Here is a 72,089-nt window from a genome sequence, read left to right as displayed (position 1 = left end):
AGTTGCACGGGTTGAAATCGTCACTACGACGGTTTGAAAAACGTTTTTAATTGAAAACCGATTTCGAATTTTAAAAATTCGAGGATAGAATTCGTCATTACGACGGCGTAAAAGGGCGCTTTGAGAATGCAACGGTCGGCGGGAGACTGAGGTTTGAAACGACCATTATGACGACGTAAAAGCGTATTTTGAAATGGCTTGTGAAAACCAAGGTTTGAAAATCGTCATTACGACGGCATGAAAAGGTGTATTTGAAATGATTATAAAAACCGGGTTTTGAAAATCGTCATTATGACAGCGTAAATCGGTGTTTTGAAAAGGTTGTAAAAACCGAGTTTGAAAATTGTCATTACGACAGCCTAAAAAGGTGCTTTTGAAATGGTTGTAAAAACCGGGTTTTAAAAATCGTCATTACGATGGCATAAAAAGGTGTGCAACGGTCGGCGAAAGACCGAGATTTGAAACGGCCATTATAACGGCGCAAAAAGGTGTTTTTGAAACAGTTGTAGAAAACCGGTTTTGAAAGTCGTCATTACGACGGCCTAGAAAGGCATGTTGTTTGAAATGCAACGGTCGGTGAAAGACCGAGGTTTGAAACGACCATTATAACGGTGCAAAAAGGTGTTTTGCAACGGGTGTAAAAACTGGTTTTGAAAGTCGTCACTAGGACGGCATATAAAGGGTTTGCAACGGTCGGCGAAAGACCGAGGTTTGAAATGGCCATTATGACGGCGCGAAATGTGTTTTTGAAAGTTTGAAATGACCAGAAAGACTTATGATCACATAAGCACTCGCAGTTTCATTATATTATGCATAATGCTGACACGGGTTTTTGCTTAAAAGGGTGGGTTACACACCAAGCAATCAAACCCCAATTTTCGAGAGGGATACCAATCCAAACAAAATGTGTAAGGAGGGTGCCCTAGGCTCGTGCTCGAAGGTGATGAAAGCTCTTTGACGAAACAGAATTGTGTAACGTCAATGGTATGCTTGACTCAATCAGGATTCGAAACGCGGGGATGAGAAAACTCACGCCGACGAGACGAGCTAATTGGTCGAAAAGGGTTAGGTTGTGGGCCCGGACAAGGAACCCGACATATGACCGTAATATCAATTAATGCACTTTAATCACGACCTCGTTCGAGTTTCACCTCTAAGGATCACAAAGACACAAGTGTCCCAGTTTTCCCCAGTGGAGTCACCAATCTGTGGACATGGGCCATAGGCCGGTCTGTGGATTTGGGCCACCTACCGGTCTGTAAACACGGGCCACCTGCACGCGAAGCCAATATGTGGACATGCAACGGTCTTTTGAAAGCCACGCTCGGCGGCGTAAAAATGCTTACGACCAGATCGTTTTAGATCGGTCGGTTTCGTCTCGGCAAAGGCCACGAAATGATGTAGAGATGTTCGGAGTCGCCACCAAGCATTTATGGGATGCCTGGAACCCGTTTGAAATCCACTTTATACCTCGGTCAAATGAAGCACAAAGCAGTGTTTGACATCGGTACTAAAGATAAGGACTCGTCCCCCTTTTAGCATTCTATGCCTAAAATGACTCTCGTACGCCCTGGATAAGGCCATCCACTATCCAAAGGTTCTGATTAAGGGGTGAGGGTACGTATTAGGAAGCCCTTTAATCGGACACCCAATCCCGCCCGCGTTAGCGGCCTCTACTGATCGATCGTGGTTGTTTAAGTGCAAAAGTTGATAAAACGGTTTAAATGCATGAGTGCGCATCCAAAAGTTTAACCTAACATGTGAAAGTTTCCTAAGTCGGGTTGTTTATCCATGTACCAAGAAATTGGTGTCAAAGTTGGATTTAGATTGATGTGCATGTGAAAACGGAAATTAAACATCCATTTACCAAGTTCGGGTTATGATGCTTAACACGATCCATTTATTGAAAAAGGGTGTCAAATGACAAAGTGTAGAAACATAAGCTTGTCAATATGATCCGTCATGTATTTGGATTAATCATAATCGGGATCGTCTTAGACAAGTACTAAAATGGGACAGAACAGTGCCAGGCAACCCTGTTAAGGCGCGAGTCTATTGGCGAGGTAAAGGGCTCTGCCCAGGTTTTAGAACATGAAAACAGACGGCCTCTTGGGGCGCGAGTCATGCGCCAAACCAAGAGGCGTCTCCTGGTTGCAAAAAAGGGTTGTTTAAAACCATTTTAAAAGGTTGTTAAAAAGGTTATTTAAAACCGTATTTGTGATGAATGATTTGCAAATATGATTTGCATGACTCGGAATAATTACTATTGTGTTGATAATATTCGTTGTCGGATTTGCAAGTTTGAAAATCATAGTTTATAAATAAAAATTTAAAATGTTTGGTTTGAACTAAATATTTTAAGTTCATTTCTTTGTAATTAGTCAAGTTTGTCATCGCACTCGGATTAAACCGACATGGTATAAAGAACCAAGGATGATTATGAATTATGACTAATATGGTTGCAAATGTAAATAAATGAGAAAAATGGGAAATAAAAGAAAAGAAAAGGGTGTTAAAATACCCATTAAAATGTAATTAACCAATAATATCATCGAGTCATGGAATAAACCATCATGGTATAAGGAACCAAGGATGATTTTTGGAATGGTCAAAATATTTGTCATAAAAATGAGTTAAAATGGTAAAAACCGTAAAAAGGAAAGAAGTAAAAATTAAAGAAAGTGTTGAAGGAAAGACGAACTCAAACACATTTGAGTCTGACCTTGACACCCCCAAGAGGCGCGAGCCTCCCTGCATAGCAATGAGCTCCTGTCTCAGGCCAAAACTCGGTTTTGGCTCGTCTAACCTATATTTGAATCGTGTTATGCATTGTTCATGCATATAAACTCATAAAAACAGTAAAGAAATGAAATAAATGAGATATTTATACCCTCAAACTTACGTGTATTGATGTTTGCGACGTAGACAACTTTAGAGACGGTTTTCTCGTAGCGACTACTCACGTTCAAAGAAGTTTAAAAGAGTGCCTTAAAAAAGGATTTTGTTTTGAAAATATGTTAATTAAAACATGTTGATTGATGAATTGAGTTGGTCAAATGGGTCGGTCGAATGCACGGCGACGGTACCAAGCAATATGTGTACAGCTTGTGTTTACGATCGGTAGGTTGTAAACACGTGTCGATTTTGTGACTTAGGAAGTCACGTCTAGAAGTTTAAGGTAGAAGGAGGGGGCGGACTCTCGCGTGTAGATTATGGTGTGTTAAGGGTGGTATTTATAGAGAAATATGGGGAGGTAGGTCGGTGGAGTTTACATAGAGACTAAGCAGACACCCCATTGAGGCGCGAGCTACCTTGTGACTGAAGGGGGTGTATTGTCCCTTTCTGAAATTTGGATTTTGCATTTGTTCTAACCAATGTTTTGTTGGTTGTGATTTTTGGTCTTTGAGGTTTTCTTAGCCGTGTAAGCTTCCTCTTGGGTGATATTTGGGGTAGGTATTTTGTGTCTTTGACTCAGGTTTGACCCGTGTGAGTCGGGATTTGAATTTCGAGTCGGTTTTTGGCTCGGTGTCCGTTTTGACTCTATTAGGGTCATTTTAATGGAAATGACATGATAAAGACAATCATGGCATTTTTTCGACATTCAAGATTTGGTTTGACTCGGGTTGACTCAGGTTGACTCGAATTGCGGGTTTCTGAGTCGGTTTTGGGTCCGAAGACGATTTTAACTCTAAATAATGTTATTTTAATGCAAATGAAGTTTGAAAACTTTTGAAATCATTTTTTATATCCTAGTAGTGAATTAAACCGACTCATGTATAGCCAATTCAGCACGCATATCAAAAACACGTTACAGTCCGATCATCATCGGGTGGTTTTTGGAAGGTGCAGATACTGGGTATCTACAATAAGCTTTGGGAATGGGAAGCAGATATTGTATCTAAAGGGGTAAAGGTAGAAATAGACCCATCTCGTATGGAATGCTTCCGCCTTTTGGTCGGGCTCAGGGATGGCAATTTCCACGCCGTCACCGAGCCCCATCATTTCTTTGATTAAGAGGATATCAGCAGTGGTTAGGGAAGAGTCACAGTCATGGGGATGAACGAAAATATTGCGGGACAAAAAGGTAGGGTCTAGGTTTAAGTCAGCAGGAGTGGAGGATGAGGCGGCATGGCGAGTTTTGCCCATGGTTAAAGAAGAGAAGAAAGGAAATTTCAAGAAAGAAGGGAGTACCTGATGAAGTGAAGCTCCGATGAAAATGACGGAAGGACGGCGAGTAAGCAGAAGGAAGAGGAAGGATTTAGGAGATAGTGAGGGTTTTAAATTTTGGAGTTAATAGAATGAGTAGGTGGAGTGGTTGAGATTAGAAAGGAAGCGGGAGAGATAGGGTCCGGGAAACGAGGGGGAGAAGTAGGGGCAATGATGAGTGTTTGGGAAGCTGTGTAGAAGACGACGTGGGTTCTGAAATTAATAATTCCTTACTCGACATCTCAAGGCGTGTCTCGCAAGGAATTAGGGGCAAACTGTTTGGGCAAAATTCTGAATATTAGTCCGACAAAGGATTAGGTCCATTAGAGCTTGTGTGATGAATTGGGCCAAGGAAACTAACGGCCACAAGAAGCCCGCACGCTGAAGGTGGTCAGGGATATTTTAGGGAGATCAGGGAGAATAGAATCCTCAATGGCGAGTTATGGAAAGAAGTCTAATAGAACTCAAACACGGGCCTCCTTGCCGCACAAGTAACCCTCATCTTGCTAGGGTTTGGGTCCTATAAATAGCCAAGGAGATGGAGAAGAAAGATCATTCAAGAACCATCATACGAATACTACACATTGTGCTAGCTATATTATCGCGCCATCCCCCTTGTACTTATTCTCATACTTATAGCTAGTGCAATCATTGGAAGGGTACCGTCCCTTCCTGCGGTCGTTTCCCACATTGGGTTTTCAACGTCACCAAATCTCTTGTGTCGATCCTTATTTCCGTCTTTTGATTCCGTATTCAGTATTCACATAAACAATATAACAAATATACAATGAATAAGACCACTTTGACCTTACTTAACCTAATTTGGTGGAAAAAATACCAAAACACCACTTATATTTATATTTTAACCGGTTATTAGAGGAAAAGGTAAAGAAAAACGTAGAAAAGATAACGTAGATAGCAATTCTCTTCGCATTATTATTCGACCTTTGAGTATGCTTTGTAAACAAGCTTCAAGGATACAGTACAGTGTTGGAGTAGGTATCCTCCACAATAGTGCACTTACTTAATAAATCTCATTAGTGGAATATTTTCGGGATGAATCTATATATATATACACTCGTTAGTTGATCAACGTATATCGGTAACGCTCAGCTGACTAGAGTTAGACGTTACTGTCGTTTGACGGCGATGTTCAACTGATCCTTTTCGGTCACACCTATAGGATGATGCCCAAATAAAAAAACTAATTATTTGTATGGGATACAAGTTAATTAGTCCCTTGCAAAAAATTGACTTTTATTTAGTCAAGTGAATTTATTATTTGTAGAAGAGTTGCGAACTCGGGCCAAGGAATTTATTATTCAATTACATGATAATTGATTAATAAATATACTGAATTTGGTAGTTAATAGTTAATTTACTAAATTATTACGGTATGTGTGTATATTGTGAGGCAGGAGGTAATTTGCTAATTAAGTTTACAAGGAGTTATAAATTTATCTAAGAGGATTTTATAAGGCTCATTTTATATTGATAAGATGGTGAAATGTCACTTAAAAGGTAAGTGTACATTAGTCACAAGTTTGTTTTATTTAAGTGTTAAATAATCAAATTAATATTAAATTATGTAGTATAAGTAAATATAGGTCTTATAATCATTTGTGGGACAAATGTCGAAAGTCGAAATAAGACCCAAATAGGATCCAAATACACCGAAAATTCCATGTGTGATACACATGTAATTTCTTTGCCTAAAATATACCTAACTAGATGATGTCATTTGATTACATCATACACCTCTCTTATGCTTATATATACTCCACTATTCACACAATAAGAAAGGGAATAAATCCTTCGGGGGCTATTGATATCAGTTGCCTTTTCGTGACTCGCTCGCTTCTTCTTCTGGTGATATTATCGCTCCTATGGTCCGAGATGCTAGGGAGGTGGCTTTAGTCTATAAAAGAAAGGTAAAGTTTGGCCTTAACCCTCGTAGTAGATTGTCCTTCAAACGATCCAATCGACCCTCGGTTTTTGATTTAGAGTTAAATGAGGAACTAATATAAACCTCTCCTGAGATGATATTAGCTCCATCTTTTATTCCTCCTTTTTGTTATATTCATCCTAAAGCTCCTGATTTTTTTAATGTGCCTATGAGGTCCTCTGTCAAGCGCATTTTCAGTTCACTTGGTTTTGATTGTATGGAGCGTCTTCCACCGAAGCGATTTCGTCCAGATGAGCTTTTTCTTCTACATTTAGTTTCTCATCCTCTAACTTGATTTTTTTATCATGTACCAGAGATGAAGTTTTAGCTGCTGATGGTCTGGTGGCGGACCTTAATTCCCCACCCGTTTATCAATGACAACCTTTTGCTCGAATGGTAGGGGATTAGGAGAGACGGATGATCCTACAATTCCTTTTGTCTTTTGGTGTATCCATCAATATCATCAATCAATTTTTTTTTTTGCAAGAAACAATGACTTTGGTTTCATCTGCTGCATCTAAGACAACCTGTTTTGACAGGGATTTTACTTAATTAAAATCTCCTGCTAGGGAAGTTTTTAGGGGGTGATCTAACTCGATAGAATTGCCTGACTAGTATTGCTAAATAAGTAAACGAATAGAAAATAATAACACAAAGATTTATACGTGGAAAAACCCTGGAAATAAGGGAAAAAACCACGGGCACCAAGCCAGAAGGGATTATTACTATGATTTTAGGTAACCTGATAGGGAATTTGTATATTAGGCGTGATATATGGTATGGCAGGCTATGAATAATGCTAAATATTCTGTTGATTACAAGTAAGAGAGTAGTAGTATGAGTTTACGAGTGAGTGAGTAAGTATATCTCCTTCTCTAGTCTTCTTTGCTATTTATAATAGCCTTCAAATGGTCTACTCAAGTTGTATTAGGGTTTCCTGGTAAATAGGACTCCTGCCCTATTTACGCGGAAGTAGTTTTTTGACCCATTCTACATCCCAGCCGTTGCTTTTGATCTTTTCCTCTATATTCTTCCTTTGAATAGATCTTCCTTGTTTATAGGGACTTTGTTTTCACATCTTGACCGTGGTTTCCTTTGTGGCATGACTTGCTTTTGTGATGATACCCTTATGCCTGACGTGGTGTCTTCTCAGGCCAGGCTTGTTAGTAGCCTTATCCTGTGTTTCCTTCCTACTCGATGCCTGACTAGGAGTTCCAAATGTCTTGCTTTAGATATTTTTAGTCCAGGATTGGCCCTGAGTAGTGCCTGACTTATGTCTTATGAGTCAGGGTAATTCTGGGCCCAACAATTGCCCCTTATCTTCTTATTCCCTAATGGGTTCGGCCAGGAATAAGGAGATAAAAATTCGGGCCAGGAAGAAGAAACGTATAGGAGTATTTTACTGGAATGGAGTTTGTGTTTGGTTCAACTTCCATAACGGATAGTTTGCCATTAATGGGGTAGATTCACAAAACCGTAGGAGAGTTATGATTAGGTTTGTCCACTTGTTTTTGCCCATTTATTTTTGCGGCTATAAATATCTCCTTACAATTACCTTTTCTTTCACATTCCTAATCTTCAAACTCTTCTTTCTTTCTCTAAAATTCTCTTTGCAAAACAAAATCAGTCTTCAATTAAACCTTTAAAATATGGCTAGGGGGAGAAGAAAGACGGCTGCGTCTGAAGCTGCTGCTGAGATTGAGAAAGCTCATGCTGTTATTGATGTCCCAGACATCATCCCTGAGGATGAAGTTGTGGAGATAACTGCTCCCCCGGAAATTGTCTATGTCATACAAGGGGGTTGAATATACCCCTTTGTAGGCTTTGTCTGCCTCTTTTCATGACGCTAATCAGTTGAAGCCGACCTTTGAACAGTATCCGAAGGGCAGGGGCCTTCTTCCTACTGAGGCTGATGTATGCATCCCTGAGAGCGGCCCAGTCAAGGCTAATTGGAGTAGTCCCGGCTGGTTTTGCATCTTTGAATGGGCGTTTAAGGGTGGATGTCAGCTTCCACTTTCTCCATTCATGGCTGAGGTTATCAGAGCTGTCAGGGTTCCTCCATTTCAACTCATGCCAATGGTTTGGAAGATCGTCCATTTAGTTGAGCAATTGTGTGCTAAACATAAGTTGGTCATCACTTTGGAGGATTTTAAGAATGTTTATCATCTGAAGAGTCATTCCCCTGGTCGATTTAATCTTCGAGTCAAGTCGAAGATGGCTCATCTGATTACCAACTTTAATTCAGGAGATGATAAAGGATGGGCACAGACCTACATGTTCATCGGGGCTGACTCCATTGCCCCTAATCTGGATTATCTCAATTACCCTGCTGTTGAGGAAGATAATTTTCTTTTTCTGCATTGTATTCTGGTTAGAGATGATTTATTCTATTTTGACAAAATGCTTACTTGATTTTGTTTTCATAGTGACTGACGGGGCAAATGATCCTGATGCTGAGGGATCGGCTGGCCGAATTATAGCTTTCATGGCATTTCCTGAAAAGGAAAGGACATGGCCTACCTGTCTGGGGTAGGCACCTATGCCTCGCTTCAAGAAAGCTAAACTGAGCACCTACAAACCTGTGAAGGGTGCTAAAGCTTCAGGGTCTTCTTCATCAGGCAGTAAGTTTTGTTGCCTTTGCTTTGTAGGTTTTTTGTTTGAACATATGTTTATATTGCTGATGTAGAACCTCGTCGTGCACTACTAGAGCTTCTGCTAGGATAGATAGTTTTGGTTTATCCCTGGTGAAGGCAAGTATTTCTCAAATTACAGGGGAGAAATCCAAGAGTAGTGAGGCTACAGGGAGTGATAGTGCTGTGCAGGTTCAGGCGCCTATTCAGGAGGTACAACTAGTGTCTCCTGAAAAGGTTGTGGATGAGGTTGGTCAGGCTGAAAAGAGGAAGAGGGTTGATGAGACTTCAGATGGGGTCAATGTGGTTGGGGGGTTAGAGCCCGGCTTGATGATGTTCAGTTTGCCAAGGAACAGATCCAGGCTCAATCTTTTATGGTTGACGACCCTTATTATAAATACCAAGCTGAAGACTCTTCTGCTCGTGCTTTGGCTGCTATGTATCGTACCAGGGATCATGCTGCCAATCTGATCACTATGCTGCATGAGGTAATATTTTGTCGGGTTTTGTTTTGGTTGTTTTTTGTTTTCCTTTGCTTGAATGGTTATATATTCGCAGAATGTAAATGATATGTTGAGGGGTGCGTGCCAGCTGGATTCTGTAACTAACCTCAAAGATACCTTGGATTGGAAAGTGTAGTTCCTGAAGAAAGATGTTGTCAGCCTTAAAACTGATTGGAAGAGACAAAAAGTGAGAATCATTCCTTGAAGGAGGATAATGTGGCAGGGAAGGCACGGTTGGTGGTGGAGTCATCAAGCCGAGTTCCGCTCAAAATGCCCTAAAATTTCTCCAGGCCAAATTTGACACTGTTCAGGAAGAGTTGAAGGCTGAGAAGTAGGCTATGCAGGAGCAACTAAAGGTAAATGAGGAGTTGGCTGTTGAGAGGGACTTGGTGCAGGGTAGGTACAAGGATGCTTCTCTCTATCTCTTTGGTAGGGGTCATGTGGATGCTATGAGTGAGCCTGTTGAAGTCAGGCCTTTTTGGGATCCTGACCAGGAGATAGCTAACCTTAATACCACTTACCCTGAGCTTTGCAAGCTGCATGCTGATGAGGAGGTAGATTATCCTCCGTCCAAGGAAAAAAGTGGTGAAGCTGGTGAAGGGGAGGATGATGAGGAAGAGGAGGATGAGGAGCCTGTTGATGAAGGGATCAGCTCTGCTACTGCTTCCAAGGCAGGCTAATTGTTTTTGGTTTATTTTTGAAGTAGTTGTTTTGGCCCATCCAGGGGGGATGTTCCCTGGACAAACAATTTTTCTATTTTTTAGAATATTTTGCCCCACCCATTAGGGATGTTCCCTGGGCAATATTTGTGTTCTGGTATAATTTGAATCAATCTTTTCTTCTGATTTCTTTGAATAGCCTGATTTTAGCGATTGGTACCTGTAAAAAATACATTTTGAAGTATTTTTTTAGGAGGATGCATGTCGGGAGGGCTTATGGCCCTCAATTCTTATCAGGAAATGATGGCTTTTTTGCCTGTCAGGAGGGCTTTTTAGTAAGAGGGGTGGTTGCCAGTCAAGAGGGCTTATGGCCCTCACCTTTCAGGAGGGCTTTTTAGACAAGTGGTCTGGTCTATTCCACCATTGTACTTGTCTTTTATTTTTTATATTGAGCTCAGTTTTTTGTGTGTGTTTTTTGGGTCAGGCAGGTAGGTGCCAAATTATTGTAGAGCATTTCTGGGATGCTGTTCAGGTTGGGTGAAGTGGCCCTCAACCCTGAATATTTGTTTAAGCTTGTGTGTAATGTATAATTAATGGAAGAAAAGCGTAAAACAAGTTTTCAGGATTCAAGATACTAGGATTTTAAATAGGCAGGCATAATAGAGTTTGCATAAACGAAAATAGGCAAATATTCAGGCATAATAGCAAGTAGCATAAAAGCATGATTTGTGGAGGTTACATGATTTTCTTTGGGGGTTTGCTATAAAACTTGGTCAGGCACATATAGAGTTAGTAATTTTACCTGGTTTTGGTTTAGACATAAAATAGCTTTAGGTGGAAAATGTTCCAAGATCTGGGGATCATTTGTTCGTCCAGGGTTTGTAATCTGTAGGCTCCCTGTCCTACTATTGAGTCGATCAGGCATGGTCCTTCCCATGTAGAAGCTAGCTTGCCAGCATTTTTGTCCCTGGTGTTAGGGAATACTTTCCTTAGGACCAAGTCTCCTTCCCTAAACACCCTGATGTTAACATTTTTGTTGTAGCATTTGGCTACTGTTTCCTGGTAGGAGGCTATCCTGATCGTAGCTGCATCTCTTAATTCTTCAGTCAGGGTCAGGCTGTCTTGTAATGGTGACATGTTTTCCTCTATGGTGTTCAGGCTGCTTCTGGTGGTTGGTACGTGGATTTCTGATGGGATTACTGCTTCACAGCCATAGACCAGGGAATAGGGAGTTTGGCCTGTGGCTGTTTTAGGAGTAGTTATGTCAGCCTAGAGGACCAAGGGGAGTTCTTCAGCCCATCTGCCTTTTCTTCTTTTTAGCTTTTTCTTCAGGCAACTGATTACCACTTTGTTGCTGGATTCTGCTTGACCATTGGCTTTTGGGTAGCCTGGCGTGGATGTTACCAGGTTGATATTCCATTGTGCACAGAAAGCTGCTGTTCTTTTTCCCACAAACTGGGTACCATTATCCTAAACTATTTCCGAAGGTATCCGATATCTACATATGATGCTGCGTTTGACAAATGATATGACATCCTTCTCTTTGACTTGCCTGTATGAATCTACTTCTATCCATTTTGAAAATAATCGGTCATTGCTAACATAAATAATTTCTGTCCAGGGGCTTGAGGTAGTTTCCCCACAATGTCCATTCCCCATTTCATAAATGGCCAGGGAGCTGTGATGGAATGCAGCAGCTCTGATGGTTGTTGGATGAATGGAGAATGGATTTGGCAGGCTTCACATTTGGAGCTGTAGGCTATGCAGTTAGCTCTGAGGGTTGGCCAGAAGTAGCCTGTCCTTAGAACTTTGCTAGCCAGGCTTCTGCCACCTTTGTGATTTCCACATTATCCATCATGGATATCTTTTATAACTTGTTTAGCTTCATGAGGTTCCAGGCAACGCAGGTATGGCCCAGCCTGTGACTTTTTGAACAACATGTTATTGATAATGGTATAGGTGGAGGCTTTGATATTTAGAGCTCTTGCCTCATTCTTATCTTTAGGAAGTGTCCCCTATAAGAACCAATCATAGTATGGTTTGGTCCAAGAATTTGTGTCCTCATAGATGGGACAAGTTTGGTCAGGTTTGTCAATGGTTGGTTCTAACAGGTGAACAATGGGTATTTTTTCAAACACAGCAGGGCTGAAATTTGATCCCAGGCTGGCCAGGGCTTCAGCCTGAGTGTTCAGTTCTCTTGGTATTTGATCAATGTCAAATGAACTAAATTTATTGCAAAGGTTTTTGACATAGTCTAAATAGAGAATCGTTTTTGAATCCTTTGCAGCATATGTTCCTTTGACTTGATTGGAAATGAAAAGGGAGTTAGTTTTTACCTTGAGATTTGTCACACCAAGTTCTATACATACCTTAAGTCTAGCTATCAGGGCTTCATATTCAGCTTCATTGTTCGTTGGTTTGAACTCACAACTAATAGAATGAGCAATTAGGTCTCTTTGTGGTGATTTCAATACTAATCCTAGGCTAGTTCCTCTCATATTTGTTGCTCCATCTACGTGTAAGGTCCATTCCTGGCCTGATTTACGGGTGTCTAGATGGTTGACCTCTTTTTTGAGGTCTGGTTCTAGGTTGGGACTGAATTCAGCCACGAAGTCTGCTAATTATTGGGTGACTTTCAAAGTAAGGTCTAAGTTTGGTGCAGGATATAATTAAATCAAGTACATATTTTTCAAGTAAACCATACCTTTTTTCTGCATCCAAGGGACTTTTACTTACATAGTAGACAGGGTGCTATTGGCCCTCAATTTCATTAGTTAGAACTCCACTCACTGCTGTGTCAGTGACAGATAGGTAAACCGTCAGGGGTTCTCCTTTGTTTGGTTTAGCCAACACTGGAGGAGTGGTCAGGTATGCTTTTAAGTCCTAAAAGGCTGCTTCGTGTTCAGGTAGCCATTTAAATGACTTGTTCTTCCTGAGGAGGTCATAGAAGGATCTGCATCTTTTTGATGATCTGGACATGAATCTGTTCAGGGCTGCAACTCTTCCTGTTAGTCTTTGGATGTCTTTGACTGAATTGGGGGACTCCAAATCCAGGATGGCTTTTATCTGTTCTGGGCTAGCTTCTATCCCTCTTTTGGCTACCATGTATCCTATAAATTTGCATGAAGAAACTCCAAAGTGGCATTTGGAAGGGTTGAGCTTCATATTGAATTCTTTCAGGATTTTGAAAGCTACTTCTAGATCCTTGACATGATCTTTAGCCTTTTTTTATTTGACCACCATGTCATCAATATAGACCTCCATTGTATCACCTATTTGATCTTTGAACATCATGTTGACTAGGCGTTGATACGTTGCCCCTGCATTCTTCAGGCCAAAGGGCATTGCTGTGTAGCAATATATGCCTCTTTTCATGATGAATGCAGTTTTTTCCTAGTCAGATTGGTGCATCTTGATCTGGTTGAATCCACTTGAGGCGTCCATAAATGTTAGGAGTTCATGTCCTGTTGTGGCATCTACCATTGCATCTATGTGAGGAAGTGGGAATGGGTCCTTTAGGCAGCCTTTGTTGAGGTCTGTGTAGTCTACACAAACTCTGCACTTGCCATTCTTCTTTTGTAGTACCACCACATTTGCTAGCCACTCAGGGTACATGACTTCTCTGATCATTCCCATATCTAACAATTTGTCTACTTCTTCTTTAATAATGGAATTGCGTTCGGGGGCAAACTTCCTCCTTTTCTGTTGCGCAGGCTTAAAAGATTTGTCAATATTGAGTTTATGGGTGATGATGTTGACATGTATACCAGTCATATCAAAATAAGACCAGGCAAAACATGAAGACTTATTCTTAAGAAAACTTACTAATTCTGGTATGATATTATGAGGGATATCAGATCCTACCAGTACATGCCTGTCAGGATACTCAGGGTCTAAAACTACTTGATCTGTTTCCATTTTGGTTTCTGCCACATAAGTACTCCTGACAGGGTACTGTAATTGCTAGGCGAGAGACTTACATGTCTTGGAAGGTTTTAATGATTCAGTATAACATTCCTGGGCAGATTTTTGTTCGCCTTTGATGGTTTCTATTCCCCACTCTATTGGTATTTTGACACATTGGTGGTATGTGGAAGGTATAGCTTTGACATTGTGGATCTATTGTCTTCCCAGGATAGAGTTGTAGGATGACAGGCAGTTCAGGACTCCAAATCTCTCATATGAGGAGACTCCTTCCATATATGTTGGCAGGTATATATCTCCAAGTGTGTTCTTTGTTTCTCCATTGAATCCTACCAGGACATTTGATTTCTTTATGATCTGGATTTCATCGATCTTCATTGCTTTCAGGACATCAAACATGATCAGGTTAACTGAGCTGCCTCTATCTACTAGAATTCTCAGGACACGTGCAGTTCCTATTTGCATGGTAATAACCAGGCCATCGTGATGTAGGTCAGGGATTCTCTCCATGTCAGTATCATCAAAAGTAATCTAAGGTAAATTTTTAGTTTTAAAAGGAGATTTCATTTTTGACTCCCTGGCAATTTTCTTTGCAGCCGAATTGGTCAGGCCACAGATCTCAGATTCTTCATTGATGAATTTGACCTCATAGATGGGTGGTGCTGGGGGCAGGTCACGTTGTTACCTTTCCTAATCTTTTCTTGCTCCATTGTCTTCCCTGCGTTTTGATGGCATCAGATCTTTTAAGTAGCCTTTCTTTAGTGGGTAGGCCACTTGCCTGCGCAGACCAAGGCATTCCTCTGTTGTGTGCCCTACGTCCATGTGGAATTCACACCACCATGTTGTGTCTTTCTTTGAATTGGGGTTGTCCGTCTTTTTTGGCCATTTGAGAATGTCTCCTCCCATGTTGTCAAGTCTTTTGATTAATCCTGCAGTGTCAACAGAGAAGTTATACTCTTGAATAGGGGGATAAGTATAGGAGTTACCTTGTTTTTCTTGTGTATAGTTGACTTCTGATCTGTCAGGCCTTGTATAAGGAGATGGCCTGGAACTGTTGCCTCTGTGGTTGGAACTTTTCCTGTTGGATCTGTTATATCCTAGGTTGTTTTCAGTTGTGTCTGTTTTGAAACCTTTATCTCCTTCCAGCCGAATGTAGTCATCTCATCATAGAAATCACTGTCCAGAGGTAGCCCTTGCCTGAAAGCTTCTACAGCTGTTCCAACATCACATCTAGAGATTGACACCTTTTCTTTGTTGAATCTGGTCATGAAGGCTCTGATTGATTCACCAGGCTTTTGCTTGATCTTGTACAGATCACTAAATCTCTTTTCAAGTTCCTTGTTGCTGGCAAATTGATGGTTGAAGGAGTTGATCAGGTCAGCAAAGGATTTGATGCTTCCATTTGGCAGATTTATGTACCATTGTAGGGCAGGCCCATTCAGGGTTGTTCCAAATCCCTTGTACATGCAGAGTTGTCGTAGTTCACTGGGTATAGAGGCTGCCAATATCCTTTGTTTGTAGTAGGCTACATGATTTTATGGATCTGTAGTCCCATCATAAATTCTCATTGAAGGGACCACAAACTTCTTTGGCAAATCAATCCTGGCTATCTCATCCACAAAGGGTGAGTCAGCATAGCTTTCTAGATTTGCTTCTTCAATGGGGGTGGGTACTCCAGGGATCTTCTCAAATTTTTCATGAAGTTTCTGGATTTCCTGGAGCATAGCCATCATGATTGCTGTGTTGGTCTGATCTGCTACAGCCTCTTTATTTGGGATTTCTTCTGAGTCTGTATCACCTTCTCCTGCTCTGGATTTTGATGGAGTAGGAGTTCCAAAGTTGGAGAAATCAATGTTCCTGATGATTGAGGAAAATGGCGTGCCAGGTTGAATCTTTAATTTTGATCCTGAAGCTTTGTCTCCTAGCCTTTGTTTCATATTGGATTCTGATTCTTTCAATTTCACAACTTCAGCTTCAGCTTGAGCCATCTTTTATTTTAGTTGTTCCATTTCCAACAATTGTTGTTTAGCAGCAGTCAGTTGTTGTTCAATGCTATCTCCGGCCATTTTTTGAGATTGTTTTTGTGTTGTTTAATTTTGTGTTTTGATTATTTTTGAGCTAGATGCCCCACGGTGGGCACCAATTGTTTTGACAGGGATTTTACTAAATGAAAATGTCCTGCCAGGGAAGTTTTGAGGGGGTGATCTAACTCGATAGAATTGCCTGACTAGTATTGCTAAATAAGTAAACGAATAAAAAACAATAACACAAAGATTTATACGTGGAAAAACCCTAGGAATAAGGGAAAAAACCACGGGCACCAAGCCAGGAGGGATTATTATTATGATTTTAGGTAACCTGACAGGGTATTTATATATCAGGCGTGATATATGGTATGGCAGGCTATGAATAATGCTAAATATTCTGTTGATTACAAGTAAGAGAGTAGTAGTATGAGTGTACGAGTGAGTGAGTAAGTATATCTCCTTCTCTAGTCTTCTTTTCTATTTGTAATAGCCTTCAAACGGTCTACCCAAGTTGTATTAGGGTTTCCTGGTAAATAGGACTCATGCCCTATTTACCCAGAAGTAGTTATTTGACCCATTCTACATTCCAGCCGTTGCTTTTGATCTTTTCCTCTATATTCTTCCTTTGAATAGATCTTCCTTGTTTATAGGGACTTCGTTTTCACATCCTGATCGTGCTTTCCTTTGTGGCCTGACTTGCTTTGGTGATGGTACCATTATGCCTGACGTGGTGTCTTCTCAGGCCAGGCTTGTTAGTTGCCTTATCCTGTGTTTCCCTCGTGCTTGATGCCTGACCAGGCGTTCCAAATGTCTTGCTTTGGATATTTTTAGTTCAGGCTTGGCCCTGAGTAGTGCCTGACTTATGTCTGATGAGTCAGGGTAATTCTGGGCCCAACACAACCCATCTTAGACTCTCTCATTTTTGTGGTATCGACTCTAATGGCCAAAGTGGGGGGTCTTCTTTTGCGTTGTGATGATTCTGTTGTAATCAGTACTCTTAGTGTTCATCCTCACTTTATTTTGTGTAAATTAAGTCTCGCTGTAAATCCAGTATGTATAAATCATGATATGTATGTAATGTTTATTTATGGTGAACCTTCTTTCGAGTTTAGACTATCTTTATGGAATAATATTACTGGTTTAATATCTGTTCTGTCTCCTTTTATGATTATTGGTGATTTTAATCAAATTGAAATGCATTCTGATAAATTAGGTGGATTAAATTCAGTTCGCGGCCAGCATGATTTCACCTCCTGGAGACTAGACAATGCTTTGCTTGATGTTCCTTTTTTTGGGCCTCCGTTTACTTGGTTGCAAAATAGATCAAATGGTCAGGTTATTATGGAAAGACTAGACCGTGCTTATGCCAAATCTGAATGGTTACAACTTTTCCCAGTTGCCTCAGTTTTTCATCCACCCATTCTTATTTCGGATCATGCTCCAATTATTCTCAAGTTTTTTCCTTCTATAAAGAATCGTAGACGTCCATACCGTCTTGATAACTGGTGCTTGCATTCTCCGGAGATTGCTCAAATGGTTGATAATAATGCATGTCAAATTTTTGTTCCTGGGTCTCCAATGTTTGTGTTATCCCGCCGTCTTGCCGCGATTCAGTATTCTACAATGCAGTGGTTTATTCATCATCGTCTCTCTCATGGTATTAACTGGTCTTCTATTCAGAATGAAATTCACAACTCAAGCAATCTGGTTGTGGATGTTCAGTCGACAACAAATTTTCAACATGATCGTTCTTTACAATTACAACTCATTCAAAAACAGCATGCACATTGGTTACAACGGTCAAAATTAAAGAATGAGATTCTTGATGGAATTCCATCTCGTTTCTTATATTCCCGTGTTAAACAGCGATCTTCAAATCAGCGCATCCTTGCTTTACTTTCTCGCTCGGGCGAATGGTTATTTACTCCTGACAAGATTGATTTGGAGATTACCTCTTTTTTCAAGGAACTCCTTTATTCGACCCCTCATCATGATCCTACCTTTCCTAAAGGTTTTATTGATCCTTTTCTTTCATCACTCGCGCTCCCAATGCTGAGTACAGAAGACTGCTTATTGTTATCAGCCCCTTTCTCTGAGAGGGATATTGTTAATGCGCTAAATGGCATGGATGGGCCAAAGTCTCCTGGGCCAGATGGTATTACATCGAAATTCTTCCAAATTTTTTGGCCCCAGATTGGTCAACTTGTTACTTTGGCTCTTCTTCGGTTTCTTAATACATGCATTATGCTGAAAGAATGGAATCACACGCATATTATTCTTATTCCTAAAGTGGAAAACCCTGAGCTCGTTTCTCAGTTCCGTCCTATAAGTCTATGTAATGTTATTCACCGCCTTGCATCCAAGTGTCTTGCCAATCGACTGAAGCTAGTTATTTCTTCTATTGTTTCAGAATCTCAGCAGGCTTTTGTCCCTTATCGGCTTATGTCTGATGGCTGTCTTATTACACATGAAATTATGCACTATCTTAACAAGACTAAGAAAGGCTCGGTTTCTTATGCTGCTCTGAAGCTTGACATGCACAAAGCTTTTGATCGAGTTTCGTGGCAATTCCTTATTGTCGTAATGAAAAAAATTTGGGTTTCCTATTTTTTGGCATAACATTATCTGGGAATGTATTTCAACTGTCACTTATAATGTTCTAATTAATGGTGAGTCATCTATTCCTTTTCGACCTTCTTGTGGCCTACGTCAAGGTGATCCACTCTCACCTTATTTATTTATCATGTGTATGGAGATTTTATCATGTCAATTGCGTGAAGCTGAGAGACTTGGAACCATACACGGCCTCAAGATTTATCGCTATGCTCCTCCAGTCACCCATCTTTTTTATGCTGATGATGCCTTTATTTGCTGTAAAGCTAATCCAAGTTCTTTTGAGGGGCTATGAGATTTGTTTCGCTGTTTTGAGCTAGCCTCAGGGCAAATGATAAATCTTGATAAATCCTTTGTTAAATTCAGTCCAAACACACCGACTGATTTCCGATCACATTTGGCATCGGTACTCAAGATGAAGATATCTAATTGTTTTGGGAATTATTCGGGTGTCCCATTTGATCTTCCTTCAAAGAAGGCTTCTGTTTTTAACCCGCTTCTAGACAAGATGACAAAACGTATTATTGCTTGGTCGACTCTTCATCTTAGTCAACCTTCTAAACTGCTCATCATCAATTCTATTCTTTTGGGTTCAATCCGATATTTGATGACCTACATTCCTTTTCTAATTGGGATTTCCAAGAAGATTGACTCATTGATTACTTCTTTTTGGTGGCGTAAAGATATGAAATGCAAATCTATTCATTGGCTCTTTAGGGACTCTTTGCAGCTCCCTCGTGAGAGTGGTGGTCTTGGTTTTAAGTCTGTCTCACTATTAAGTTAGGCCTCCCTTATGAAGAATTTTTGGCGTATTCATCATCATCCCTCTGGGTTATTAGCGAAATTCATGGTCCCGAAATATCGGATGGATTTACCTATTCCTGGTTCGAAATCAAATGTCTCTCAACCATCTTTCTTATGGTCTGGCATTTGTCGCACTGCTTCTGGTTTTTCCCCTGCTCTATCCTGGAAGCTTGGTAATGGGGCCTCGGTTGATCTTCTCACATATCGATGGGTTAAAGGGAATGTTCAATCTGTACGACCCTCTTTTAATGCCTCATCTTCTGTGCTTTCTGATCTGCTTAGCAATTCAGGTACTTGGAATCAACAATTAGTTTATCGTGTTTTTGAGTCCTCGTGTGCTAAGGTAATTCTTGCTATGGAACCTCCTCATATTGATATTGATGATTTCCTCTATTTGAAGTTCACAGAGGATGGAGTTTACACGGTTAGATCAGGTTACTCTTTCCTACTGTCACAACATTCCTTCTCCTGTTCGCCTTCTTTCTATTCTGCCTTTCCGTGGAAAGTTCTTTGGAGTATTCGTTCTTCTACTAAGTTACCTCTTCTAGTATGGCGCATAGTACATAATATTCTTCCCTTGTTAGATAATCATTCCCTCCATGGAATTCAGGTTAGTACTTCTTATGTTTTCTGTTACTCTTATCCGGAGTCTTTAAATCATTTATTTCGCTCTTGCACTGTTGCTCGACATGTATGGCTTTCTTCAGCTCTTGGACTTAATTCAGTGGCTAATCCGAAAGTGCCATTGCAACGATAGCTTGCTGATCATATGAGATATTTTCATCAACTACATGATAACTGACGTGAGCGTGTCGTTGTACACCCAATCAAAACACATTTATAATACTCAACAAACAACTAGTTAGTGGTAAGTCGAGGTCGATCCATGGGACGGTGTGCTTTGGGTTCTAAGTCTTTCTATCTCAATTTATGCTAGTGTCACAATTTGTTGGGTTTGTAGTTGTGTTTTAAACTAATGAAAGCAATAAAGTAAAACAAACAATAAAGCAAATAAAGGTGTAAACAAGTATTAAAGGGGACTAGGATATCATGGGGTCATAGGGGATTCATGGGATTTGATCATGCAAACATGTTTACCAAGTGCATGCAATCAATGTTGTAAAGGAACCAAGTTGGTTTATATCTTACGGTTCTTAGGAAGAGTTGGGTCCCGGAGCCGAATCGATTAGATTGTACAACACCTACAAGTCGATATACTTTCCTCCTAATCACTTCTATGCATGGTCTAACATGACTCGAGTTGGTTTATGTCTTACAAGTCAAGTTGAATAGATAAGAGATGGGTAAAAATGCAAGGATTCATAGGCTTAGCATTTCATCAAACATAACATGTGCATAGGTTAACAATACAACAAACAAGCAATTTAATTATGTGAACATATTAGATTAAACATGAATCATTCCCTATGTTTGTTTCCCCTAATTACCCACTAATCCTAGTTAAGTAACTACTCACTCATTATCATGTTCAACATGCTAATAAAGTTGTCAATCATATTAACAAAGCAAAACATGATGAATAAATAAAAGTGATTAACAATAATTAAACAAGGGTAAAGAGAATTATACCTATGAAGATGATTCCAAATAATAAAGCAAAGAATAAAAGATGAGAACTTGATTGATTGATGAAGGGTTGTCAATCCTCCAATAATAACCCAATAATCTTCAATTACCCAAAAGTAAAGAACTTGAAGAATAATTAAGGAGAGATTAATGTGAAATTTTTGGAAAGATTAAATAGTAATCTAATCTAATCTACTCCTAATCTATTCTAAGAGGATTTTCAAATATGGAAGCCCCCCTTTGATTATCATCAAAATGGGGTATTTATAGTAGTGCCTCATTAGGTTAACTAAGGCTAAATTAGTAATTAACAATTCTAAGTCTAAGTAGGGAAATGCAAGTATTTTGGAGAGATGAGCATCCTTGATGAAGACGCCGAGGGACGCTCGTACATAAGGGTAATCCGCTCGGATTCTGGACGGGTAGGACGAGCGGCTGAAGGTCGGGACGCTGGGATTGTTGGGGCATAGGACGAGCGGCTTGAACCTTTGGACGCTCGGATTGCTGTTCAGAATGATTCCTCTCGCATACTTCTTATTCATGCAATATTGGTCTTTAGTTCTTGCCTCTTATTCCACACTCGTTCATCCAAGATCGTCAATGTCCTTCTAAATAAGCTCAAGAGACGGGAATTTCCGCCTAATTGTCTCCTTTCCTACAAAACAAGCACAGGGCGATAAGAAAGCAAAATAGAAAGCATTTGACGGATAAAATGGCTATGGAATGTTATATTAGTATGCAAAATAGGCTCAATTAGGGGACTAAATGTGCGTAAATATAAGTCACATCAAATATCCCCAAACCGAACCTTTACTCGTCCCGAGTAAAGAGGTGACAAAAACTAGGACCCTTATTCAAACTAACCTATTAATATAGCTGATGTGAGACAATTAGCGGGTCTCACTCCGGCCCTTCAACTCACAAAAAGACAACCATGAGGTAGGATGCCTTCTTGCAAGGCAAGGTGGGGCTTGCCAAAATGGCGATACATCCAATCATTAAGCACACAAAACAAGTAATGGATGCATCTACAAAAGAATAGCCACTTTCCTCATCTAAGTGGCGGAAATTATATACAAGGGAAGCAATTCAAGGGTACAAATTCCATCATAGATACGGTTTCTTGAAACTACTAAGCCTAGAAGGATACCAATAAATCACCTCCAAGTTGGGCCAAGCTAGGGTACCTTTGTCCTCAATCGTTAAATGCTTTTGTCAAGAATAGACTCCCTATGGTGTTAGAAACACTGGAGGATCACGGAATTCCCCTCCTTGCCTAGACAAGAAGAAGGGTCGTTGATACCGTCGTTTAGTACCAAAAATAATATTTATAACCTAAATACTACTGACAGAAGCTAGTGGCAGTCAGGGTCGAACCACAGAGAGGCGATGCAATTAATAGTTGTCTAATCTCAATCTAAAGTAACAAATGTGTGGGAGTTTGTTTTGAATAGTTCTATAACTGTAGTTTCGACGGCGGCAACTCTAGGTAGACTGTCTTAAGCATGTTAGACGGGAAAATAAAAAGTCCTCTCGCTCCAATTTAACAGGTAACAACCTTTCGGCCTAAGCTACGGGTCCCTAATCTCACTAATACTAACTTTCGTTGTTGATTAATGAAACTCAAAATCTAAATTAACTTATCTCTCGATCTTATTAATTTAGTCGTCTTAATTAAGCAGTCTATTTTCCTCCCCATCTTTCGATCTTGTCGGGTCGGTCAATTCCGAAGCATTCAACTAGTCGCGTGCACTCGATTCGTCAAATATAGCAATTAAATTAATTAAGTCGAAGCAAATCTAACACGCTCTGGTCGATCGACCATGTATGTCAGTCGATCGACCAGAGCCCGACAACAGGTTGCCTATGTCGAAGTCGTCTAACCTACAGATCCCCTACATCTTAGCACAAAGGATTTAGCTACTCATGATGGTGATAGTAACAGCAATAGAATTAACTAATAAAGCAAACGAATTCATATTTAAATTAACTAAATTAATAACTATCATGAAACGATAATTTGGCTTTGGAAAATCTAACCTAGCAATTCTAAACTACGGAGGAATTAAAGCAACAACCTGAACAAAGGAACAGAAGAATACCGTAAAGAAGAATTGAACAAGAAAGACCAAAACCAAGTGCGAAAAGTAAACTTTATTGACGAAAGTTATTCTAAACTAATAAAAGTTCAATCTTTGTGTGATGAACCCTAATTATTTCCCTAAAATTCGATGATGCTCTCTACAACCTAAAGTTACGTTATATAGATAATATAACGTAACTTTTTTTCCTGAAACCTAATTACATTGGGCTTTCTAATTCTCGTTCTTTTAATTCACAGCAAAATCACGGTTTGGTCGATCGACCACAAGGACTAGTCGATCGACTGAACCTCGCATAACAGTAGCTTCTGATCTATTTCAGGAATCGCGCTATGGTCGATCGACCATGTAGGTAAGTCAATCGACTGCTTTAGCTGGTACTTTGCTCCAAAAGCCTCGTAAAGTTGTCTTTCAGGCCTCGATACGCGCACCAAGTTTGCTTCCCGAGTCTTTAGTCCATGTCAAATGCAATGCTAAGTACTCGGGGACGGATTTGGCTCGATTTCCGCAAGATTCTTCACATTTCTGCAATATTACACAAAACACAAAAGTAGACGGAAATAGGGGAAATAGTAGCTTAAACTACACAAATGAGCTCTGAAATGCGTGTAAAATAGGGTGTAAAACATCATATTTTGGACACACATCAAACTTCCCCTAACCAAACCCTTGCTTGTCCCCAAGCAAGAACTAGACTCGATCTTAAGACCTAATGGAACGAGTTCAATGTCAGAGCGAAATGCAAACTGCAAAGCCTAAACCAGTTTCATGCTAAAAATCAACAATCAATTAGCAATATGAATCATGCAAACGAGTTATGTAGTCGTTAAAAGCTGTCGAACCGTTAACCGTAGAGACTTATCATATTGGACTCTCACGGGTCGCTCAAATCACACAAATAAGCATAGGTGAATATATGTAAAAGATAGAAAGAAATAATTTTGTAATGACTCTCACCTAACTACGACCTATAAAACATGCCTGCAGTCTAATATGAAAATAATCTCTACAACCATACATATGCATTCCAACCAAACAAATGACCATGACACATGCCGAGGTAAATATGGATATGTGAGGTAATGGGTAAGAAGGGGCTAAGATAAATCTGGATATGAGGAGTTAAAGCCAAGCTAGTAACTACACATCCAAATTACGGGAACATCCCAACTTCAAACTCAAGATTTCAATCGAAACGGTGCTAAATATCAAGCACTAATCTTACAATTTCCACAATTAGTCAACTCCCCATAAGATACAAATACAACATGGGAGCAAAAATCGCCATTTAATAAAGACTTTGAATTATGCGATTTTGATTTTTTTTTTCTTTCTCTGCTGCGGTTCACGGTCGATCGACCCATGCGTCCAGTCGACCGACCAAAGGTCGAACTTGCTTTTCATAATTTTTTTCTTTTTCTTTTTTTCATTTTTTTCTTTCTTTCCTCCTTCCCAACATTCCACCAAACTTCTCATAAAGAGCAGTATAACCAAAATGTAATAAACACATTCCCACAACTAATACTACTAGCTCAGATAAGGTGGGTTAAATATAGTATGTAGCTTATGGGACAGAAGGCAATTTGGCTATGTGAGGTTTATGAGTAAAATGAGAAAAGGGGACCTCTACTACATGTGTCAACAAACCACAAACCGAATGCATACAGGTATTAAGCAGATTAAGTTCATATTTATGCATATTGATATAACATGTCTTATAAGGAGTAACTACTCACATTCCTAGATAAACCGGTCATGAATGACACCAGTTATTAGCTCTAAACCTCAGAAATATAAGTAGTTTGCCATAAATCTAAGTCAAGTCTCAAGGTTCAGCGAATAAATTAACAAAAACTCGTAGACTATGCAAATGATTCTACTAATAACATGTCAATTAAGCACGGTTTAGGCATAAAACAGCTGAAAATGTAATGTCATCATTGAAATACTACCGTTCCGACTCAACCTATATGCTAAAATAAACATGCATTTTTTTTTTAATTATTGAAATTTTTCAATTTTTTTTTAATTTTTGTATATATATAGGAAATGAAATAACAAATGCAAACTGAAGTGCAATAAACGTGAAACAGATATGCAATAAAACATGTGAATGCAATGCAAAACCCTTCCCCAAACCAAATCACACAATGTCCCCATTGTGCAAAATCATGTAAAAGAAATAAAAGGGAAAATAGGAATTTGCGATAAATTAACTAAATAAGACATAAAAGTGACTCGGAAACTCTCAAGACTTTAAGCGCAGTGAGGAAACCTCCCAAACCAGCGTGAGCTAGGAGGTTTCAAAGAGTGGCAGATGCTACCATAGGTACCTGAAAAGAAACAAAAGTACCGCGCGTAATTCCGAGAAAGAAATTTACGAAACGCAAAATTATGTGCAAAAGAAAACAGAAGAAAACAGAAATGAATCGGAAAATAGAGAAAAGAATCCCTCAACTCCGCAATTGACCAAACACAGCAGGGGAATGATCGTGAATAGATACAGCAGCGGGGCACGGTCGATCGACCATAGCAGCCAGTCGATCGACCAGGGGTGACAAGAACAGAAGCCCTTGGAATCGCGACTCAGTCGATCGACCATAGCAGCCAGCCGATCGACTGAGAAACTTGCTGTAAGTTTCTGATTTCTTCGAATTGGCTCAATAAATTGAGCTAATATGGTCTATGAACCTGCAAATACACATAATAACGCGCCTAAAATTGCGCAAAACCCAAATGTAAAGTTTAAAGTCTTTAAATCCTAAGCAAACTTATTAAAGCGAAGTCTCGCACACACCAAAGCAATAAAAAGTCTAGCAAAAGCAATAAAATGTCTTTTAGAAAAGTCTTAATCAACTAATAGTTGATCAAGAATGGCCACGGAATGGCCCACTTGCTCGGCTTCTGGCTACAAGAAGTAGCCTCTACGGTGCTCATCTTTTCAGCTGCACTCATATTAATTCCAATATTTGCAGAACTCAACGGATCAACGTCTCTAACATCTTCCCAATCATTGACCTCGCCTGGCTCATCAAAATCCAAATCGGACTCCGTCACCTTGACTGGCTCCTCATCAGGCTCCTCATCAGTTGTATAGCTCAGACATTCTAGGTCGCCTCTTTGAACGATTGGCTCCTTCACAGCTGGAGCAATGAACGACTCTAACTTCCCCAAACCAGCTCCTACAATATCTAAAACAGAAGAATCTCCATACAATTTGCTCCCAATCAGGGGCGGAGGTGTTATAGCATAAATAGGCATAGGGGTAGGCATATCAGAAAGCACAAAATAAGATTTCTTCTCAGAAATCGTATTACAAGTGACTGGCCACATAAGATCTTTTTTCTTAGCGGTCTGGGCAAAAATAATGGACTGTTTCCGTACTTTAAAGGTCAATGTCCCTGAGCCAACATCTATAACTACACCAGCAGTGTGCATAAATGGTCTACCCAAAATGATAGGAATGTGAGCATCCTCGGGTATATCTAGTACAACGAAGTCAACTGGGAAAAAGAACTTTCCTATTTGCACAGGAATATCCTCTAAGACTCTTATAGGCTGGACCGCAGAACGATCAGCCATCTGTACTGTCATGTTACTAACTGCAAACCTAGTCAATTTCAATTTCTTAGCAAGACTCAAAGGCATAACACTAATACTGGCTCCTAGGTCACATAACACCTTCTCAATAGAAAAGGTGCCAATATTACATGGGACTGAAAACTACCTGGGTCAGCTAACTTATGTGGAGTAGTGTGAGTCAAATAAGAACATGACTCCTCAGTTAGTGCGATAGTTTGCACAGTATCAAGTGACTTCTTTTTAGACAAAAGCTGCTTCATAAACTTCGTGTAAGCAGGCACTTGATTAACTAATTCTAGGAAAGGAACTTGCACATTTAAACTACGAATAACATTTTCAAATTTGTTAAACGATACCTGTTCCTTTGTCGGCACCAATCTCTCTGGATAAGGGGCTGTAAGAAGCAACTTAGCCCTCTCCTCTATGTCTCTCATACCGGCATCAGTGGATTTCGGTTGAAAATCCACTACTTTGTCCTTGTTGTAGCTCAAACCTTCCTCAGACCGTCTCAGGAAGGAACCATTAACTGTCATGGGGTAATACTTTGGAACCGGAACTGACCCATCAGCATTTGGATCTTGCCTCAATAACTTCGGAGTCGTCGTACCCCGAAATAAGTGGTCCCTCAAGTTATCTGGCATTGGAGGATGAAAAGGTTCACAATCAGCAGTATCTTCAGTCGATCGACCATGTAGGTCAGTCGATCGACTGGCTTCCTCATGACCAGAAGCTGTACCGTTATGCGGGCTGGTCGATCGACCATGTGTGTCAGTCGATCGACTGACATACCTGCTGATCGTCTTTTTCTTGCTCGGTTCCGCCTCATATTTTTCAGTAACATCTTCGACCATAGTGGGCCCATCAAGGGTAGATCCACTCCTCAAAGTGATCGCATTTAGAGTATCTTTTTGATCCAGCTGCAACGGTAAATGCCCCGGAGCTCTAGTTGCACTTTTGCTTGCCAATTGGGCAATTTGACTCTCCAACATTTTTGTAGAAGTCTCTCTAGCTAGAGACTCCTTTTGCAGCAAACCCAACAGATTTCGAACCATGTTTTTCAAGTCAGAAATATCAGAACCTTGAAATTGCTGCTGCTGAGGTACATAGGGAGGTTTTTGATACTGCTGCTGCTTATGAGAGGGCACATAACTCTGCTGCTGCTACTGCTGGTGTGGACCCGGATTAAGGACATTTTGGTTAGTCTACCTCAAGTTGGGGTGGACATTAGAGGCATCGGGATAAGTACCAGTCTGCCTATAATGTTGAAAGGCAGCACATGTTTCATTCGAACTAGTACAAAACTCCGAAACATGTCCCTCTCCTCCACATCTTTTGCATGTAAATGGACCGTCTGAAACTGCATTAACTTTATATATACCTCTGATACCCGTCGTTGTGAGTACCAAAAATAATATTTATAATACCTATTAAAACTAACAAAAGCTAGTGGTAACAGGGTCGAACCACAGGGAGGCGAATGTAATTAATAATTGTCTAAATTTAGTCCTAAGGTAACAGTGTGTGGGGGTTTGATTGATTTGATCTATAGCTAAGGCAATAAAAGTAAAAGTAATCTAAAGAAATGTATTAAATCAAATATAAAGAAGGATACTAGGATGGTCGGTTCACTATAGTTTTGGCGGCAGAATACTAAGTAGGTCTAAATCAAACACATGAGGCGAGAAAACAAGAGGTCCTCTCGGTCCACTCTTAACAAGTAGCATCTTTCGATCTCGCTACGGGTCCCTAATATCACTAATACGACTCTCGTCTGAAAAAGCGACTAAAAATCTAAACGATACCTATCTTTCGATCTCAGCATAGTTTAGTCATTTTAATTGGTAGTCTAATAACCTTCCCTATCTTTCGATCTAATGGGTCAGTCAATTACTAAGCATTCAACTAGTCGCATGCATTCGATTTGTCGAATTTAGCAGTAGAGACAATTAAAACGAAACAAAACCTCACGAGGCCAGTCGATCGACCAGGTTGGACGGTCGATCGACCATGGCGCGATACAGGGTTACCTAATTCTAATGCCGCCTACACTATAATTCCCCTACATCCTATCACGATGAAATTAGCTACTCATACTAGGAATGATAACAACAATAAAATTGACTAATAAATCTACTGAATTCATGCTCGAAACGATTAAACAAATAAATAACATAAAACGATAATATTGGCTTTGGATACTGACTAGCAGTTTCTATACTATGAACAAAATATATAAGCAATAAAACTGAATAAGAACAGAGGGAATACCGAATGAAATTGCAGAGAAAGGATCCAGAACCGAATGAAAAAAGTAAATTGTATTGAAGATCAGATAAACGTAAAACCCTAAATTACTGATGATAGAACTAATAAAATCTCCCTGTTTTCTCCTAATATCAAGTTACGTTATATAGGAATATAACGCAACTCTTTATTCCAAAACCTAACGTACAATGGGCTTCCTTTTCCTCGATCTTTTAATTCACGTCTGAATTACGGCTTGGTCGATCGACCATGCAAGGCAGTCGATCGACTGGACTGCAGTGTAGAGTAGCTCCTGTAAGTCGTGGGCTGGTCGATCGACTAAGGGTAGCGGTCGATCGACTGAAATAGCTGATACTTGACTTCTAAGTTCTCGTGGATTTGTCTTTCGAGCCTCGAAATACGCACCAAGCTCGTTCCTTGAGTAAATACTTCACGTCAAATGCAGTGCAAGATACTCGGGGACGGATTTAGCTCAATATCTACTCATTTCCGCATAAATCTGCAATATTACATAAAAATGCGAAAGTAGACGAAACGGGGCAAATAGTAGCCTTAAACTACATAAATGAGCTCTGAAATGCGTGTAAAATAGGGTGTAAAACATCATATAAATGACACGCATCAAACTTCCCCAAACCAAACCCTTGCTTGTCCCCAAGCAAGAACAAGACTCGATCCTAAACCCTAATGGAACGAGTTCAATCTCAGAGCGAAATGCACAAGTAAAACCTAAACCAATTTAATGCACAAACAACAATCAATTAGAGATGTGAATCATGCAAACGAGTTATGTAGTCGTCAAAAACTGCTGAACCGTCAACTATAGAGACTTATCAAATTGGACTCTCACGGGTCGCTCAAATCACTCAATAAATACAGGTGAATATATGTAAAAGATAGAAAGAATTCATTTTGTCAGTGACACTCACCTAACTACGACCTATAAGAACATGCCTGCAATATAATATTAAAGTAATCTCTACAACCGTACATATGCATTCCAACCGAACAAATGACCATGACACATGCCGAGGTAAATATGGATATGTGAGGTATGGGTAAGAAAAGGCAGAACATTTATGGGAATGTGGGGGTGCAGGTGATCAAGCTAGTACCGAAACAAAACCATATGACCACATCCTTCTTCTTGCTCAAAATTCAATCAATACGGTGCTGTAGCAAGCACAAAATTCACTATCTCCGTAATAAATCAACTCCCCATAAGATATAAATGAAACATGGGAGCAAAAATCGCCGTCTAATAAAGACTTGAATCATGCGAATTGATTTCTTTTCTTTCTCGGGCTTCGGTCGATCAACCATGTAGAGCAGTCGATCGACCGACTTAAACAGTACAGACTCTTTTTTCTTTCTTTTTCGAATCATTTTTTCTCTTTTTTTTTCTTTTGTTTCTTTCTTTCCCTTTTTCATTTTCCCAACGACACCTCAAAATGAGCATAGCTACCAAAAACGAAGTAACAATCCCAAAACTAAACTACTAGCTTGACAAGGGCAGGCTAAATGTAGGATGTAGTTAATGGAACAAAAAGGCTATTTTTGGCAGTGTGGAGCTTATGGGTAAAATAAGAAAATGGGATGACCTCTTCCACATGTGTCAACAAACCACGAACCCGAATGCATACAGGTATTAAGTAGATTAAGTTCATATTTATGCAAATTAATGTGACATGTCTCATAAGGAGTAACTACTCATAATCCTAGATGAACTGGTCATAGATGTCACCAGTTATAGGCTCTAAACCTCAGAAAATGATGTAGTTTGCCAAAAATCTAAGTCAAGTCTCAAGTCCAGCAAGAATTTAACGAAAACTCGTAGACTATGCAAATGATTCTACTAATAACATGTCAATTAGCAAGGCTTAGGCATAAAATAGCTGAAAATGCAATGTTATCATTGAAATACTATCGTTCCGACTCGACCTATATGCTAAAATAAACGTGCATTTTGAATTTTTGAATTTTTGAATTTTTTGATTTTCTGTATATATAAGAGAAATGAAATAACAATGCAAGACAAAATGTAAACATGAATGCAAGCAAATGAAGTGCGACGCAAAACCCTTCCCCAAACAAATCGCACAATGTCCCCATTGTGCAAAATCATGTAATGAAGAAAAGGAAAACGGGAATTTGCGAGAAAATGTAAATAAAGGACATAAAGTGAAGGATAGGAACTCACAAGACTTTAAGCGCAGCAAAAGGAAACCTCCCTAAACCAGCGCGAGCTAGGAGGTTTCAGTAGCTAGCAGCGCTACCAATAAGTACCTGAAAAGACAACATATACCACGCATAAAATCGAGAAAGCAATGTTGAAGCGGTAATTATGTGCATAAGATGAAGAAATTGAAGAAAACAGAATTATGTTGGAAAATAGAGAGGAGGAAAGACTCCCTCGATTCCGCAGACCGACCAAACACAGCAGGGGAAAGGTTGTAAACAGGTACAGCAGTGACAACGGTCGATCGACCATAGCAGGCAGTCGATCGACCAGAGTGAACAGGAACAGAAGCTCCTGGAAGTCGCACGCCAGTCGATCGACCATGGTAGGCGGTCGATTGACTGGAAATACTGCTGTAACTTCCCGATTTCTTTAATTAGCTCGAGAACTTGAGCTAATATGGTCTAAAAACCTGCAAATGCACATAATAACGCGCCCAAAATTGCGCAAAACCCAAAGCAATAGTCTAAAGTGTTTAAAAATCCCAAATAAACTTAAAATGTGAAGTCTCGCGCACACGAAAAACGGTAAATAGTCTTAAAAAGCAATAAAATGTTTAGTTTGTAAAGCATTCGATCAACTAGTAATTGATCAAGAATGGCCACGGGATGGCCCACTTGGTCGGCTTATGGCTACAAGAGGTAGCCTCAACGGTGCTCATCTTCTCAGCGGCACTCTTCCCAATTCTAACATCCGTCAAGCTCAAAGGGTTAACATGTCGGACATCTTCCCATTCAATGAACTCTTCGGACTCGTCGGAATCCAAATCAGACTCTGTTGCCTTGACTAGCTCATCATCGGGCTCCTCATCAGTGCCATAGCTAAGGCATCCTAGACCACCTCTTTGAACGACTGGCTCCTTCACAGCTGGAGCAACATGCATCTCTTCCATCTCCAAACCAGCTCCTGCAATATCTAAAACAGTAGAATCTTCCTCCACTTTGCTCCCAATCTGGGGCGGAGGTGTCACAACAGGAGCAGGAATAGAGACAGGCATATCAGGAAGTATAAAATAAGATTTCTTTTCAGAAACCGTATTGCAAGTGACAGGCCACATGGGGTCTTTCTTCCTAGCTGTATGGGCAAAGACAATGGAATGCTTACCTACCTTAAAGGTCAAAGTTCCCGAACCAACATCAATAACTGCACCAGCAGTGTGCAGGAATGGTCTACCCAAAATGATAGGGATGTGGGCATCTTCGGGCATATCGAGCACAACGAAGTCAACAGGGAAGAAAAACTTCCCTATTTGCACGGGAATGTCCTCTAAGACTCTATAATGTGGGATGCAGAGCGATCGGCCATCATCTTGTCATGTTGGTTCTGCAAACCTAGTCAATTTGAGCTTCCTAGCAAGACTCAAGGGCATCACACTAATGCTGGCTCCTAGGTCACATAAGGCTTTCTCAATAAGAAAGGTGCCAATATTACATGGGACTGAAAAACTACCCGGGTCTTCTAGTTTAAGGGGTGCAGTATGGGTCAAATAAAAGCATGTCTCCTCAGTTAGTGCGACAGTATGCACAGTTTCAAGTGACTTCTTTTTAGACAGTAATTGCTTCATAAATTTCATGTAAGCAGGCACTTGATTAACCAATTCAAGAAAAGGAACTTGTACGTTTAAACTACGAACAACATTTTCAAACTTATTAAACGATACATGTTCCTTCGTCGGCACCAATCTCTCCGGATATGGGGCTGAAAGTAGCAACTTAGCCCTCTCCTCTAAATCTCTCATGCCGGCATCGGTGGACTTAGGCTGAAAGTCCACCACCTTCTCTTTGTTGAAGCTCGAACCCTCTTCAGATCATCTCAGAAATGAACCATTAATCGTCATCGGATCGTACTTCGGAACCGGAACAGACCCATCAGCATTCGGGTCTTGACTCAATACTTTCGGAGTTGTCGTACCGCGAAACAAGTGATCCCTCAAGTTATTTGGCATTGGAGGATGAAAAGAATCACCTTCAGATGCAATCTCAGTCGATCGACCAGGTTGGTCAGTCGATCGACTGACTTCAACAGGACCAAAAGCTACTGTTTGTCGCACTTTGGTCGATCGACCGGGTATGTCAGTCGATCGACTGACATACCTGCTAATCGTCTTTTTCTTGTTTTTATTCGCCACTGCCTTCTTCTTACTTGTTTCCGCCTCATCTTTTTCAGTGACATCCTTAACCATAATGGGCCCATCAAGGGTAGACCCACTCCTCAAAGTGATAGCATTAAAGGTCTCTTTTTGGTCCATCTGCGTTGGTAAATGTCCCGGAGCTCGAGTTGTATTCTTGCTAGCCAATTGGGCAATTTGGCTCTCCAACATCTTCATCCCGGCCTCTCTAGCCTGGGATTCCTTCAGCAACAAATTCTTCAACTCATTGAAATCAGAACTTTGGGCTTTTTGCTACTGCTGTGGGACATACGGAGGCTTTTGGAATTGTTGTTGCTTATGAGGGGGCACATAGCTCTGTTGTTGCTGCTGCTGTGGAGGTTGAGCCGGATTCAAGACATTTTGGCTACTCCACCTCTAGTTTGGGTGGACATTCGGCTCATAGTATGTGTTTGTCTGCCTACAATGTTGAAAGGCAGCACAAGACTCAAAGGGACTAGGACAATTGTCTGAAATATGTCCCTCAGCTCCACATCTTTTACAGATGAAAGGACCGTCTGAAACAACATTTACATGGTAAATCCCCCCTTTTGAAGCTCCTCCCAACTCGTACTTGTCAAATCTCGCCGTTAGAGCTTCTAATGCAGCTACCGAAGGAGATTCAGCAGCTCTCCTTTGATTTCCCCTGGAGTTCCCATACTCGGCTTTATGGGTGGCCAAGTCATCAATGATCTTCCACCCCTTAGTCTCCCCCGTGTTCTCCTGGAATCTGCCATTTGCTGTCGCGTCCAGGATATCCCTTTGATCGTCATAGAGCCCATTGTAGAATTGATTGCATAGGCTCCACTTCTCAAAACCATGATGCGGAATGGTTCGCACCAGCTTCTTGAAACGGACCCATGCCTCATGAAAGTTCTCATCAGGACCCTGTTTAAAGCTCGTGATTTGAGCTCTAAAAGCATTCGTCTTCAGGGCAGAGAAGTACTTCTTGTAGAATGCCAAGGCCAAAGAATTCCAGTCGGTGATCCCATTAGCAGCTCGGTCCAGGTCTCTGTACCACTCCCTTGCAGCATCGCAGAGTGAGAATATAAACATAGTCTCCTTTATCTGGTCCTGGGTCACACCGGTCGGCGGGGGTATAGAGCAGCAATAATCGATAAATATCTTCATATGCTTGGCTGCATCTTCATTTGCAGCACCCCCGAATTGGTTTCTCTCAACCAAGTTGATATATGAAGGCTTCGGTTCGAATTTCCTATCAGCTCCCGGTAATTCGAAGCCCTTATATAGATTTGTAGCTGTCGGCTCTGAGTGACTGGCTATACTCGTTTCTTCGGCCATGACTGGAAATTCTGGAGATGTGACTGTCTCACCTGAAGAAGTGGAAATGGGTGATGAAGGTGGATCCTCCTCGTATAGCTCATTCTCGTAGTAACTAGACAGAGTACTCAGCTCTTCCTCTGTCGGCAATATCCTAGATGATCGTCTCAACTCACGCAAGGTCTTCTCAATCTCATGATTGAAAGGTACTAATTCACCACCCTGTGACCTGCGCATAAGAAGAAACTACAAATAAAATATGAGAATAGTTTAAGGAACGAATGTCCCTTAAACTAAGAAACAGACTAAAATAAAACAACTAGAAATTAGAACAATTGCCTCCCCGGCAACGGCGCCAAAATTTGATACCCGTCGTTGTGAGTACCAAAAATAATATTTATAATACCTATTAAAACTAACAAAGCTAGTGGTAACAGGGTCGAACCACAGGGAGGCGAATGTAATTAATAATTGTCTAAATTTAGTCCTAAGGTAACAGTGTGTGGGGGTTTGATTGATTTGATCTATAGCTAAGGCAATAAAAGTAAAAGTAATCTAAAGAAATGTATTAAATCAAATATAAAGAAGGATACTAGGATGGTCGGTTCACTATAGTTTGTGGCAAAGATACTAAGTAGGTCTAAATCAAACACATGAGGCGGGAAAACAAGAGGTCCTCTCGGTCCACTCTTAACAAGTAGCATCTTTCGATCTCGCTACGGGTCCCTAATATCACTAATACTGACTCTCGTCCTGAAAAGCGACTAAAAATCTAAACGATACCTATCTTTCGATCTCAGCATAGTTTAGTCATTTTAATTGGTAGTCTAATAACCTTCCCTATCTTTCGATCTAATGGGTCAGTCAATTACTAAGCATTCAACTAGTCGCATGCATTCGATTTGTCGAATTTAGCAGTAGAGACAATTAAAACGAAACAAAACCTCACGAGGCCAGTCGATCGACCAGGTTGGACGGTCGATCGACCATGGCGCGATACAGGGTTACCTAATTCTAATGCCGCCTACACTATAATTCCCCTACATCCTAGCACGATGAAATTAGCTACTCATACTAGGAATGATAACAACAATAAAATTGACTAATAAATCTCTTGAATTCATGCTCAAACGATTAAACAAATAAATAACATAAAACGATAATATTGGCTTTGGAAACTGACTAGCAGTTTCTATACTATGAACGAAATATATAAGCAATAAAACTGAATAAGAACAAAGGGAATACCGAATGAAATTGCAGAGAAAGGATCCAGAACCGAATGAAAAAAGTAAATTGTATTGAAGATCAGATAAACGTAAAACCCTAAATTACTGATGATAGAACTAATAAAATCTCCCTGTTTTCTCCTAATATCAAGTTACGTTATATAGGAATATAACGCAACTCTTTATTCCAAAACCTAACTTACAATGGGCTTCCTTTTCCTCGATCTTTTAATTCACGTCTGAATTACGGCTTGGTCGATCGACCATGCAAGGCAGTCGATCGACTGGACTGCAGTGTAGAGTAGCTCCTGTAAGTCGTGGGCTGGTCGATCGACTAAGGGTAGCGGTCGATCGACTGAAGTAGCTGATACTTGACTTCTAAGTTCTCGTGGATTTGTCTTTCGAGCCTCGAAATACGCACCAAGCTCGTTCCTTGAGTAAATACTTCACGTCAAATGCAGTGCAAGATACTCGGGGACAGATTTAGCTCAATATCTACTCATTTCCGCATAAATCTGTAATATTACATAAAAATGCGAAAGTAGACGAAACGGGGCAAATAGTAGCCTTAAACTACATAAATGAGCTCTGAAATGCGTGTAAAATAGGGTGTAAAACATCATATAAATGACACGCATCAACCTCCTTTTTGGGATCCCCCAAAATCTATCTTGTCGAATCTCGCAGTAAGGGATTCTATTGCAGCTACAGCAGGAGATTCAGCTGATCTTTTCTGATTTCCTCTAGAATTCCCAGGCTCAGCTTTATGGGTGGCCAGGTCATCGATGATTTTCCACCCCTTTGTCTCACCGCTATTTTCTTGAAATCTCCCATTAGCCGCAGCATCTAGGATAGCTCTCTGATCATCATAAAGACCATTATAGAATTGGTTGCACAGAAACCATTTCTCAAACCCATGATGCGGAATTGTTCGCACCAGTCTTTTGAAACGGACCCATGCCTCATGAAAATCTTCATCAGGACCCTGTTTAAAGCTTATGATCTGAGCTCTAATCGTATTTATCTTTGATGCAGAGAAATATTTCTTATAGAATGCTAGGGCCAGCGTATTCCAGTCAGTAATCCCATTAGCAGCTCGATCCAGATCTCGGTACCATTCCCTTGAAGCATCACGAAGCGAGAATATGAACATCGTCTCCTTTACCTGGTCCTGGGTCACACCTGCTGGTGGGGGTATGGAACAACAGTAGTCAATGAATGTCTCCATATGTTTAGCAGCATCTTCATTTGCAGCTCCCCCAAATTGGTTTCTCTCAACCAAGTTAATGTAAGACGGTTTCGGTTCGAATTTCCTTTCCGTCCCGGCTGGCAATGTGAATCCCTTATAGAGATTTTCGGCTTTTGGCTCGGAGTGACTGGCTATACTTGCTTCTTCAGCCATATCTGGAGATGTAACGGTCTCGGCTGAAGAAGTAGAAATAGGAGATGAAGGTGGATCCTCCTCAAATAGCTCGTTCTCGTAGTAACTGGACAGAGTACTCAGCTCTTCCTCTGTCGGCAATATTCTAGATGATGGTCTCAACTCACGGAAAGTCCTTTCGATCTCAGGATCTAATCGTCTCAATTCACCACCCTATGACCTGCGCATAAGAGGAAACTACAAGTAGAATATGAGAAAATTTTAAGGAACATATGTCCCTTAAACTAAGAAAAAGACTAAAATAAAAACAACTAAAATTAAACAATTGCCTCCCCGGCAACGGCGCCAAAATTTGATACCGTCGTTTAGTACCAAAAATAATATTTATAACTTAAATACTACTAACAGAAGCTAGTGGCTGTCAGTGTCGAACTACAGAGAGGCGATGCAATTAATAGTTGTCTAATCTCAATCTAAAGTAACAAATGTGTGAGGGTTTGTTTTGAATAGTTCTATAACTGAAGTAAATAAATGAGCAGTAGATAAAAAAAATAGATGGAAGCAAATATTAAAGGGATGCTAAGATGGTCGGTTCACTGTAGTTTCGACGGCGGCAACTCTAGGTAGACTGTCTTAAGCATGTTAGACGGGAAAATAAAAACTCCTCTCAGTCCAATTTAACAGGTAGCAACCTTTCGGCCTAAGCTACGGGTCCCTAATCTCACTAATACTAACTTTCGTTCTTGATTAATGAAACTCAAAATCTAAATCAACTTATCTCTCGATCTTATTAATTTAGTCGTCTTAATTAAGCAGTCTATTTTCCTCCCCATCTTTCGATCTTGTCGGGTCGGTCAATTCCTAAGCATTCAACTAGTCGCGTGCACTCGATTCGTCAAATATAGCAATTAAATTAATTAAGTCGAAGCAAATCTAACACGCTCTGGTCGATCGACCATGTATGTCAGTCGATCGACCAGAGCCTGACAACAGGTTGCCTATGTCGAAGCCGTCTAACCTACAGATCCCCTACATCTTAGCACAAAGGATTTAGCTACTCATGATGGTGATAGTAACAGCAAAAGAATTAACTAATAAAGCAAACGAATTCATATTTAAATTAACTAAGTAAATAACTATCATGAAACGATAATTTGGCTTTGGGAAATCTAACCTAGCAATTCTAAACTACGGAGGAATTAAAGCAACAACCTGAACAAAGGAACAGAAGAATACCGTAAAGAAGAATTGAACAAGAAAGACCAAAACCAAGTGCGGAAAGTAAACTTTATTGACGAAAGTTCTTCTAAACTAATAAAAGTTCAATCTTTGTGTGATGAGCCCTAATTATTTCCCTAAAATTCGATGACTCTCTCTGAAACCTAAAGTTACGTTATATAGATAGTATTACGTAACTTTTATTCCTGAAACCTAATTACATTGGGCTTTCTAATTCTCGTTCTTTTAATTCACGCCAAAATCATGGTTTGGTCGATCGATCACAAGGACCAGTCGATCGACTGAACCTCGCTGAACAGTAGCTTCCAATCTATTTCAGGAATCGCGCTCTGGTCGATCGACCATGTAGGTAATTCGATCGACTGCTTTAGCTGGTACTTTGCTCCAAAAGCCTCGTAAAGTTGTCTTTCAGGCCTCGATACGCGCACCAAGTTTGCTTCCCGAGTCTTTACTCTATGTCAAATGCAATGCTAAGTACTCGGGGACGGATTTGGCTCGATTTCCGCTGGATTCTTCACATTTCTGCAATATTACACAAAACACAAAAGTAGACGGAAATAGGGGAAATAGTAGCTTAATTTACACAAATCAGCTCTGAAATATGTGTAAAATAGGGTGTAAATCATCATATTTGGGACACGCATCAGTCGTCCCCTCTCTACCATGCACAAAAGTGGATATGATGGAAAAGGGATCAATAGTATTTGAGTTTCATATGGGAGTTTGATTTGTTGTTGTTTTTCCTCCCAATTTCTTGTGGCATTTGACATTTTGAGAACATTTTCTTTTTTTGCCATTTCTTTTGATGTTTGGCATTTCAATACTTGACAATTTTAACTTTTCTTTGTATTTTTTTTTTGAAAATTTTCAAAGCCACCCCAATTAGTAACGAGGGTGCCTTGTATTGAAGCATTATGAGTCTTTTTTTGCTCCTCTTTTCTTTTGATGCATTTGCAAACTTTTTGACTTTTCATTTCATTTCTTGAACTCAAATTTGAATAATTTTTGTGCCCATTCCCTTTGATGACAAAATGTAGTAGAACATGGATGATGGTTTCATGGTTTCAAGGGTCACTTTAGCTTGGAATAAACGGTAGCCAAGGAGTTATCACACCATAAGGTACTCTTGACTAGGCCTTAATCCATGGGTCAAAGGATACTAGCATGACACATCCTAGGGTGTTTTACAAGTATTCTAACAAGCAAAGTCTTAAGAAGAAAAAGTATCTACAAGGGCCTTATATACACTTGTCAAGCTTCCCAAATAGATGGTTTCACAAAGTTGTTCTAACATGCAACTACATGCCATGATGCAACTAACATATATACATCCTAATGCAAATGCTTCTACCAACTAGTATGTCAAATAAACTAAATGCGATCCTAATTTCACATTGTTTATACCGCATCAATCAAAATAAAGCCACATAGTCATTAACATAAAGAGGAAAAAGGAGATTGGAAAGATCATACCATGCGCTCTTCTATATCCTCATGTCTCGGATGTGGCATAGTCGATCAATGTGAAAAAGGATGGACAAACACAATATATACACAAGACTACACTACAAAGGAAATGAACATCTTTTTGGGTTTTTTCAATTTTTCAATTTTTTATGGTTTTTATGTTTATGAAACAAAAAGACATGTTTTTATATTTTTCAAAATTTTTTAATTTTTATGTGTTTTTGGAATATAAATTCCCATCCCCCATTTATTTTGGACATTGTCCTCAATGTACATGTAAGAGTAGGAATGAAAAAGAAAGTGCATGTTTTTTTTGGATTTTTGATTTTTTTTTTTTTTTTTGAAATAAAGTACAAATGCAATGATATGATATGAATGAATGTATGCTCTAACTTAATACAAGTCTATATGATATATATAACAAATGAATGCAATCTATACTATACTAGATGATGCATACTAAATGCTTAAGTCACCTATGATCAAACCTCCCCAAACCGATTTAAACACTATTTCTAGTGTAGAAAAGAATAGGATTGGTCATTAGTGGCTATGAATTCTAATCTATATGCAATTATTTTACATGAATAATGTGAGATATAATAGAATGCAAATTATAATATATGAACTAACTAATGTAAATGCAATATGATATATAATACAAATGCAAGTGAAGGCTAAACTAAATGTAATGCACTATACAAAAGAGAGAGGGAGTGAAGAGTATCATACAAATGGAGGTGGTGAGGTAGGCATCTCTCACTCGTCGTCATCATCTTGGTGGTAGCCATACCTACTAGAACTTCCTCCTTGGTCATACCCCCCTCCTTGACCTGAGTATCCCCCACCTTGACCATCAAAGTTCCCGGCTTGGTTCCCTTGGATAGGGAACATAAGGTGTGGTTAAGCCCAAGATGGTCGAGGGCCATTAGGGTCGATATACCCTTGTTGTGTCATTTGGTAGTACTGAGGATAAAGGGCTATATAGTTATCGACCCGCCCAACGCATACTCCAAGATCAACCTTCTTCATAAGATTCATCAGGTCATTCATATCCGGAGCATTGGGGACTTGTGGTGCGAATGGTGTATGAGGAGTAGGGTATGGTGGGATAGACACATAGGACGGTGGGGCAATGGGTCTTGCCGGTATCCCGCGAGGTTGTGGAGGTTGGCGGGGTACTTCTTCTCGTTGATGGGGGTTGGGGTGGATTTGGATGTCGAGAAGGTAGCTCGGCCTAGGTGAATACGGGCTCAACTTTGGGTCGGTACCGGGTATATTCCACCCCGAAAGAATAATAGAGGAACACCCTTTTGTGAACCATTCTACACTCCCATTTTGAGTGTAGGCACACCACCGGTGGTGGTTGAAGACGGCGTTTTCATATATCAAAGTACTACCCTCAAGAGGTGTTTAAGTCCCATGGGTGTTGAACCCGAGACAAAGGTAGTTAGCCAAGATAGTAATTAGACCTCCCATCACGAAGGTTTTAAGTTGGGAGTTCCCATGAGAGAAATAATAGAATCTCGTAAGCATCTCGAGGGGGGTATTGAAGTTGTACCTCCTTGTCCCCCGAACATTTAGATAGGACTCAAGGAATGTCAAGTCGGGGAGAGTGCACCTATCTTGCTCATATCTCCCATTAATGGTGCCGGCTACAAAACGTTCGGTGATCCGAATCACCGTTTGTTGAATAGCAAAGGTGTAGCATTATTTTTGGTGAATGAAATCCCTCCCGGAAATAGCCTTCCAAACTAGGTCCACATCAAAGTCGGAGGGTTTGTTGATGTTGCTTGTTGGTACAACAAGACCAAAAATTTGAGCAAATTGGTCAAGTGATAGGCTATGGTCAAGGTTGCACAACCGGAACTCCATACCAACATTGTTTCATGTGTTCGAAACAATGCGGAGGCTACTTAAAAATTCCAAGGTAAGGCTAAGGTACGTCTCTTCATGGGCCTGGAATAATTTCCCAATCCTCAAACCATCAAAGAACATTTCGGTTTGGTACCTTATACCTAGGATTTCTAACACCCTAGTGTCAATATACTGAGTCGGTTCGTAATGCTTACCTAGAAACTTGACGAACTTAGCGCGGTGGTCATCGGATGTGAAGAGTACCTCCGTAAAGTACTCAAGTTGGTCCATCCCTCCTCTTATCACGGGATGGAAGTTTCTTGGTACCATCATTTCTTGAGGGGATGAAGAAGATGAGCCCTTGCGTTTCTTGGTAGCGGCTTCAACAAGCTTCTTGGCTTTTCCCTTGATATTCATCATTTTTGATTTGGGAAAGTTAGGGTTTGGTTGGTTTTTGTTGAGAAAGGAGTGTTTGGAGATGAAGATGAGTGGATTAGGTTTAGATAAGATGAGGAAATGAGGGATGGTGGGGGAGTTTTTATAGAAAAGTGGGGTGGGATAAGCGGCTGAGGGTCGGGCTCGGGCGGATTAGTCGAGGTAAGTGCAGGAATCCGAGCATCTTTATGGTCGGGACGAGCGTCTTGCTGCATTTGGTCCGAGCGTCTTAGCAAAAATCCGCTCGGATTTAATTCCAGGGATCCTGCTTCAGCTGGGATGGACAAAAGACGAGCATACTGAGCTTGGTACGAGCGGCTGAACTGAGACGTGCGTCTTCCTCAGAATCCGCTCGGATTCTAACCAAGTGCGAAAATTTTCTTCAGGTGTCCTACAGGACGAGCGTCCAACTGATAATACGGGCGTCGTTTTCTGGACGAGCGTCTTGCTCCATAATCCGCTCGGACTTCATGTCAGCGCCAAACAGTGCCCTGAGGAAGCCTGAGGATGAGCGTCCCGCCCTCGGGACGAGTGTCCCTCGCTGCTTTTCGAACTTTTCTTTCTTTTCTTTTCAAGATCGTACCCTTGCACCCTTTTGTCATTCCTCCTTATCTTTTTCTTAAATTTTGCTCAATAAAAATGTAAGGAAACTCTCTCTCACTACTCTCATGCAAGAAACTATAAATAAAAGTTCTAAAATGTTCAATATTATACGAGGCAAAGGTTCAAGAAATATCTTACAAATGGTGGTTTGAGATAGGACTCCACCAAACTAGTTCTCATTGTAAAAAAATTTATCCATAGAGTTCAAGGCTCTTAGAAGGAGATCGAAAGCTTGTGAACAAGCTCGAAATAAGCATGAGTATGGTTTTCTTAACTTCATAACGAAGCTTGGCCAAGGGAGTTTGTTATTCATTCTTGTCTTCTCCCTATTCTTGGCACTTGAATATTTGCGATGCTTCAAACCGATTAGCCCATGATTCTTGTTAGCGTAAGGTAGGAAGTATGGTTCATGGTTGTCCGAAGACTTCCACTCACTACCTTTTTCTTCAACTTTGGTGATGATGATAGCATTTGAATTTATCAATCCTTCAAGAGTAGAAGTAGAATTATCATAACATTGATGACCGGATACCTTAGGAATTGATGTTGTGGGTGCCAAATTTCCACAAGTAACTTCATGTGCAAGTTTCTTTTTGAGCTTTTCCCCCAAGTATCCTTTGTATGATGTCTAGACCTTTTGGAGGAGATCCACCATATCATCGTTAACAATCATAGGTTCCATAGTGGGTTTAAAGTAGTCTTCATGGGCGATACGGAAGGAACATTCTTCTTCATGATAAGATATCTCAAATTTCTCAAGGATAGGCTCCTCAAGGAGAGCAACCTCATACACTTCCGTTTCCTTACCCCATGAGTTCTTGGAAAGCATGATTTTATCATCATAGCTATCTTCATAAGAATCATAGATGGGCACTTCATTCAACTCTTTCTCCAACATCTCAAAGTTCACATTAAAAGACACACCCTCATACTCACAAAGGCTAAGAGTACTTGGCTTACTCAACCTCATATCTTCTTCATAAAACACCACACTTTTATACTCACAAGAGCTCAAGGAGTTTGGCTCTTCCCACTTGTCATCTTCCATTTCAAAGGTTACTACTTCAAATTCACATTCATGATCAATGTTTAAGGATTGGTGGGGAGTGGTTTCTTAGGTGTTCTTTAATTTGGCAATTTGAATCTCCAACTCCTCACTTTGGGTAACAATGCCTTGAAGAACATTGTCCCTCTTTTGATTCTCTTCTAGCATTTGTTTGAAGAAGTTTTGTTGATCTCCCATTATTTGGAGAATCACATTTCGAATGGGTTCATCTTCTTCTTGTGGGTAGGTGTGAAAGTGGTTGTATTGTGGCAATTGGAATTCATTGTGAAGTGGGAATTGGGTGGGTGGTTGTTGTGGATATTGGATGTGGTGATTTTGGTGGGAAAATTTGGGGTAGTAATTAGGATTTCCATTGTATGAATAATAAGGTAGGTTTGTGTTGACTTGCTTCTCAAACTCCCCATACCCATAGTCATACTCAAAAGATCCACCACATATTCCATATGTCAAGTCTTGAGCCATCATAACTAAGACAAGGAAACAACTACAAGCATGGAAACTACACAAAACGGTAAGAACAATCCTTGAGGAATAAGTTCCTCAAGGTGAAAGCACAATTAAAATAGAAAAACAAGTAAGAACTTAATCACATAGCACCATCCCCGGCAACGGAGCCATTTTTGACGTGAGCGTGTCGTTGTACACCCAATCAAAACACATTTATAATACTCAACAAACAACTAGTTAGTGGTAAGTCGAGGTCGATCCATGAGACGGTGTGCTTTGGGTTATAAGTCTTTCTATCTCAATTTACGCTAGTGTCACAATTTGTTGGGTTTGTAGTTGTGTTTTAAATTAATGAAAGCAATAAAGTAAAACAAACAATAAAGCAAATAAAGGTGTAAACAAGTATTAAAGGGGACTAGGATATCATGGGGTCATAGGGGATTCATGGGATTTGATCATGCAAACATGTTTACCAAGTTGCAAGCAATTAATGTTGTAAAGGACCGAGTTAGTTTATATCTTACGGTTCTTAGGAAGAGTTGGGTCCCAGAGCCGAATCGATTAGATTGTACAACACCTCCAAGTCGACATACTTTCCTCCTAATCACTTCTATGCATGGTCTAATAAGACTCGAGTTGGTTTATGTCTTATAAGTCAAGTTGAATAGATAAGAGATGGGTAAAACTGCAAGGATTCATAGGCTTAGCAATTTCATCAAACATAACATGTGCATAGGTTAACAATACAACAAACAAGCAATTTAATTATGTGAACATATTAGATTAAGCATGAATTATTCCCCATGTTAACAAAGCAAAACATGATGAATAAATGAAAGTGATTAACAATAATTAAACAAGGGTAAAGAGAATTATACCTATGAAGATGATTCCAAATAATAAAGCAAAGAATAAAAGAAGAGAACTTGATTGATTGATGAAGGGTTGTCAATCCTCCAATAATAACCCAATAATCTTCAATTACCCAAAAGTAAAGAACTTGAACAATAATTAAGGAGAGATTAATGTGAAATTTGTGGAAAGATTAAAGAGTAATCTAATCTAATCTACTCCTAATCTATTCTAAGAGGATTTTCTAATGTGGAAGCCCCTCTTTGATTATCATCAAAATGGGGTATTTATAGTAGTGCCTCATTAGGTTAACTAAGGCTAAATTAGTAATTAACAATTCTAAGTCTAAGTAGGGAAATGCAAGTATTTTGGAGAGATGAGCATCCTTGCTGAAGATGCCGAGGGTCGCTCGTACACAAGGGTAATCCACTCGGATTCTGGACAGGTAGGACGAGCGGCTGAAGGTCGGGACGCTCGGATTATTGGGGCATAGGACGAGCGGCTTGAACCTTTGGACGCTCGGATTGATGTTCAGAATGATTCCTCTCGCATACTTCTTATTCATGCAATATTGGTGTTTAGTTCTTGCCTCTTCTTCCACACTCGTTCATCCAAGATCGTCAATGTCCTTCCAAATAAGCTCAAGAGATGGGAATTTCCGCCTAATTGTCTCCTTTCCTAAAAAACAAGCACAGGGCGATAGGAAAGCAAAATAGAAAGCATTTGATGGATAAAATGGCTATGGAATGTTATATTAGTATGCAAAATAGGCTCAATTAGGGGACTAAATGTGCGCAAATATGAGTCACATCAATAACGCTGATCGTTGCTTGCTGCATTTTCTTTGTATTATTAAAGCAAATTGGATGGTTCGTAACTCAGTTATCTTTGAGAATTGCTTAGTAAACCCGATTGAGATTTTACAACTGTCTGATTACCTTCTTGTCATTCATTCTCAGCTACCAGTGGTTTGGCCATCCCATCTGAAGATCCGGGATTTAAGTTGTCCTTCTAGCTATAAAAATGTGTTGCCACTTGCCACTTGCTAATGTTTCTTTTTATATTTTGGTCCGCATGCCATCTTTTGGAGATCAGTTCGTCGTATCTATAACGAATTCACTCACTTGCACTACTGTTAAGCATCTCATTAGGGCATCCTCTGTTTTCGCTGCAACTATAAGAGGACTCCTTTTCACCATGTACAGGGCTCATGATGCTTTGTTACCTTCCGTCTCCTTCCAGATTACATCACAAAAATTATCTTCAGTTATGGCCTCCACAACGCCGGTACCAATTGAATTGCATCACTCTTTGTGTGTTATTCGCAACTTTCTTCGCATGTTTGTTAAGTGGTCACTTCGCTTAGCTACTGGTGATCTGTAGTTTGTCTTACTTACATTCTGTTGTTTACTTGCTTTAATATATAAAGTTTATTGTTGTAAAAAAAGAAAGGGAATAAAAAAAAATTCCTCAAAGAAGGACCATATTGGCCGGTCATCACAAGCAAAAAAGAAGTCCAAATTTTTCTTTATCTTTTTCACTATATTTTTTATCAATTGTTGATCAAATCACATAAAAATAAATTTACTAAATATATTATACATCTAGTATTATTAAGTAGTAATAATATTACATAATATTCAAGGGATTCTTAGTAGTAATACTAGTCATATTTATACTAAGAGTTTGGGCAAATCTTGGGCGTATCGTAAAGGAGGTGCTCTAAGTTGGGTACTAGGAAGATCATCCATTACTTAACTAAGCTCAAGAATAAAGGAGTCCTTTGTTGTGCCCTTATATTTCCATTTTATCATCAATGTAAGGAAGACATCTTATATCTTACTAATTTTAGCATCTAGTATGCATGCATGCTAGTTGGGTACTAGGAAGATAATCGCATGCATGTTATTAAGACTGGTATTTTATCACCATTTGATTATAAATCTTATGGCACATGTGAGGCTTGTCTTCTGGGCAAAATAACTCGTTCACCTTTTTCAGGAAAAAGAGAAAGAGCAAGTCAGTTGTTGGGCCTTATACATACCGACGTATGTGGACCAATGACTATAACCGCTAGATGTGGTTACGACTACTTTATTACTTTCACCGATGACTTAAGTAGATATGGATATGTATACTTAATGAGGTATAAGTGTGAAGCATTTGAAAAATTCAAAGAATTCCAAAATGAAGTAGAAAATCACGTAGAAAGAAAGATCAAGGCATTACGATCTGATCGTGGTGGGGAATATCTAAGTAATGACTTTGATGATCACCTTAAAGAATGTAGTATAGGATCGCAATTGACTCCTTGCAGAACACCTCAACTAAATGGTGTTTGCTGAGAGAAGAAACCGAGCTTTATTAGATATGGTTCGGTCTATGATGAGCAAGACTGAGCTTCTTGACTCATTTTGGGGATTTGCAATTCTTTCTACCATTAAATCTCTTTGTTTGGACCAAATTCTGCATATTGGCCTAAAAGGAAAGAAGGTCCATAATAACTTATTTAATGAATTGGTCCAAGCAATCTAGTGGCTGCAAAGGGCCCGCGCACAAAAGCAGCCAGGAAGATCTCAAGGAGATTTTAGGGAGATTAGGGAGAATAGAGTCCAAGGTAGCGGATTAAGAAAAGAAGCCCAGTAAGACCCAGATACAAAGTTCCTTACCGTGCAAGGATTTGGACTCGATTAGGGCTTTTACCCTATAAATAGCCAAGGAGATGGAGAAGAAAGATCATTCAAGAATCAACATACAAATACTATACATTGTACTAGCTATATTATCGCAACATCTCTCTTGTACTCATTCTCATATCAAGAGCTAGTGCAATCATTGGAAGGGTAATGTCCCTTCCCGCGGTCGTTTCCCACATTGGCTTTTTTGCGTCACTAAATCTCTAGTGTCATTCCATACTTGCATATTTAATTTCCTTATTTTGCATTCACATAAACAATATCACTAAGATACAACGAATAAGACCACATTGGCCTCACTTAACCTAATTCGGTAGAAAAATACAAAAACAGTTTGGCGCCCACCGTGGGGCATTGTGGTCGACATCGTTAGTTACTTAGACACACTATGGACAAACAAACATCATCAGCCGGGTCAGGGAGCAGCCAGCCGCTGATACCACCAAATCCTATCTAGAATCCAGCGTCAACGGCTCAAACTCAAGCACCCAGGCACACCTCAGGAGCCACACCTGTGGCAAAAGTAACCTTACCTCCCAGGACTCTTGTTGTCGCGGCACACTCCAAATCAGACAAGGGACCTGGAATCTTAAATCTCACTCGACCACCGAGTCCAACACAACCCTTGCTTAGTGGCGTGGAAAATATGAAGAAGGTGATGGAAAGCATGCGGGAAGATCAAAGGAAGGCAGAAGCTGAGGCGAAAAGGAGGAATAAGGAACTCTGGGCGCAGATCGACGTCCTGAGACAGCAGTCCAGCACACCAGGAAGCACGAAGGGTGAGGATCAGGCCCCAATGGTGGATCTCACCCAGGGAGCGTCGGGCAGCAAATGTCGACCTTGGCATATTCCAGCCGAGCTAGTGACCAGATTAGATCTAACAGCAGTACCAACAGGAGAAAGGATAGTCCCACAGGGACTGGGATACCTCACACCAGACACCAGACAGCTGGCAGCCTGCCAGCCGTATGGAAATACAACCAGGTAACATCTATTGGAGTTAGTGTCCTCCACAATAGTGCGTTTACATATTAAATATCATTAAAGGAATATCATCAGGATATTTATTTTATTTGATCCTCGTCAGTTGATTAACGTAAAACAAAAATGGTTGGCTGACTAGAGTTTGACGTTATTGTCGTGAGACAGCGGTGATCAACTGACCCCTTTCGGTCACACCTAAACGAACAAACTCCAATTGACAACTAATTAATTGTATGAGATACAATTTATTTAGTCCCTTGATTTATTGACTAATAGGTTAGTCGATGATTTTTTAAAGAGATTTCGAGTTGCGAACTTGATGTGCGGCATTTATTATTTAATTATGCGATAATTAAATAATAAATTTTATGAGACGGGTTTTAGTTAATTAATTGTTAATTCACTAAAATTATACTAATTGATTAATGTGATTAATATTAGTACGTAAATAATATGTGTAGCGGTACACATATATTTATGGAGTGTTTTGGACAAAATTAATCGGGAAGCATTTAAACATAAAACGATGTTTAAAGTAAAGTTACACGTATTTTTGCGATAAATATAAGAACCGATTTCAACCCATAAATGGGTCATGGAAATCGTGTAAATGGGATTGTGTGTTGCTTTAAACACAATCATTCCACTTACACATTTTTCTTTCCAAAAATGCTTTTGTTCTTTTCTAAATTATGCACTATTGGGCATATTAAAATAAGAAAAGAAAATACTCCACTTATCCTCTCACCCCAACCGGTTTTTCCCTTCCTTATTCTCTCTATCATTTTGTTCATGTTATACTTCACTCTTATATTTTGCATGTGATATAAAGTGTAAGAAAACTCTTCTCTCTAAAAATAATAAAAATCATTTTACTAAGTTGTTAGTAAAACAAAATATTTACTAAGATTGTTAGTAATATTACACATATTATCAAGGGTATATCTTATCAAATATCTAGTTAATATTTGTAGGATATTGGGTATTTGTTCTTGGGTGCATATTGTTAGGAGATCTTCTCTTTGAAGATTTGGTAAGGAGAATCATCCTTTGTTTTAAGCTCAAGAACAATCAAGATAGGAGATCTTGATTGTGCCCTTATTACAAACAAAATCAATGTAAGAAAATTGTTTTTCCTTAATCTTTATTATTATGCTTTTATATTAGCATGAATGTTACATAGATCACTAAAATAATATTTTATGAGATTATTTGTTTTTAATTAGAGAGTCTAATTTAGATCTATGATCTTTCAAGTGGTATCATGAGCTAGGCTTGTAATTTGCATGTTGATTTGAGCATACTTAATAAATTATGAGATAATTTAAAAAACTCAAAAATTGTGTTAGAAGAGGTTTTAGCATGAAAAGTTTTGGACATGCATACCTACTGATCTCAAAAGGTTTGTGGTAAAATTTGGTGATTTGTGAAGTTATTTTGCTATTTTTAATGATTTTTTTTATAGAAAACCGAGTCAAAAATGCCGTATTTTGGGTAAGAGTTAACTAAAAATAGTTATATGTTGATTGGGGTCATGAAATTTTTATGGTGTTTTATGCATATTTTCTACAGATTGTATGTAAAATTTCAAAGGTTGGTTTGAAGTTTTGCATGTTTATTGATTTTATGAGTTAAAAGTCGATAAAAGTGAAATAAATTAATCATATACTCGAAACATTTGTTCCTGCCCTTTATAAATTTATGTACATTTAAAAATATAATTTAAAAGTTAAAAGTGAAATTTAAAATGTATTTTCACCTTGTTTTGATGTTTATTGGTTTTTGTGGTTAAAAACCGATAAATATCGATCTTTTTCTTCATCAAATTTATCCTAAATTTTTGGGCAATTTTTCTAACATTTTGGTGTTCTTGGCAGTGTTCCAGAATACTCAAAATTTTTTGTTTCAAATTTTGGTAATATTTTCAATTATTTTGTATTTATTACTTAAAAGTTATAATTTTACCGATTAAATTAGCAAAATATCACACAATCAAACTAATTATTCATCATTAAATTATTGACGACTAATTTTCAGGTCCAAAACAGTTTGGATAATTAGTTTGGACTTAAATGAGATTTAAGAGTTGATTATTGATTTTTACAAGTTAAAAATCGACTAAATCCACAAAACCGAGATGGATACCAACAATTGTTAGATAAGGCGATTTTGGCATCTTTTTACAGCATTTTAAGCATAATTATTTAATTTTAATGAATGATTATCATTTATTTAAAGTATTTATTTTGTTGTACCTAGTATGGCCTAGTTTATTTTAATCGTTATTACCCGAAATTAATGGGGATAGCGATTTGTTTGTAATTTAAATACGATCTCGTATCGTCGGTTTGTAATTAATTAATAGTTTTATTTATTTTATTAATTAATTTATAATATGAATAGCTATGTAATTTAATTATAATAGTTATTCTTACCGGCGTTTCCAAAAGACGGATTTACATCGAGACGTAGTCGATTTTTTGAAAGGTGTTCCAAATCCCACTAGAAGAAGCCCCTTTTGGAAGATGGTCCTATGAAGAGGCAAGGGACTAAGGAGTTGATTTTCGATATGTAATAGTCAAGTTTTTATTAACTAGGTGGCCATACTAGGATTTTTCATATGCTTGCTTGCTTTTATTTTTTGCGCATGCCAAAATCGCCATTCACATGCATTTTATTTTCGCGGTTATAAATTCACATCATTTACATTCACCGACTTAGTTCACTTATAGGGAATTTATGACTAAATTGACAAGATCTCTCACATAACTAAAATTGAGGTTAGCCTTACCAATTAGTAACAACTATGAATCCCTTGTTCATTAGAGTCACGCTCGCCCAAGCGGGGTGTTTTCTTTTTACCTCGGGTAAGTAGGGTGGTAATCGGTTATCACGCGCCAAAGTTGGTTGAACTCAACGGGGTATAATACGGTCTTGTAATCCGGGGCTAGTAGATGGATTTAAGAAAATTCGTCAACCAAGAGTTCTAGAGGTAGAATTAGTCAACCATTGACTTACCGAATTTACACGATTATGGGATGTTTCGCCCAAGCGATACTCATTTTTGTTTAAAATTTAGGTCTTGGAATCATTTATATAATTTAGTGGGAAATCGTTTTATAAATGTTAAAACTTGTTAAACATGTTTTCACAAGTAATTTTAAAACAATGAATGTTAATTTTTCCTTATTTTGGTCGTAGCATTTTAATTCGCAATGGCTACTCCATCGATTACTCCACTAGGCAAAGATTCATGGCTAAGGTCCGTAATGGACAAATGTATCTTAAAAGATGACGGTAGTAACTTTCTTGAATGGGAATCCAATATCAAAAGTGCCGCGTTGTCCGATAACGTGCTCACTTACTTGACCGATGCTCCTCCCATCGAGCCCGGTCCAAGGGCTTCATTGGCAGTGCGGACCGCCTATGATGACCATGTGAGGATGTCGAATGATATCAAAAATGTGTTGATATGGTTGATGTCCCCAAAACTCAAGCTTTCATGCATTTCTTTAAATGCGTACGAGATATTCACTCGTATGACTACTATGTTTTCACAAACACCTAAAGTCCGTCAATACGATGCGGCGGAATGCTTCTTTGAAGTAAAGCTTGAGAGGGGCCAAAAGGTTGGTCCCCATGTGCTAAAAATGGTCGAATATGTCGACATCCTAGAGCGTCTAGGGTGTAACATTCCTAAGACTGTTGTGATGGATCGAATCCTCCACTCACTTCCCACCAAGTTTGCCCTCTTTAGGGTAAACTACAACATGAATGGCATGGATAAGAGTTATCATGAAATTCATGCAGTCCTCACCCAAGCGGAGTGGGATATGGAAGCTAGTGGGAGTGAAAAAGGGGATGTTCTAACCATGAAGTTAAAGAACATGTCCCTTGGAGTTAAGAAGGGAAAGGGGAAGGACAAGTTCCAATTCAAGAAATCGTCAAAGAAACAAGACAAGGGAAAGGGGAAAGCCGTTGAGAATGGCAATCCCAAGGCAAAAAGTGTCAAACTCTCTGAGGTCGAATGTTTCCATTGTAATGGGAAGGGGCATTATAGGAGAATTTGCCCCAAATACTTGGAGGATCTCAAGGAAGGGCGTGTAACGCCTATTGGTATGATTTCCTCTCTCTATGTGATAGACGTTAATTATTCTTGCACTTCCACTTGGGTACTTGATACCGGATGTGGCTCTCACCTTTGTAATCATTTTCAGGGTTTAAGGGACGTGCGAGCACTAGCAAAAGGTGATGTGGATCTCCGCATGGGCAATGGAGCTAGAGTAGCGGCCGTTTCCGTGGGGACCTATGTGCTCACTTTAGCTAGTGGTTTAGAGTTGTTTCTAAATAAATGTTATTTTGTACCAACTTTAACCAAGAACATCATCTCCATTTCCGCGTTAGACGCGGAAGACTTTTGTTTTATGATTTAGGACAATAGTTGTACTTTTTCATTGAATGATGTGGTTTATGGCAAGACCATTTTAATTGGAGGCATTTATGTTTTAAATGATGTTAATGACGTTTATCATGTGAAAACTAAAAAGCTCAAAACGGGTGATCCAAATGAATCCTACCTTTGGTATTATCGTTTAGGTCACATAAACGAAAGACGCATTAAGAGACTTGCTTCATCAAAAGTGCTCAAACCATTTGATTTCGAATCTTATGGTATATGCGAGTCTTGCCTTTTAGGCAAGATTACTAGTGCACCTTTGCAGGAAAAGGGACACGAGCTAGTGAGGTTTTGGCTCTTATACATACGGATGTGTGTGGAACATTAACCATCACCGCCAGAGGAGGTTTTCACTACTTCATTACTTTTACTGATGACTTTAGTAGATATGGGTATGGCTACTAATGAAGAACAAGAGTGAAGCTTTTGACAAGTTCAAAGAGTTTCAAAATGAAGTAGAGAACCAATTGGATAAAAGGATTAAAACCCTACGATCTGATGTGGTGGTGAATACCTAAATTCTGAATTTGATTCACACCTAAAAGATTGTGGTATAGTATCACAATGGACTCCTGCTGGCACACCACAATTAAATGGTGTAGCTGAAAGGAGAAACCGAACTTTACAAGATATGGTTCGGTCTATGATGAGTCTTACCGAGCTTCATGATTCGTTTTGGGGTTTTGCCCTCTTGTCTGCAATATTTTCACTAAATCGAAGCCCGACTAAAGTGGCCGATAAGACACCATATGAGATATGGACAGGGAAAGTCCCTCATTTATCATTCATGCGCATTTGGGGTTCCGAAGCATACGTCAAGATCAAGTCTGACAATAAGCTTGCACCCAGATCAGACAAATGTATATTTGTAGGATATCCAAGGGAAACACGTGGCTATTACTTCTACAATAAAAAAGAGAACAAAGTGTTTGTGGCTCGTGATGCTGTCTTCCTAGAAAGAAAGTTTATTTCTAGAAGACAGAGTGGGAGAAAAATTGATCTTGAAGAAGTTCGAGAGCCACAAACCGAGAATGAGGTTGAGGAGAACGTGGAGGATAACGTTCCCTCCTCCTATGAAACGGTAATTATTCCTAGAAAGTCAAGTAGAATTTCTAATCCACCTGACCGCTACCTTGGTAACATCGAAGAGGATGGTGTTTTGTTACTTTTGGAAAGTGATGAAACCACTACCTACAAATCGGCCATGTCTAGTCCCGACTCCTCGCTTTGGCTAGAAGCCATGCGGTCCTAAATGGATTCCATGTACGAGAACCAAGTATGGGACTTGGTGGATTTACTTGAGGGAGTGCGACCCCTTCAGTGTAAATGGATATATAAAATTAAGCTCGGCGTGGACAAATATATAGATGTTTACAAAGCTAGATTGGTGGAAAAAGGTTTCACCCAAGTTCATGGTCTACACTATGACAAAACCTTTTAAGCAAAGCATTACAGCGGATTCTACAATAGAGGCTGAGTACCTTGCATCGTCTGAGGCTGCAAAGGAAGCTGTTTGGATTTGGCAATTCATGGTGGGACTAGGAGTAGTCCATTCCGCCAAAGATCCGATCACTCTATATTGTGATAACCGTTGGGCTATTTTTCAAGCCAAAGAGCCGAAGTCTAGTAACAAATCTAGACACATTTAAAGGAAATACTCCCTCCTAGTGTGATTGTCGGTTCCTCTTTCCTTTCCCATGCTAGTCGGGTGTTGGTTCCTCTTTCCTTTTTTGGTAAGTTTTGTGTGGTTCAAATTCAATTCCATGTGGGGTAGGGTGTTTTGTGTGGTTCAAATTCATTTCCTTAATTTTGGTGCCCAAAAGAAAGGGAACCAATAATCAGACTAGGAGGGAGTACCATGTAATTAGAGATTATGTGGAAAGGAAGGAAATTGACATTTGTAAGGTTGGGACAGACGATAATGTAGCTGATCCTTTAACCAAGCCTTTATGAAAGGCTAAGCATGATGGTCATGTCGTCGCAATGGGATTGAGACGAGTACCATATTTTCTTTAGATTATGGATATGTAATAATTGGATAGTGTATCACTTTTTATATAAATGATAATCGCATTCATTGTTTAAACATTCATTTATGAATTCTTTTATTTAGTGTGACTAAATTTATAATACCTTGTTTATTTGAATATGTTGTGGAGAAAATGTTGAACACTATTCAAGTGAATAAGATGAACATTGTTTCTTGTCCTTAGTCACTTAATGAGGTGACGTCTTAGAATGACTAGATTGTAAGTCGATTGATGGTTGTTCAACACCATGAGGTCATACGTGATGACTAGTCGATTACATAGGCAGAGTGTGTGACACTTTGCCGGACAATGACCATTTAGAGAGTCCTTAAGTTTTATTATAGACGCCTGGTCATGGCGGGGATCACTAAGATGTTCCCATGAGTCGATTCTTTTGACTGGAGACTATTTTCCAAGTCAATGCAGTTTATGAGTGACTTTGGTTTTTATCCTAGGTCGTAACGTGAAAGGAGGCTAAAGGACATCTTCTGAGTCATGATGATCTGTATTGGGCAAAGATAGATAGGGCATACCGGAATTGTCCGCCCACGTTGGGTAACTATATATCAAGGCTACTCGAGGAGTTGTGGCTATAAATGCGTGTCCACGCTCGGAAGTAATCTGTGGGAGATTTTTCCGGTCTAGTATTCACACTCTCGATCAAGAAAATCACTCGCGATATGTTCATGTGAAAGTGCGACCTGAAAGACACCTTGCATTGAGTGGGAGATTAAAATAGAGAAGAGAATTGGTAGCGCACACCTTGTGTCGGACAAGTGGGAGATTGTTGGAGTTAGTGTCCTCCATAATAGTGCGTTTACATATTAAATCTCATTAAAGAAATATCATCAAGATATTTATTTTATTTGATCCTCGTCAGTTACGTAAATAATATATGTAGCGGTACACGTATATTTACGGAGTGTTTTTGGACAAAATTAATCGGGAAGCATTTAAACATAAAACGATGTTTAAAGTAAAGTTACACGTATTTGTGCGATAAATATAAGAACCGATTTCAACCCGTAAATTGGTCATGGAAATCGTGTAAATGGGATTGTGTCTTGCTTTAAACACAATCATTCCACTTACACATTTTTGTTCTTTTCTAAATTATGCACCACTGGGCATATTAAAATAAGAAAAGAAAAAACTCCACTCTTCCTCTCACCCCAAGCGGTTTTCCCCTTCCTTATACTCTCTATCATTTTGTTCATTTTACACTTCACTCTTATATTTTGCATGTGATAGAAAGTGTAAGAAAACTCTTCTCTCTAAAAATAATAAAAATCATTTTACTAAGTTGTTAGTAAAACAAAATATTTACTAAGATTGTTAGTAATATTACACATATTATCATGGGTATATCTTATCAAATATCTAGTTAATATTTGTAGCATATTGGGTATTTGTTCTTCGGTGCATGTTTTGGTAGGATTTTAACGACTAAAGTTTTGTGAGTCAATGCGACTATTATGATTAAAATACGATATAAAAGGCTTAAGTAGAATGTTAGTAAGAACATAGCGAGAATGAAAGTAAAAAACTAGTACGAAATAAAGATAAACGAAAAAGAAAGAGAGACAAACGACACAAGCAAAATATTGACGCGGGAAACCCAAAATGTGGGAAAAACCGCGGGGGGAATGGTATCCCACCAATGATCCAGTAGTAGTAATAGTATCCGATGGTGAACCTAGCTGGAATGATCGGGAGGTAGAGCAGTGATCTGCAAATGACTAAGCATAAATGATACGAACGATGTACAAATTTCTAAGTGTGTTAATGATATTAATTATTGCAGGTGGTGAATGATATTTCTTCGAGTGGAGTCAATGATGAATGCCTTGAATCAGATGTTTTTTGCTCTTTTATAGCCCTCCTTTGAATTGTCGCACATGCTCCCTACTTATGCTCAACCATACGCTTCACTCCCTATGAAATAGGAAGTGGTTGTTGACTTTCTCAAAGCTTTTGCTGATCACTGCAATGTTCCTGCTGACCATTTCAATGTTCTTGATGGCTGTTTTTTACTTAATTCAAACGTGGCCTTTGTATCACTTGAATGTCTAGGTGCATCCCCCCTTGTTCTTCTATACGTTTAGAAGCCTGCGGCCTTATCATTGATCCATGTGCCTTTATTTTATCCAATTGCGAGTTACCACGTCATGATGAGAATGAGGGTATTTTTACCCATACAATTACCCCCAAGCAACTGCCAGGTTATGTTCTTGCTCGATGGATGCTGGGAGTTTCTTCCCTCCTGATGCTGCATGTAGTGGTGATGTCATAGCGTGACATCAGCCCACTTGCATTCTTATCCACTGAGTCTGACCGTTAGAGGTCTAATCAGTCATTTCCTCTCAATAAATCCCCACCTCCCCCACGTCTCCTTTCCTTAAATCCCCCCAACCTAACTCTTTCCCTTAACTCCCCTTCTTAACTCCTTTTGGTTATAAATACACCCCTCCCCCTCCCACTTCCTTTATTCCCGTCGTTATTAACCCCTTTCCCTAAAAATCCTTCACTCTCCCTCCCCTCTTATAAGATCTCCCTATCCACCAAGTAAACTCCTTACTTTCTTCCCCCTCTCTTAATTTTTTCACCTCTAAACTTCGCAATCATGGTCAAAAAGGCTATCCGCCGCACCGCTCCCCCTCCTTCTCCCCGTGGGGGTCCATCTGCCGCTGCTCTCTCTTCCTTCCGATCCTCTGAGATCCTCACAGATCACTATCTGTGCGATTCCAGCTTTGCTGACACCCCCCTCGAGGAGGTGAGAGAGAGGTTTGGCCTTGGGCAGGAGGTCGAGATTCACATTCCTCAGCCTGGGGAGGCGCAAGATGCCCATAATCCCGGTGGGTATGCATGTACGAGTACCCTTTTACCCAGGGTTTGTCTTTTCCCTTCCCTCCTTTGGTGCAAAGGATCTTGCGTCACTACAGGTTGGCGATCTGCCAGCTTGCGCCTCATGCATGACGCATTCTGGGTTCGCTCTGCATCCTCGCTGAGGATCACGCTCTGGGGATTGGTCTGGGTAACCTCGCCCTGCTATATACTTTCAGGCCCTTTGTTGCCGGGCTCATCCCCTTGAGGTCCCGCGACACCAGCAACCCTGGTGTGATCCTTCCTCCTAAAGTCAGGGAGGAAGGCTAGAATACGAACTTCATCTTTGTTAAGATTGACTCTCTTACCCCCACCCCCGATTACTTATTTGACAAGTAGTGGGCCACTAAAGGTAATTTTAGTTTCTGGGTGTCTGTCATTTTTCTTTTATCTTAATGTTCTTACTGGTGTATTGCTGCAGGTTTGAAGCAGCCAGTTCCCTCGATAGATCACAACATGATTAGCCGTTTATTTGCTCTCCCTGTTGCGACTCGTTCTTACCCTGGTGTACTTTCTTCCCCTATTAGTGCTGTAATACTACGGTTTTATGAGCCTCTGGGTACTCTATCGAGTGGGCCTTACTCTGTCGAGTAAGGGTGTTTTGGTTTTTAATACAGTGTCCAGTCTGTAGGGCACTCGATCGAGTAGCCTTGGTACTCGATCGAGTAGGGGGCACTCGATCGAGTACGTTAGTTACTCGATCGAGTGGCTCGGTTTACGGGTAATGTTTTGTCGGGTTTTGTTAATAATGCGAATAGGTATATATATATATATATATATATATATATATATATATATATATATATATATATATATATAACTTTCCGTCATCATCATTAAACACGTTTATTAAACGTAATCACTTCAAAAGAGATTTCAAACTACGTTCTTCGCATCTTTCGCATTATTGACAAATCCCGGAGCTTGAGAGGTCAGAATTCATCATCTTTCACATTCTTGTGATCCTTGCGTCGAGGGTAAGATCTACGTACCGATTTTATAGTATTTTATTAAGTTTGTTTAAACCTTAATTTGGGGGTTTGGGGGTTTTGTTAGTTTTTATGATTGTTAGTAATTATGTGATCATATGTTAGGCGAAGGATTCCTAGAGGAGGCTTTTTTATAACAGCTGTTGAGATCGTCTGATTGTATTTCATTCCAGGTAGGGTTTCCATACTCAGTATTAGTCACATGATGTGTTGGTTGTGCTTTATGATTGTTGAGCTTTATCGTACGAGTATTGTGACAGTTCTTGGATTTGATTGCTGATTAGTAGTTGTGATTGATTGTATCTGTCTGTGTTCTTCGGGGTGCGTCCCTGGCTGAGTGGAGTCACTTGCGGGAGTGGCTTCACGCTCATGATTCGCCTTCTATGGAACCCGCCACAGAAGGGATGTGCACATTAATGGATTTGGGTTTATCGCTCGATGGAGATGAGCAAGGCTTAGGTGGGAATGGCTGCGGTCCTCCACTGGCGGCGAGGAGTAAGCTGTTGCGATGGGTACTCTGGCAGGGCTACACACTTTAGTGTGTAGTCAGTATCGTGGAGTTGGTGATGAAGTTCGGGGTTTATCTGTGATGAATGAGTTGTGTTGTGTGTTGTTTTATTGAGTTATGTAAATTGTGTGATTAGTACTGACCCCGTTTAATTGTTTTAAAAACTGTGGTGATCCATTCGGGGATGGTGAGCAGTTGTGGAGCAGGTATGAGTCGAGATACATGGGATAGCTGGGATGTGTCGCTGTCAGATGATAGAGTCTTCCGCTGTAGTTTTGATAGTTTTTAGACAGTTGTTTAGAGATTATGTAAACCGTATTTTGGCAGTTGGTTTTGGATTGTATTTCCTCACTTAAACTTTATACTATTTAAATGTTGTTTCTTTATTGTCTTTTGATTATCATTGCCTCGGGAAACCGAGATGGTGACAGCTTTATACCTGAGTGGTCCTGGTAAGGCACTTGGAGTATGGGGGTGTCACAAAGTGGTATCAGAGCGACGATCCTAAAACCTGTAACTAATGATTCCAATGAACATAGGGAGTCAATTAAAATGAACCTGGGGTTAAGGTTGTAGGAGCTAATGCAAAGACTTGGGAGACGTCCTAAAGTCGCGAACTCGCCTTACAATTTTGAACCGGTCACATGGGGGGGTATATGTCAGAGTCGTATGTGTTGTCCTTTGGATTGTATGTGTACGTAACGATATATGTTGAGAATCATTGAATGCTGGAAGTGGAGAATTGAAATTGTGGTCGAAAAGTCGGTGAAGTATGTTTATATGTTGATTTGAACAAAGAAGCATGATGGATGTTTATAATGTGGCACTTGATAACATGAAGTAGATTATTTTGTTGATTGTATGAGGAATTGCGTAGATTTGCATGCGTAGTTGTAATTATAATGTTGAGATAATAATGAATGCATAGTACATTAGGATATGTGAGATAACATGCGGGTAGTATTCACGAGTCTGCATGACTCGATTGAGTGGGGGGCACTCGATCGAGTGGGTCTGACTCAATCGAGTGGGTATTTGATGTTTTTATGATCAGAATCGTGTTTTTGGGTACTCGATCGAGTACATAGGGGCACTCGATCGAGTAGGGGGCACTCGAACGAGTGGCTTGTTAGCTCGATCGAGTAAGTTAGAGATCAGAAGGTCTGTTTGGGTTATGGAGTCGGGGCACTCGATCGAGCATGTTGGGCACTCGATCGAGTAGCCTCCACTCGATCGAGTAGGTTTGGGCACTCGATCGAGTGGGTTCTGGGCAGGTTGTTTTCGTGTTTTGAGTTATAGTATGTATGTTTATATCTACCTTTTCTTATATAGTTTCAAGATGCCGCCAAAGAAAATCGCTTTGTATGCGAGAGCTGAGAGCATGAACGTTGACGATATAGTTAAGATGTTGGAGCATCAAGATGCTCTTACGGAGGCCCTTAAGAGAGTGGGGAAAGATAAGGAGGTTGATCACTCAAAGATCAGTCTATACATAGCGAGGTTTAATCCAAAAGAGTATAAGGGGACCGGGGAGCCAATTCTTCTTGACAATTGGCATCGTGAGATGGAGAACATTCTGGATCTGGTACATTGTCCTGATGAGATGAAAGTAGAAGAAGCTGTGTTCTACTTGAGGGAAGCGGCTGGTGAGTGGTGGGATAAGGTGAAGGTGGGTGCTAGGGAGATGTATGCGAAGCAGGGTCTGCCTGCTATACCTTGGGAAAAATTCCGGAGGGCTATGAGGAGGGAGTTTGTACCTGAGCATATGAAGAGTAAGCTGAGGGAGGAGTTTGATGCGTTTAGGATGACATCTGATATGTCGGAAGCTGAGTATTATCGGCAGTTCAATGAGAAGTCTAGGTATGCTGAGGACATGAGGTTGAGTGATGAGAACTTAGCGCTGAGGTTTGAGAAGGGGTTGACCCCCAGGATTATGGAAAAGGTACCCGTGCGAATCCTTACTGATGTTAAGGAAGCTTATGAGAGAGCTGGGAGAGCTGAGAGGTTGGTGGAGATGGCCCGGGAGAGGGGAGGTGAGAAAAGTAAGGCTGAGAGTGAGGGTGGTGGCCAATCTAATTACAAGAAAGGCAACCACAATCAGGCTAGAGCGTTTTCTTCTGGCTCGGGGTTCAGTGCTTGGGCTTCCTTTGGGTGTGGGACTGGTAGTGGTAGTTGGGGGATGACCTGCTTTGGTTGTGGCGGTGTAGGCCACAAGAGACATGAGTGAACGAGTGTACCGGGACCTTTTCAGAGATCGGCTGAGGGGAGCTATTCTCAGGGTCCGGCACAGAGTTATGCGAGCAACAGACCAGCTGGGTCATGGAACAACCGGGGAGGTCAGAGCAACCAGGGTGGAGGTAACCGCAATGGCGGTAATTCTTATCAGAAACCAGTTACGAACAACAACAACAATTAGGGGTCGGGTGCTAAGCCGACTACTTCAACCCGATCTTGTCAGGAGGTGGACAAAAGACCAGTGGAAAGCTGTATATGATGGAAAAGAAAGCAGCTGAGGACGACGTACATGTTATCACTGGTACCTTTCTTGTTAACGGTATTCATACCATTGTTTTGTTTGATTCGGGGGCGTCTCAGTCGTTTGTATCTTCGAGTCATGTTAAACGGTTGGGTCTGAGGGTATACGAGTCTATAAGTTGTAAGTTTTTATACTTTCGGGTGAGTCTGTATCATGTGGGAGGTTGTATAGGGATGTATCTATGATAGTTGGGCAAGTTGGTCTACCTTTAGACTTGTTAGAGTTTCCTTTAGACGGTTTTGAGATGATAGTCGGGATGGATTGGTTAGGAAAGTATAAAGCTAAGATAGACTGTCATCAAAAGAAAGTGTCTTTGAGAGGTCCTAAGGGCGTTAGTGTGTCTTATCGTGGGTTTGTGGTCAAACCCAAAGTTAAGTTGATTGTAGCTGTGACCTTAAAGTCTTATATGAGGAAGGGGTGCCCGTTGATCTTATTCCATGTGAGAGATGACCGGATAGAGAGTCCGACAGTTGATCAGATACCAGTGGTGGGTGAGTTTTCAGATGTCTTTCCAGAGGATATTCCGGGGTTGCCACCGAAGAGGGAGATAGATTTCACGGTTGAGCTGAAACCGGGGACGGGGCCAATCTCTAAGGCACCATACCGAATGGGTCCTAAGGAGTTAGAGGAGCTCAGGAAACAGCTAGATGATCTGATAGAGAAGAGGTACATTAGACCTAGTGTATCACCATGAGGAGCACCAGTTCCTTTTGTGAAGAAGAAAGATGGAAGCTTGAGGTTGTATATGGATTACATGGAGCTGAACCGAGTGACAGTGAAGAACAAGTATCCTTTGCCAAGGATAGATGACCTGTTTGATCAGTTGAGTGGTGCATCAGTCTTTTCTAAGATTTATTTGAGGTCGGGGTACCATCATGTGAATTTTAGGGAGGTGGACATGCCAAAGATAGCTTTCACATCGAGGTATGGCCATATGAGTATGTGGTGATGCCTTTTGGGTTATCTAATGCACCGACTATGTTTATGGATTTGATGAACAGATTTTTCAGTCAGTTTTTGGACAAGTTTGTGGTGGTTTTTATCGATGACATCTTAGTCTATTCCAAGACTAAGGAGGAACATGAGGAGCATCTGAAGATTGTGTTGCAGACCTTAAGGGAGCACGAGTTATATGCTAAGTTGTCCAAGTGTGAGTTCTGGTTAGAGAGAGTTTCTTTTCTGGGGCATGTGATCTCTAAGGATGGGGTAGCTGTGGATCCGGCAAAGATTGAGGCAGTGACCAAGTGGGAAGCACCAAAGAATGTTGCTGAGATCAGGAGTTTCTTGGGTTTAGCTGGATATTACAGACGGTTCGTGAAGGATTTCTCCAAGATTGCTAGACCTATGACAGCGTTGATAAGGAAAGAGAACAGATTTCGTTGGGATGAGAGTTGTGAGACGGCGTTCCAAACATTAAAGGAGCGTTTGACCACAGCTCATATCTTAGCATTGCCTGAAGGGAGTGAGAACTTTGAGGTTTATACAGATGCCTCAAAGAATGGGTTGGGATGTGTGTTGATGCAGAACGGTAAAGTGATTGTCTATGCTTCTAGGCAATTGAAGGCTTATGAGGAGAATTATCCTACACACGATCTAGAATTGGGTACAGTGGTGTTTGCTCTCAAGATTTGGAGACATTACCTTTATGGGGCGACCTTTAAGGTATTTTCTGATCACAAGAGTCTCAAGTACATTTTCACTCAAAAGGAGTTGAACATGAGATAGAGGAGGTGGATGGAGCTGAGTGGCGATTATGACATGGATATTATCTACCATGAAGGGAAAGCCAATGTTGTTGCCGATGCCTTGAGCAGGAAGAGTGTAAATTCTTTGTGTACAGCTTTATCTTTGATGAGGTTGAGAGACGAGGTGGGGAATTTTGGGATACATATGATGTAGAGAGGGGATGCCATGGGAGATTTGACAGTGCAGCCTGATCTTTATGATGATATTCGAGATAAACAGATTTTAGATCTTAAGATGCTGGAGTGGAGAGCTGGAGTAGAGAAAGGGACAATGTCTAGATTCTCTATTCATTCAGATGGTAGTTTGAGGTTTGATGGGAGGTGGTGTGTCCCTAATGTTGAGGAGCTGAAAAAGACAATCATGACAGAGGCACATTGTACACCATATTCAGTGCATCCAGGTGGTGACAAGCTATACAAGGATTTAAAGAACACGTTCTGGTGGCTTGGGATGAAGAAAGAGACAGCTGAGTTTGTGGCCTGTTGTTTGACAAGCCATAGAGTTAAAGGGGAACATGGACGACCACAAGGTAAGATTCAGTCTTTAGAGGTACATGAGTGGAAGTGGGAATCCATTTCTATGGATTTTATCGTGGGTTTGCCAAAGAGTCAACAGGGTAACAACATGATATGGGTAATAGTGGATCGACTGACTAAGTCAGCTCATTTTGTGCCAATGAAAGATATATGGACCAAGGCACAATTAGCTTTGGCTTATCGGAAGCATGTGTTGAGATTGCATGAAGTGCCTATGGACATAGTATCTGACGGATATGCGAGATTTATCTCAAGGTTTTGGAAAGAGTTGCAGGAATCTTTGGGAACAACTTTGAAGATGAGTCCAGCATTTCATCCTGCGACAGACGGTCAGACTGAGAGAACAATCAAGACTCTTGAAGATATGTTACGAGCTTGTGTGATGGATTTTGGTGGTAGCTGGGAGCAGAGATTTGATTTGATTGAGTTTTCTTAAAACAACAGCTATCACACCAGTATTGGCATGTCACCGTTTGAGGCTTTATATGGGAGGAGATGTCGGAGTCCGATTTGTTGGGACGACAGTGCTGAGGGAGTGGTTCTAGGACCAGAGATGGTACATGAGATGGTTGAGCAGATTAAGATGATCAGGGAAAGGATGAGAGCGGCTCAGGATAGGCAAAAGAGTTATGCAGATCTACATCGCCGGGATATAGAGTTTCAGGTTGGGGACAAGGTTCTTCTGAAAGTGTCTCCTATGCGTGGGGTTATGAGATTTGGGAAGAAAGGCAAGTTGAGTCAGAAGTTCATAGGGCCTTATGAGATCTTAGACCGGGTTGGAGAGGTTTCTTATCATTTGGCTTTACCAGCTGCGTTGGAGAGAGTGCATAATGTGTTTCATATATCTCAGCTGCGGAAGTATGTGAGTGATCCGTCACATGTGTTAGAGGCAGAGAGCATAGAGCTAGATGATTCCTTGTATTATCTTGAGGTACCTAAGCTGATTCTTGACCGGAAAGTTAAGAAGACTAGGAGCGGGGAGACAGTTTTGCTTAAGATCATTTGTTCTAATCATGAGTTAGAGGAAGCTACATGGCAGGCAGAGGAGGCTATGAGAGAGCGTTACCCTTTTCCTTTTTGATCAGGTATGTATGGTTATGGGGACGTAACCTTGTTTCTTTTAGGGGGGTAGGAGATGATCGCAAAGAGTTTTTACACCCTTTTTGTGTTGTGTCGGTATGTTTTATAGTGGTTTGAGTCGGGTTGAGTTTGGTTGGTAGCATGTTTTTATGTTGATTTTATGTTGGTTGTCGTGTCGGGAGTGTGGTGGTATGTTTTGTTTTGTTGTGGTTTGAACTTCGGGGACGAAGTTCTTTTTAAGGAGGGAAGACTGTAATACTACGGTTTTATGAGCCTATGGGTACTCTATCGAATGGGCCTTACTCTGTCGAGTAAGGGTGTTTTGGTTTTTAAAATAGTGTTTTGTCTGTAGGGTACTCGATCGAGTAGCCTTGGTACTCGATCGAGTAGGGGGCACTCGATCGAGTACGTTAGTTACTCGATCAAGTGGCTCGGTTTACAGGTAATGTTTTGTCGGGTTTTGTTAATAATGCGAATAGATATATATAACTTTCCGTCATCATCATTAAACACTTTTATTAAAACTAATCACTTCAAAAGAGATTTCAAACTACGTTCTTCGCATCTTTCGCATTATTGACAAATCCCGGAGCTTGAGAGGTCGGAATTCATCATCTTTCACATTCTTGTGATCCTTACGTCGAGGGTAAGATCTATGTACCGATTTTATAGTATTTTATTAAGTTTGTTTAAACCCTAATTTGAGGGTTTTGTTAGTTTTTATGATTGTTAGTAATTATGTGATCATATGTTAGGAGGAGGATTCGTAGAAGAGGCTTTTTGATAACAGCTGTTGAGATCGTCTGATTGTATTGCATTTCAGGTAGGGTTTCCCTACTAAATATTAGTCACATGATGTGTTGGTTGTGCTTTGTGATTGTTGAGCTTTATCGTATGAGTAATGTGAATGATAAAATGAAAAGAGGGGAGAGGGAGAGCGGCTCTTAGATTAGGTTTAGGGTAAATGGTGGTTACATGTTCCGGGTAGGGCAAATGGGTTAAACGGGTATGGTCGTTGGGTAAATGTAGATGGGTAATTCTTGACCCAAAAGACAAATGTGATGTAGCCCGACTCAACATATACGATATAAACCCGACTTAATAACATTCACGATATTACGATGCAACCAATATAAAATGTATAATACTAATATATAATAATATCCGTTTAATCGATTATATAAAATACGGGGTATTACAGTCTACCCTCCTTAAAAGAAATTTCGTCCCGAAGTTTACCCTCTCTACCAACCAACGCAAACGAATTATGAAACGCATATACAAAAGTATGTAAGGCACCCACCAAATTGAATATTAAACGCAGTATTACATTCCACCCTCCTTAAAATAAACTTCGTCCCCGAAGTTTAACCATAACAGAAACACATCATGTAACACTCCAACATAACCCACACAACGCATAACCAATATAGCCAAACTGAGAAATCACACATGAAAGTATAAAGATTTTACTATCCTACCCTCCTTAAACATGGTTACGTCCCCATAACCTTCATTATTATAACAAAGGTTCTCAAACTACTGCTAACAACTGAAAGAGGATAAAAGATTCACAACTCACGCTCAAGTTACTAATCCCTACTAAAGACAATCAATATACAAGCTCTCTCAAGATGCCTAGGTGCTCACATATGGTTCATGTCAAATAACATCGTTTCATCAAGGTTACTAAGCAAGATCACTAACGTAACATACCACGATAATCCTATTCGGCGTATTCTCGTGGCAGCATATTTTCCAAGAAATATTGGTAACATTTATTCATGTGAATAATCAAATTATGAATGGAATAATGCTTTACAAGATTACTAGTAAAAATCATTAGTAATTATTCATTTCACTAATCATTGTAATCTCATACCTTAGGAACATAGGGAATCAATCAACATAAGAAAAGAATTAGGGTCAAAACTTAATAAATCGATTTATGAAAATTTGTAACCTAATAGGTCCAACCTGACTTTCCTTTACATAATCGTATGCAGATTTAGGTCAAGACACGTAATCACCAATAAAATGAAGACAACCAGTTTAAAGTACTTATCATCCTAGAAATATTTTTAATCCTCGTAACAAAGGGTTTGGGATTTATTCACGAATGATTTAACGCACATTGATTGGCAAATTTTACAAACTTATTGGTCGAGTCAATCAAGCGAGTAAACAGCGATATTGGAAAGTTAACATACAAGACTATCATACATAAAATTTCGTTCTTGGTGTTAAATATATTTAAACTGCACCCAACACAATGACATAAAAGATTAAATGTATTTAACTACACCAATTTTACAAATATTCATTACATATTATGCTAATATCAACATACCATGTTAACACATAACTCACTTAAATCACCACATTACATTTCCCGTTTTGACATTCGTAACTAACCACAACCCACCAATTCACTACGTGAACGAACAACATGACCAAATTAACCCACTAATTTGTGACTCCGTTCTAGCTTCATTCCTCCAGACTAGCAAATATCATGAAACTATACAACCAGACACTAGCTGGAAATCTCATTCCGAATTTATACTCACACGACAAAATTTAACTTCATTTTCAAAACTTTTACTTTCATCGGACGGTGAATAACTTTCTTAACATAAATCTTATAACAGAGCCGTCCATAGAATCCATTTACTGACTTACTACGAAACTCAAAATCGATAAACTTAATTCAATTCCTTCAAACAATACAAGCTTAGGTGTCGACTTATATTTCATAAGTTACAGGTTCATCTTATTCATTTCAATCCTATCTTTACTAATGAACGACTATTACCTCAACATCAGGGTTCTAGTCACACTTCTTTACTCAGTTATATACACGGCTAACACGACTACAGCATTTAATCGGAGACCTTTTAGATAGTGCACATTCCCTGGTGACGTCTCATCAAAGCATACGATTCGTACCATAAAGTAAAGCAAGTAACTACAATTTAACTGTGTTCAATCAAATTTTTACCTCTTTATTATAGATCTATTTATCACAGGTTGCATGGTCACACAAAGTATAAGTACCAACTCAATTACATGTTAAATTTTAAAACGATTTATCACGTCATAAGAACTAGACAAGAGTCTACCATATAGTCAATATAAGAAGATTATTAGTTTAGATCGGAGGCACACTATAAAATTCCCAGTTAAACTCCTTACGGAACCATCGTCGCGTGCGTCATGAGTAATTAACTTAATAATGTAGAAGTCAAACAACTGAAATTACAATTGAGTATTAATAGTTATATGATTCACAATAACAACAAAATTACTTCCATATCACACATATGTTTAACATTTTAGCAACCATACCATTCAATTGTATCCATCAACTCAGTATAATTCATTTTCAGCAAAAAATAAAAGATATCGCATAAACAACTTAAACATGTACATATACCATCATATAACTTGTAAAACATTATCTATGACAAAAGATTAGTAAGGTGAACAAGTTCTCTGGTTTGCACGGTTTGAACAAATAGGCAACTCGCTCAATTAAACGAATCGTAACGACTATCATTTAAACATACGCATGACATGTGAATCATCAAAGGGTTATCTCATTATAATTCGACGGTTCGAGAATATATTTCAAATATCGTAACTATATCGTAACTATATCAACTATATTTCAAATATCGTGACAATTGCAACAATCACCTTAGCATTTCATGACAATACAACTATGAACATATCCAATAAGGAACAACAACACTATTTTATTATCATATCATAAGTTTAGGTTCAACTGAAATAAATTAATGCAATGAAAGTAATAAGTATAACTATAGGCACACAGACTCACATAAAAGACATGAGAACTCAGATGACATCCTACATGTGTGAACATTTAGACATACTCATTACTACCATCCATGTGTAAACATTTAAACATAATTATTATACATATTCACGCGAGTATATTAGAACAATCAAGTTAACATTTAACGCCACCAACTTTACCAAGATATGACAATATAGTTTTATATTTATATATATCCGACCACTATACAAATATGATGAACACACCAGAGATATTACAACATGCCAAACATATATAAAATATGCAACAACTGGACTCGTATAAAATATTTCACCATCGATTAAGGATCAGATTAAGCTATTCAATTTCACACATACTATCATGCCAACAATGTTATAACTAAACTTTAATTTTTTTATCACTTGTTAAGATACATAACCAATGAATATGTGTGCTACTATCATCATATAAGGACACTATAATTTCACATTAATAAGGCTCATGAAATAATCGAACAACTTTATGAAAACTCAACATAGAATTCACATTTTAAAAGTTATGATTCACGTTGTAACTTCCAAAAATCACGAATAAATAACCGTTCAACGAAAACTTGAGTTATATTACTTTTTATAACATACAGAGAGTTAAAAGTACCCACTCGATTATATCCGTTTAACCCATTCTTTTTCTCTAACCCACTCGATTATATCCAAGGTTTTCCTTCTAACTACCCCATTCACTCGATTTCTCTCGGGTTACCTGGTTCAAAACTGAGAGGGCAAAAGAGCACGCATTAAGGGCGCCTTCTTAACCGCACTGTGAGCTCCTAACAGTTTATTCCCAGGGGTTCATTTTATTTAGACACATCCTACGTTCATTGGGTTCATTGGTTTAGGCATGAGGATCGTTCGCTCTGATACCACTTTGTAACACCCCGATTTATAAAGGAGTCTCTAGCAAGACATTCCCTAATAAACCGGACTATTACCATCACGGTTTCCCGAGGTAGTGAATAACAAATTAAACTCCAAGGCAAATTACATAATTTCTTTAACTTAACTTTTTTACAAAACCTCATTTACATCAAATTACAAAGAACTAACATAAATAAAAGTGAAAGTGTTCTAAATGATGATCTAGCTACTAAGTCTTCTGATCCAGTGTCTCACGCCCATCAAGCTCCCATCCTATCTCATAAACCTGTCAAGTCTGCTCGCCAATATTTGGGTCATCACAGGTGTTCACGAATACACAGGGTCAACCACGAGGTTGAGTAGGGAATACAATGAAACAACAAAATATGATATGCATGCTCCTCCGTCACCTCCACCTCCATCTCAACTCATATCTCATAACCCGTACAACCCAACCATACCGATCCCAGTAGACTATATATCGACCGTAGCCGTCTGCCCATTTCGCTTGTTGAGGACACCAGGGCAAGTCTGAGAACCCGCCCGGGCCTTATCACAACATCATCATCACCACACCACGTCACCACAACATCCTCCATATTCAATGCATATGAATGCTCAAGAAATTAATGCAACACAATATGTATATCATTGAACTGGTAAATCATAGAATCATGCCGGTTACCGAATGTTCTGATAATATACTCAATACGATCAATTCAGTCAAGCACATTCCAGGATATGTATCATAACATGAATCAACAACCACGAATCACGTCAACGTTCACCGTTTGGTCATATGAAACACAAACAAGTCAACACAATTCAACAACAACGATAATAAGTCAAGTGTATTTCCCTACCTTTTCGCAATCCAAGCACACAAGCAATCAATTATGATCCTTCACATATCCATCACCTACATAACATAATTATCTATAGTTACCACCTACTCAATCAAATAATCATGCACATAACCTAGACTCATCATAACTTAATAGGAATATCAACTTAAAGAACAAACACGATTTTTCCTGATTTTCCAGCACATGACAGACTCGGAATAAAATACATAACTAATTCCAGAAAATTCAAATTGATACAAGGCCAATTGGATTGGAACCCCATGAGTCTTAGCTACAAATTATATCTAACGTGTGTTTCTCAAATTCCAAACTTATCAAGAGTTTTCACACTGATTTCCAAAATCTGACAGAAACCATCGCATAAAAAGTATTGATTCATAAAACGAGTTTAAAACATTATTTTGCAGTAATTCCAAATCCTATTATCATCTAGACTATACAAAGATGATGTATGAAGAAGCCTCATAACTGATCGACATAAAAATTAGGGTTTCAAATCATTTTCCACAACCAAATCAGATTCGCGGACGTTTCAGCGACATGTTCATAAATAAATCACCTAGGACAAACCATAAAGAATTTCACTACGAGATTTTATATGCATAAACTAGACATCAAATAAATAGGACTCTCCTTTTAAACTTTTTGAAGACGAACACTCTAAAACAGTATAAACAATGGAATGAAATCGACATACAAACAGAGAAATCGAATTAGGTTGGAATCGATGAGAAATCTTCAATCAAATGAAAGGCTCGACAATTCTTCTTCCTCTCCCATTATCTAGGTTTAGAAATGGTTTTATGAATGAGAAAATGAAAAGAAGGGAGAGGGAGAGCGGCTCTTAGATTAGGTTTAGGGTAAATGGTGGTTACATGTTCCGGGTAGGGCAAATGGGTTAAACGGGTATGGTCGTTGGGTAAATGTAGATGGGTAATTCTTGACCCAAAAGACAAATGTGATGTAGCCCG

The 72,089-nt window shown here is 39.6% G+C and overlaps 2 protein-coding genes across 2 annotated transcripts; both read left to right on the top strand.

Annotated features, from left to right (window-relative positions):
• Positions 1-16,833: 16,833 nt before the first annotated feature.
• Positions 16,834-18,513, top strand: LOC141632849 (uncharacterized). Its single transcript, XM_074445358.1, has one exon. It carries the CDS (start codon positions 16,834-16,836, stop codon positions 18,511-18,513), a length of 1,680 nt encoding a protein of 559 aa, XP_074301459.1.
• An 859-nt stretch (positions 18,514-19,372) lies between these two features.
• Positions 19,373-20,068, top strand: LOC141632848 (uncharacterized). Its single transcript, XM_074445357.1, has one exon. It carries the CDS (start codon positions 19,373-19,375, stop codon positions 20,066-20,068), a length of 696 nt encoding a protein of 231 aa, XP_074301458.1.
• The last annotated feature ends 52,021 nt before the right edge of the window (positions 20,069-72,089 follow it).

Source organism: Silene latifolia, chromosome Y (assembly GCF_048544455.1).
Source record: "Silene latifolia isolate original U9 population chromosome Y, ASM4854445v1, whole genome shotgun sequence".
NCBI classification, from domain to species: domain Eukaryota; kingdom Viridiplantae; phylum Streptophyta; class Magnoliopsida; order Caryophyllales; family Caryophyllaceae; genus Silene; species Silene latifolia.
The sequence above is the reverse complement of the archived record's forward strand: the minus strand, read 5'-3'. Positions and strand labels throughout refer to the sequence as shown.

Excerpts from the sequence above, each read along its gene's own strand:
- LOC141632849 (XM_074445358.1), top strand. The coding sequence starts at position 16,834 with ATGGCCAAAGTGGGGGGTCTTCTTTTGCGTTGTGATGATTCTGTTGTA.
- LOC141632848 (XM_074445357.1), top strand. The coding sequence starts at position 19,373 with ATGGATTTACCTATTCCTGGTTCGAAATCAAATGTCTCTCAACCATCT.